This window comes from Pipistrellus kuhlii, unplaced genomic scaffold (genome assembly GCF_014108245.1).
Source record: "Pipistrellus kuhlii isolate mPipKuh1 unplaced genomic scaffold, mPipKuh1.p scaffold_m20_p_10, whole genome shotgun sequence".
Lineage (NCBI taxonomy): Eukaryota > Metazoa > Chordata > Mammalia > Chiroptera > Vespertilionidae > Pipistrellus > Pipistrellus kuhlii.
In genome coordinates, this window is record NW_023425405.1 from 39243664 (window position 1) to 39315752 (window position 72089).

Below are 72089 nucleotides of genomic sequence, written 5' to 3' on the forward strand. Positions count from 1 at the left end.
GGTGTTCTATAGAACTTTCCATAATAATTATGTACACTAATCATATATATATATATATATATATATATATATATATATATATATATGAATGATATGGGAAAATCTGAAAAGTATTATGTTGAGTGAAAAAAATCCAAACAATTGTACATATTGTGTGGTTTCATTTTTATCAAATTCAAGAAGATAATTTAAGTTTTACTGATAGAAATCAGAACAATAGTTGCTTCTGGGTGGGTGAGGAGACTGGTTGAAAAGAAGCACTTTTGAAAAGAGACCAGTGTCATGAAAAAGTGTAGGGGAAAATGACTCCCAGCCTCCTCGGATTCTGAGGCAAACTGTGATGGTGAGTAAATTAAAGGCACTTCCAGATTTTCAGAATTTCAAAAATATTGTTCTTAGGAATTCTTTTTAAGAAGCTACCAGCTGATAGACTCCCCTACACTTTCAGGGGTGATGGAAATATTCTTTGTGGTTATTTATGTGATGACCACATTAGTATAGACATTCATCAACACACATGAATCCTCCTTGAAACACTTGAGACACTTCTTCACTTGACTGCAGGGACACATGACATTAATCTAGTTTTCCTCTTAACTTTCTGGTTACTCTTTTCTGTATTTTCTACTGATTCCTTCCCAGCTGTTTGACCTTTAATTAAAGGAGTGCCTCAGTCCTTGGACTTTTGTATCTACTCACTCCATGGATGATCTCATCTAGGCACATGACTTTAAATTCCCTGGGTGTACTGATGACCCTTAAATTTGTATTTCAGCTTGGAATTCTTCCTAGACCCTCCATTTGGTATCTCTAATATGATCAAAACTGAGCTTTTGGTATATGCCCTCCAACAGGCTTTCCCACCTCAATTAAAGGCATCTCCTGTCTTCTATTTTTGAAGGTCAAAAAACCGAGTCATGCTTGATTCCTCTCTTTCTCTCCCACTTCACATCCAGTAAGTCAGCAAACACTGTTGCTGTGCCTTTAAAATATGCCCAGAGTTTGACCATTTCTCATAATGCCCCACAGTGGTCCAAGCCACCATTACTTTTCACCTGGATTCGTGCAATAGCATTCTAAATGCTTGCTCTACCTTTGCCCCAAGGTGATTCTTTAACCAATCACCAAAAGTCAGTACACTCACATTTCTGCTCAAAACTCTCCAAAAGCATATCATCTAATTTTAGAATAAAAAGCCGAGTACTTGCAAGAGCTGGCTCCATCTAACTGTTCTGAGCGCATTGTCTTTTACATTTTTCCTCATTCACTTTGCTCTAACCATGCTGGATTCCTATTTAATTGTTCATTAAATAAGACAGAAGGGTCTGTGCACTTAGAGTTCTCTATGCCCAACCTAGTCATACCCCTGGATATCGGCATGGCTTGCTTCCTCACTTCTTTCAAGCCTTCATTCACAGTTCCCTTCTTAATTAGGCCTTTCTTACCCAAATTTCTAACTCTTCCCTGCTGGAGTACTTATCACTCTCTAATATATTATATGTTTTATTTATCTTGCTTATTATTTGTGCCCCTCCACAAGAGTGTAAGCTCCACAAAGGCAGGGATATATGCCTTTCTTTTTTCAATGCTACCCGTGTTTCCCCGAAAATAAGACATCCTCCGAAAATAAGACCTAGCACATGGAAAAATAAGACCTAGTGCATGGAAAAATAAGACATTCCTTGAAAATAAGATCTAGCGCATCTTTGGGAGCAAAAATTAATATAAGACACTGTCTTATTTTCGGGGAAACGGTATCTCTAGCTTGTACAACAGAACCTAGCACAGTAATAGCTGCTCAATAAATATATGTGAATGAATGCATGTAGGTTTTACAAAAGCTCCCATAGGTCAAGAAACAGATTCAGGAATTAGAAGGGTACCATGCTTCTCACCAGCAACATTGGAAGCTGAAAGAAAAGAGACCAGTGTCATGAAAAAGTGTAGGGGAAAATGACTCCCAGCCTCCTCGGATTCTGAGGCAAACTGTGATGGTGAGTAAATTAAAAGCACTTCCAGATTTTCAGAATTTCAAAAATATTGTTCTTAGGAATTCTTCTTAGGAAGCTACCAGCTGATAGACTCCCCTATAATGAGGGGGAAACCCCACAAAGTGGGAAAATATAGGTTCCAGGAAACAAGAGTTCAACACAAAAATAGAGGTAAAGGGAAAACCTAGCATAATAATTAGTAAAATTCTAGGCTGTCACCATGCAGAAGGTCTGGAGAGTGACAAATACAGACAAAAGCAGGAGGACCTGGATTATAAGGGATGTTGCTGAGAAAACAACAGCAACAGAAAAAGGCTTCTCCAGTCCTGTAGTTCATGAAATAATTAGCAATAGGTAAATGGAAAACAAAACAACACTATGTAGTTTAGCTATTATAAGCAACATTTGTATGGTAATAATAATGCAAAATAATAGTCAAAATGATTTGCCCAAAATTGTAAGGTAGATAGAAAAGAATGTGGAAAAGTTGTGTGCAGGATCCAAAATCAAAATGTTGATAGTAAGAAGTTGATAATATAAACATCTAAAATGTAATAATAAAAATAGCAATGTGAACATATCATTTAAAATTATGAATATAGATACCTAAAGGAAGAGGGGGAAAAAAGAGTTGAAAAGAACTTGCTTCTTAAGACTGGGTGTGAGAGACCGTGTGAGATAGAGCCTTCAGACTCTCCTATTCTTCATTATAAGCTTTGCAGTAGTATTTGATTTTTTAGGAGATATATCCTAAAGAATATATATATATCCTAAATATCTATATATTTATATCTATATATATAGAATATATATATATCCTAAATATATATATATATCCTAAAGAATACTGTAATAATATATATATGCTATTTCAATAGAGTAAAAATAAAATTTAAGACACCTGATATGAGAGGGAGGGTGGGGGGCGAAGGGATCTATAGGAGCCAAGTGCCACAGCAAAGACAAGACTGCAGCGAAGACGAGACTGCAGCAAAGATGGCAGACTCTGGCTGGAGCGAAGGCTTGGGTCCCAGGTGCTGGAGGAAAACCGGTGCTGGAAGCCAAGGGAAGGAAGGCCTATTGCATGAATCTCTTCGTGCAATGGGCCTCTAATATTGTATAAATGTCACTTAGAATTTAGAGGTAGTAAAGGAATTAAACACAAATGGTAAAAGACAATGGTTACCTCTGAAAAGTGGGATTGGGGGCTGACTTTTCATGACCAAGGGCGTGATTGCTTTCACAATGAAAACAAATGAGTAAGACCAAACCACTACAGGCTGGCACATCAGATATCTGTGAGAAGGGGATAGTACTAAAAATTAATTGTGAACTAGCCTCCTTTCAATAAGCTCACTTTGGACAGAACTTGTATGCTAACAGAAAGAAGTTACTATTTCAAGAAAATAAACATTTTTGCCTTAACAGGATGTTAAGTGATTTGACATTATAAAAACTCAATCTAGTTTCTTAATATCAAGGAAAGGTGCCTGTTGACTTAATAGGAGTTATTCAAATATTAAAATCCAAATTCAAAATTGACTACTTGAATCCAAATGACCTTCCTGGACGACTTAATATTCTTGGGATTTTGTTCTAATCTTATGTCAGGAGCAAATTTTCCTCAATACTGAGTGGAGCCATTTGAATCTGACACAGAAATAGCAAATAAACAGTAATGATAGGTAAGTATATGATCAAGTGCACTATAGTGGGCTGCAGGAAACACACTTATTAAAAGCATTGAGGTTACCCAGGGGGAAAATATTTTTCAAGATACTTAGACAAAATTTTATTTTTTAAGATACTTAGACAAAAAGTTAGCAACATACCTCAAGAATTCATTAAATATATATATTTTTAAATGTCCAGCCCTAATCAGTTTGACTCAGTGGATAGAACATCGGCCTGTGGACTGAAGAGTCCCGTGTTCAATTCTAGCCAAGGGCATGTACCTTGCTTGTGGGCTCGATCTCTAGTAGGAGGCAGCTAATTGATGCTTCTCTCTCATTGATGTTTCTAACTCTCTATCACTCTCCCTTCCTCTCTGTAAAAAAAAATAAAAATTAAGATATATATTAAAAAAAATTTATTACAGGTCCTGGCCAGGTAATGCCTTCAGATACACCAAAGTTGTAGGTTCAACCATACCTTGGTCAGGGCACATACAAGAATCAACCAATGAATGCATAATAAGTGGAACAATAAATCTCTCTCTCTCTCTCTCTCTCTCTCTCTCTCTCTCTCTCTCTCTCTCTCTCCCCTGTCTCTTCCTCTTTCAAATCAATTTTATAAAATTTTTAAAAATAAAATGTTATTATTAATTATATTTTAATACATAAGAATACTGTAACTCATGCATAAGGGATAAAGGATGGTGATACAATGAGCACCAGTCAACCTACCACTCAGTTCAAGAACTGGACCATTACCAAAACCACAGTAGTAACTCCTTTAGTTCTCCGCCCTCATTGCTAAAATAGCATTCTCTATAGCTAACTTCAGAGTTATAACTTGCTGTTATGATTCAAATCAATTTCCTCTGGCTCTATTCTCTCATTTCCACTATTTTATAAGTTTATAAAGCCATGACATAGTATCTGGTCTTCTGGTAAAGATTAATTATATCTTCAAGGTTTCCCCCCCCCCCCCTAAAATAATTTTAAGATGTATTTTCAGAATAGCTATTAGTAAATTTGGGGGCTAGTTTTGAGTTTTATAACATTATAACTATTATAGTAAAAACAAATTTTTAAAAAGCCATAATCTGATTATATATTTCCTTGTTTTATGTATTATGCAAGTCCCATATACACTATGCATCATTTCCGCTCTTTATTATTATTGGCAATAACTCTTTATTACTTTTAATAAAGCATTACCAATAGAAATAAAAATATTTAATAGTTTTCATAATGATGGTTTTCTTGTTTGTAACAAACCATAAAGTGATTATTATAAAATGTCAGATTAGTATCTCTTACTTTGTTTTCTATCTTTCTTTTCTTTCAGTTTTTTCTTTTTTTTTTTTTTTTTAAATATGGAACGCTTCACGAATTTGCGTGTCATCCTTGCACAAGGGCCATGCTAATCTTCTCTGTATCGTTCCAATTTTAGCATATGTGCTGCCAAAGCGAGCCCTGTTTTCTATCTTTCAAAGGCTGGCATTTCCTTGCATTTATAATGTGAAAATAATATACTTATTCTTTTATTCCTTTTGGAGTACAAATATGAAGTGGATCTTAGTAAAAAACAAAAAAACAAAAAACCTTGTTTCCTTCTCATATATTACTGTTGGGGGTGAAAATTGGTACAACTCATGGAGGGCAATTTGGTTTCATTTGTCAAAATTAAAAATGCTCATATTCTTTGACCCATTTCAATTCTAGGTTTTCATTCTACAGATAATGTTGAATTTGTGCAAATGAAGTATTTGCTGAAGCCTATTTTTAATGTTAAAGGATGGGAAACATTTTAAATGCTCATTATTATGAGACTGTTTAGATGAATTATGGATGTATATACTCATACAATGGATTACCACATAAACAGTAGCTTGAATGATGACTTTTATATGTACTGATTTGGAAGAATAGAAGAGTATATATGATATGCTACTTTTTTGTGTGGAAGGAGAGAAAGAGAAGGAAAGAGAAAGAGAGGAAATTTATACATGTATGTTGGCAAATGCATGGATTATCATTGGAAGAATCTTCAAGAAACTGGGTACAGTGTTGGCTTCAGATGGGGAAATCGGGTAATTGAGAAAAAGGAGAGAGACTTAAGTTTTTACTGTATATTCTTTTGTATCTTTGTAGATTATGTATGTAAATATTTCCATATATACATATATGTACACATGTGTATATAATTTTAACAACTGAAAGGACTATAGCCTCATTTCCTAAAAGAAATACACAGTCTGATATCATTTCCTCATTTCCCTTGAAGAGGACTGAAGTTTTTCTATTGACAAAGAACAGATATTTCTACCTTTACAACTGGCCTGCACAATAATTGCTAAGTAATAAGAGGAGACTTGGACCTCTTAACTCCAACATTTTTTAAGTGTTTGGCTTTGTAAACATGCCAATGTAGTTGGGTCTCTGCAATCTAACGAGAAGTAGAGATTTCATCGTTACAAAAGTAGAAAAGAATTCCCTTTGAATGTTTGAATTCTTTGTGGTTCACATTAAAATAACTGACAGGTAGCTTCAATGTATTATGCACACAGCCTCAGAATGATATTCTAGCATAAGACTATAATTAAATTTCTGAAAATGGTTGAGTTTGCACCATATAAAATATGAAAAATGTTACAAAATGTGCACTAACTATGTAAAACAGAGATGAGTGGCAGTAGATTTGAAAATCTTATTCAAAGCTTTAAAACAAGTTTTTAAACTGTAAAACAATGAAATACCATATCCACGGGGAAAAATATTAAAATTTCCATACCAAAAAATAATTACAAATATCTCATAATGTTTTGTAAAATGCTATCTTGCTTATAGGTGAAGACTCCCTCCAATCTTGTATTTTATGGTCATTCCATTAACTGTCAATGAGAAACAAGAAAAGTAATTCTTTTAAAAGAACTCTCAAGGACACTGGAAGAAAATTTATACAGTCATATGCATTCCCACAACACAGGTATAAATGCATGCAGATTAGATCAGTGCCAATTCACTAATAATTTCCCTTCAGCATTCCCAGGAATTCATATCTGCCTCTCCTCTAAAGATGTTTAAACGACTGTGCAGTCATACAAACGGACTGGCATTTGATCCCCTAGAATGACTGTAATAATACATACCCCCCGGAGAAGGATGTCTTTGTTTCCTGGATCTTGGAGTCGTACAACATATGGTCTGACAGATTTTAAGCTCCAAGTATCTAATTTTAGACATGATGATTCTTCACCCTTATCTTCTAACAAAAGAGAAAATACTTGTTGAACTAAGACCTACTTTCACAATAGCACTTTAGCTAGAAAGCTAAGTGGGTTCGTCAGCTTAGAAAGTTTGGTGAGATGAATAATTTAGTCTGTAGGAGTAATATGTCTACAGAAGAAATTTAAGTAGGGCTTAGGTAATGCAGGTAATTAATTAAATGATCTTAGGATATCTGATTCACAATGACTAATTTAAATATGTACTAAAAATACATACAGATCACAAATCGTGATTGTGATATTCTCAAGGGCAATATAGAACATGCACTTTATTACAAATAGAGAAAAATTTAATTGTCTTATGTGCTTTAAAACATTCTCTCTCCTCTCTTTGTCTTTTGCTAATGTTCACAGAGAATCACAGTTCTTGGTCAAAGTAGAGAATGGAATCAAGCTAAAGTTTATACTGAATGTCAGGAAAAATAAACATATTTTAGAGTACTTACCTAATTAGACAAATATTTGAATTTTTAAAAAGCACTTTTCTGAGAAAAGTTCTAAACATTATAATTGGGACTCCATGTCAATTACCATGACAGTCTTCAGAGATTATCATCGCAATTAAGTGGGTGTAAGTGATGCTGTGCCATGATATTCTCCTTGGCACTAGGGAAAGTCATATATAGTAGATTCTCCTGTACTAAAGAACAGCATAGCTCACTCCATCTCACTGATCGCTGGGAAGTCATCAATCTTATCAACAGAAAAAGATGTCATTAAAATCTGCCCTCATTTATTTCTCTCCTTTGGCCAATTTTCAGGCCTGCTCCCGGTGACACTGAAAAAGCAGACTTCTTAGTTAAGGGAATGCCTAGCGTGGTGCTAGTTCTATTCATGCAGTCCTCAATTTACAAACGACTTGGGGTCCAAAACTTTGGTACTCAGAGTAGAATTTTCAGTTAAGACAATGTTATAGCTGGTGCTGATCTCCTGAGAATAACCCCCAAAGTCGTGTTATTAAAAAATAGCACAAGAAAAATAATAAAAATCTAATTTGTAAAACAAGTATCAAAGCAGAAAACAACCAACTGATTAAAAATAACATTTATGTTGAATTCTGCTTTCTGAAGAAAAAGTTTCATTTGAGAAGAATGGGAGAATATGGACTTCTGTGGGAATTGGGAAGAATTTTTATTAGCACTTTTATGAACTCTACAGGTTCTTTTTACATCAAAGTTTCACTTTAAAAAAAAACTATCTTCTCTTTTCTCCGTTTTAAATGCTCCACTGATACTAACTAGTCGATTGCAGTCATAGTGGGGGCAGGTTTGTGAAAATGAATCAAGGGAGAGAAAGAGATTCAGGAATTAACTAGGTACAAGTTAAAAGAAGAAATAAAAATGAGATTAAAGATGAGAAGTCTTTGGGAAAGAGCTATTAAAGTATCACTGACAGAGGTGTGTGTAGTGAAATAAAGAGAAACATCAGGCAGCCTGACGTAGGCATGACTGAGAGATGTTAGGTCAGATAATTTCCTATCCATGCCTGTCACCAGGTGACACTATTTAATTAGGACAACTCTGTTCCCCTGGTTTGAGCAGGGGACAGGGAGGAGGGGTAAAGAAAATGGGAGGACATTAGAGTAAACACCTGCTGTTTTGCCTGCCCAGCAACGGTTTTCCCTTCTTTAAGGCCCCATGTTCCTTTGGGATAGAGGCTTAATCACAAGGAACAACAGCAGCCTGTAATTATTGGAATCGAGTCTAGGTCACAATGGGATTAAGCCCTGAGCTGCTAAACTGCTAGCCTAATGCTCCTTGAGTGTTTCCTGGCTGGGAACAGAATTGGCCCCGGAACCTGAGTGGGGCTTTAACCAGCAGGTGACAATGAAGAAACTCCAGTTTCACAGGTGCAGTCGTTCTCAATTCTAGCTATACATTATTAGACTCATCTACTGAGGATTTTTAACAAGAGCGAGACCAATGTCAGGGCCTTATGCCAAACCAATTATATCAGAATCTCTGGGGGCAGAGAGCTGGGCTTCCGTGTGGTTAAAAAGCTCTCTAGGTGATGCTAATGTGCAGCCAAGATTGAGGGATACAGGGGTGAAAGAGTCTAGTGCCCTGCTTATGGGTGAAGCTGTAGAGGGGAGCTTTATGGGCAGCTCTGGAGTAGGGGACACAGCATGATCAGCTGGCTTGCTTAGTGAAAGTGGGGCTTGGGGCACTGGGGGAAGCAGGAGGATTTGGCTGTGTAGTAGATGCTGGAGTCAGAAGTGTAGTGGAGAAGGCTGGAAGGCAGCAAGGCGTGGCTTCTCAGGCTTTGCTACTTTATTTAGAGGCAGAAGTGATTTGACAAGCAGCACCCATCTCCTACCTCCCCTTCTCAGTGTCTAGATAAGGGCAGCAGCCATTTAAAACTTACCAGAATCTAGCCCAACCTGAGTGGCTCAGTGGTTGAGCATTGACCTATATGATACGTGGGGTTTGGGTCACAGAATCTTCCCCTTGTGGGTTCTTGCCCTAAAGAGTTTGAAGAATAAATTCGTGGACTAAAAGGCTTCTTTAGTAAAAAAAAAATGTGGAAGTTTGTTGGAAGCACATACAAACTCCCCCTGTGCAGGGGTCCCCTTTGTAAAGGTCTCTAAACTCCCCTAGGGAGGAGTCCCCAAATGGAAAAACCTGCTCTTTCTCTAATGGGAAAAAAGCAATCCTGGAGGAGTCTCCGTCTCCTGGTTTATAAAGGCTACAGCTCTTGGTCTGAACATGACCCTTTCTAATTGGGCCCTTCCTTAATTTATGATCCTTGTGCTTTCATAATTGGTCACTCTTCTGCAGAGTATCAGTTTCAAAGTCCAAAGCCCACGTGGTGCCCCCCTCTTCTCTCTCCCTTATCTTATGACATTTCTCTATCTTCTGTGAAAGCATGTTTCCCTCTTCCTCGTATCTTGTGACTTCTCTATCCTTTGTGAAAGAAAGAGAAGCATTGGAGCCCATCACATATGCATTCCTCTCCCATGGACCTCATCTCCCCTCCCTCCTTTCCCCTAAAACTGCCTGTTCTGTCTCTTAAATTCCTTTCACTGTGAACCAGGTCACAGTTTGATTTCTGAGCAGAGCACCTGCCTGGGTTGCTGCTCGACCTCCAGGGTGGGGGTGAGGGGCATGCAGGAGGGAGCCGATGGATTAATGATTTTCTCTCATCATTGATGTTTCTATCTTTCTCTCCTTCTCCCTTCCCCTCTGAAATCAATAAAAATATATTTTAAAAATAAAATTTATAAAAAATCTACTCTTTTTGCACTGAGAGTGCTTAGGATGGGAGGAAGAATGAGCCATCTTCTTGCGATCATAAATCTAGCACCTCAGTACAAAGGATAGCAAACCTCCACTCTATAGATTCAGAATTTTGGAGCTGGAAGGGACCTTTGGTATCATCTAGTTCAACACTTTTGTGAGGGACATGAATACTTCCACTGGAGATATGCAGGGAGTGTTTCTTATGCTTCACTGTTTCTCTGGTGCTCACAAGGTATATATATATATATATATATATATATATATATATATATATATATATATATCACAAAAACCCTCAATGAATGAATTTCCAGGTGAGGAAGCTGAGTTGCATAGTAACTCAGTTCATTCATTCATTCATTTACTTAATACAAATAAAAACAGAAAACTTTAGGTATCCATGAGAATGAATGTACAGCAGGGTCACTATAGTAAATAACATTGTATGCTTAAATTTTGCTAAGAGAGTACATCTTAAGTGTTTTGTCACATACATAAAATACTGATAACTATATGAGGTGATGAATGTGCTAATTAGCTTCATTGTGATAATCATTTTGCAATGCACAGGTATATCAATTATCCTGTTGTACATCTTAAATACACACAAAATTATTTGCCAATTAACATCAATAGAGCTGTAAAAAATAAAACTAGCAAACAATTGTAATATACTCATAATTTTTTAAAATATATTTTTTATTGATTTTTTTACAGAGAGGAAGGGAGAGAGATAGAGAGCTAGAAATGTCGATGAGAGAGAAACATTGACCAGCTGCCTCCTGCACACCCCCCACTGGGGATGTGCCCCCAACAAACTTACATGCCCCTGACTGGAATCAAACCCGGGACCTTCCAGTCTGCAGACCGACGCTCTACCACTGAGCCAAACCGATTTCGGCTATATTCATAATTTTTACTTTCATTTAAGAAAATGTAGGTGTATTTTTTTTTTCCTATAGTGGATCATTTGGTATTTTACAAATAAAAATAATTTTTGAAGTTGGAAAAAAGGGAAATATAAGAAGCTAGGGTATTACTGATAATGTTAGAAATATAAGTAAATTGAATCCAACCATCATTTTGATGCACTTACTAGGGAAGGCATTGTATTAGCTGCTATAGAGTTTAGTTGAGTTTAATTATTAAGGACCCAGGCTTTGGATTCAATTTCTGGGTTTGATTTCTGGTTCCTACTTCGCTGGCTGTGTGATATTTATTTAATCTCTTCATGTCCCCATTTTTTAACTGTAAAGAGGGGATAATAAAACAAGATAATTGGGTTTGGGTTTGTCAGTGTGGAGATGCTGGAGTACAGCTGAATTGGGGCAAAATAATGGGGAATGGAGTTTGAAGTCTTCAGGTCCATCCAGAAGGAAGAAAATGTGAGCCAGGGAGTCCAATGAGGGATCTGAAAGTTGTTTTTCTGTGTGCTGTGGTGTGTAACCCCTTGACAAAACTGCAGGGTAGTCCATTCTGATCACAGATTTTATCAGGTGCTAGGGTTTACCAGAACTCAAAATGATTCTGGGTTTGTTTGTTTGTTTGTTTGTTTGTTTGTTTGATTTCAGGTTTGGCTAGAAATAAGTGCAGCTGGCAGAGCCAGGGGTTTGGAGAACAACTGGCACCTACATTCCACAAAGATGAGTGGAATGAATAGAGCAGTGGCCGGCAAACTCATTAGTCAACAGAGCCAAATATCAACAGTACAATGATTGACATTTCTTTTGAGAGTCAAATTTTTTAAACTTAAACTTCTTCTAATGCCACTTCTTCAAAATAGACTCGCCCAGGCCGAAAACTGCGCAAGGGCTACGAAGTTTTAGCCACACTGTATGGGGGTGCCCCCACATGGTATTTTGTGGAAGAGCCACACTCAAGGGGCCAAAGAGCCACATGTGGCTGGTGAGCCGCAGTTTGCCAACCACTGGAATAGAGGAATGAGAAAAGGATTGGAATGTAAATTCCACAAAGATCAGTCTGTGCCCTCAGGAATTGCTGTCTAATAGCAGAGGAGATCGAGATGCATGCACCGAATTTACTGCAACATAAGGAAGTATGAATTCAGTGTTAGAGTGATTGAACAAATGCGACAGCGCTATAGGAGTGGGAAAGATTTATCCTGAATGAAGGCTTGGAAAGGCTTCAGGGAGAGATGACATTACCCTGCCTTGGTGAAGTGACGATTATGGACTGGATGTTTGTGTCCCCCAATTTGATGATATTGGGAGATGGGGCCTTTGGGAAATGATTAGGTTGTGAGGGTGAAGACCTCATAGTGAGATTAGTGTCCTTATAAAAGAGACCCCAGAAATTCTCCTGCTCCTTTCCATCCTGTGAAGACACAGAAAGAAGATGGTTATCTACCAGGAAGCAGGTCTTCACCAGACAATGACTCTCCCGGCACTTTGGTCTTGGGCTCCCCAATCTCCAGAGTTGTGAGAAATAAATGTGTGTTGTGCAAACTACCCAGTTTATGGTATTTTTGTTATAATAACATAATGGACTAAGACAGTGATTAACGAGGAGGGATGGGAAGTTGTGAGACTGCATGATCTTAGAAAATAATGCAACAACTAACTCCTGTCTTTAGAGCTGTTGCTATGTGAACCATCATTGACTTGCGTTTTTGTTACTTGCAATTGAATACAATCCTGATAGAGTGCTCGTTAAATATGCATTAAATGAATAGAGAAATGAGAAAAAGATTGGGATGTAACTTCAAAGACCTCAATTCCAATTCTGGTTTTCTAACTGTAGTAGTAGACAGAGATATTTTTGTCTGTCCAAGTTTCCTTTCTTCATTCCAGCAATCATAACACCTCTTTTCTTTTGAGGAACTGCCTCTCCTCAACTCCAAATGGTTTTACTGAGGCCATCAACCACATTATATCCTGCCACATTCACCCTTCCCATGAAACAATGGGGGTGGTCACATGACTCAAGGAAAACCAAGCAGAGTCCTTATTATGGGTTTAATGCTCAAGACTAAGAGTTAGAGTTTTTCTCTTTTTCCTGGAGTTTCCAGTTAAAAGGATATAACCTTAGAGATATTTGCCATATATATTGTTCCATTGAAGAACCTGAAAGAATAAAACCTATATAGAGAGATAAACTGAGAGAAAAATTCCTCAACCTTTTTTAAAATTTTTTAAAATATATTTTATTGATTTTTTACAGAGAGAAAGGGAGAGGGATAGAGAGCTAGAAACATCGATGAGAGAGAACCATCAACCAGCTGCCTCCTGCACAACCCCCACTAGGGATGTGCCCACAGCCAATGTACATGCCCTTGACCGGAATCGAACCTGGGACCTTTCAATCCACAGACCGACGCTTTATCCACTGAGCCAAACCGGTTTCGGCTCCTCTACCTTTTTTGTTTGAATTAGCTTGTGTTTTATTTTTCTCTCTAGCTACTAAAAGAATTCTGTGTAATACAGATACTACCTAGCAATGTTATTTGCAAGATAAGTAATTTTTACCATTTTGGGCATTAGTTACTTTACTTATACATAAGGGGGTTTGACAAGAGAATCATTAATATTCCTCAAAACTGTTTCCATTTTTCACATTTCTATAAAAAATAGAGTTTGAGATAAAATATGCTCATCTGAATCCTGACCTTTATTTTTTTAAGGGAAATAAAATCATCTATAAAGGAAAATGGCCAGGGGGGGGGGGCGGTGGAGGAAGGTAAGAGATCAACCGAAGGACTTGTATGCATGCATATAAGCATAACTAATGGACACAAGACACTGGGGTGTGAGGGCATGTATGACAGTGGGGTGAGGGGCAATATGGGGGTATGTACAGAGTTAATACCTTAATCAATAAAAAAAAGGAAAATGCTCATAACACCAGGCTGAAACCTACTTTCCTTTCTTTATATCTACCCTTAAATTAGATTATCACAACAGAACTTTAAGAAATATCTTCCCAATGGAATGCAATAATTAAAAATGCTAAATTTGATATATGATAAAGGTGACACTTCAAAGCAGTGTGCAAAGAAAGTATTTATTAAATGATGTTGGAACAATTGATAAGCAATTTGTAAAGGAAACAGAGTTGAATCTCTTCTTGTTTCTTATTCCAAAATAAAATCCAGATGATTCAAAGACTTAAAGGAGGGGAAAAAATAAAGTACTGAATGAAAATATGGATGACTGTTCCCATAAACTTAAGATGAAAAAGGACTGTTTGTGTGACAAACAAATATAAACTCAAATACAGGATAAGCCAGGGGTTAGGAATACAGGTTCTGAAAGCAGCAACCTGGGTTGAAATCATGGTTTCACATACATTAGCTTTATCTTGAAAAATAAAGTCACTTTTTCTAAATTTCAGTTTCCTTATCTACAAAATTATACCTACTTCATTGGTTGACTAAAGAAAAAAATTATGCCTAGGAATATTCTTCAAGAAAATAAACTAATGCCCTAATGGCTCAGTGGATAGAGCATCGGTCTGTGGACTGAAAGGTCCCAGGTTCGATTCTGGTCAAGGGCATGTACCTGAGTTGCGGGCACATCCCAGTAGTGGGTGTGCAGGAGGAAGCTGATCAATGTTTTTCTCCCATCAATGTTTCTAGCTCTCCATCCCTCTCCCTTCCTCTCTGTAAAAAATCAATAAAATATATTAAAAAAAGAAAATAAATTGAAAGGATATAATAAAATGTAAATAGTGGTTATTTCTAAGTGATTGCCTTCTTTTTCAATTTTCTATAAACACTACTATTTTTGTAGTTTCTATAGTGAATTAAAATATTGCTTCTCTCCAAGTGTCAGCAAAGCACTGCAATTATGATAGACTCTGGAGCTGGTCTTCTTAGGTTTCAATTATTGGCTGTGTGAGCTTGGGCAAGTTACCTAGGCTCTGTCTCAGTTTTCTCATCTGTAAAATGGAGATAATGTTCTTTCTATCAGAGACTTAAATGAATCAATATAGGTGAAGTATAGAATAGTAGTGCCTGGCAGATAATATTATATGAATGTTTTCAAAGATTATTAATATTTTCTTCTATGTAATTTTTTTATTTAAAAAAATATTTTATTGATTAAAAAATTATTTTATTTATTTATTTATTTATTTATTTATTTATTTATTTATTTTACAGAGAGGGATAGAGAGTTAGAAACATCGATGAGAGAGACACATCAATCAGCTACTTCCTGCACACTCCATTGGGGATGTGCCTGCAACCAAGGTACGTGCTCTTGACCAGAATTGAATCTGGGACCTTTCAGTCTGCAGGCCGAAGCTCTATCCACTGAACCAAACTGGTCAGTGCTTCTTCTATGTAATTTCTCTCAAAAATCACATTCTTTGGATGACTTTAACACATTAAGTTACAGATATATCGATGTTTGAACAAGGAAGATACTTTTCCATTTCGTGATTATTTGCTTCTCTACTACAATAGGATAACAGTTTCTACCAGTGATTAAGAATCACTTCCTTAAAAGGATGATACTGTAGCTGAAACAACCCTAAAGGTATTCAAACTCACTACGCTGAATGGGACAGATTAATGGGATCCCAAATGATTACTGTGTTTCTCTAGGCCAGCTGTCCTGCTGACAATGGCGATCTATTATGGGAATCCAGGATCATATCAGGTCTGGAATCAGCAAATTTGCCAGGCGGAGTATCCATTTTCTTGCCACAGACTCTTGTGGTAATGAGTGTGGGAGTAGGAAAGCTGACTCTTGAAGTCTCTCTAGAGCACATGTGTCAAACACAAGGCCTGCGGGCCAAATCCGTCCCGCCAGGCCTTGCAATGTGGCCCGCACCGCGCTGTCATCACTGCACTCGGCTGTGTTTCCATCACAATGACAGTTTATGACTGTTCAGTAAACCATTCAGCCCGCGATTTAGGCTGGATTTTAGATTTTGGCCCCTTCTCTGATTGAGTTCGACACCCCTACTCTAGAGCCTGGTTAGGCACATTTCAGAGAAAGAAAGTAACCAGCAATAAAATCTTGAGAAGCTTATTAAAAAGCAGTTGTTTTGAAAAGGGGGAAATTATGCTAGCTTCTTCGGTTTGTTTGCAAACATTAAGAGTGTTAACTTGTGACTAGCAGAATAACTTTACTGCTTTTGTTCACCTTAAGCAATGTATAGTCTTTTCATTTGTTTTCAAATACAAACAAAACAGTAGCAGCCCAGAGAGAGTGGGAGAAGAGACTTGATGTTCCTCTGAGGGCCCTCAGGTGAGACTGATAGGTCACTGGCAGGTCTGGCTAGGAAGCTGATGTGGGCTAGGGTATGCATTTGTCTTTTGCAGGGAAGGGGAACATCCGGCCCGTGGGCTGGGGCCATGCACAGCCCGCAAAATCATCTGGTCTGGCCTTGCCAAGGCATTAGGGTGAGTTAATTGAATGTTTGACCAAATACAGCAGGCTAGTTTTTAAGTTGATAATTTTGTAAGACCTGAAATTGATGTTATAAATATCAAATGGCCCTTGGCAGAAAAAAGGTTCCCCACCCGTGTCCTTTTGAGTCTAGAAGTCTGCGGCGGTTGTATTGGGTGGAAGGTGGGGGATAGAGGCCACTTCCTTTCTGACCTTAATTGGGCTTGCTGAGATTCAGACATGAGTGATCAAGACCTCTATTTGTGTGAAAACCAGAGGACACTTCCTGAGCAGAGGGGATCGGGCACAGTTATAAAACCTCGGGTCAGAGGTGTTTTGGAGTGTAGCATATATTCTGCATTCAAACTTGACCTTCAGTCCCGAGTGTCTAATTCATGAAGGGAGGGCCTCAGAGTGTGGGCTTCAGACTTCTGGATTAAAAAGGGTAGAGGACACGCTCCAATTCAGACGTGGCAACCTTTTCTTTTCTCAAGCATAGCCATTTAAAGACACCTATTCCATCTAATATCACCAGTGTTAGATAAGAGAAATGTAATCAAGATATATGACAATATAAATTTGACGTAAAAATGGAATTACTTTCACATCCGTAAAAATCCCAGAAAGATGAAAACTTTAGGATAGCTTCTAAAATAAACTCCCCTCCATCATTTTGCGATGGCTTCATTTCACCCCTTTTCCTTTGTTGCTTCATCATTGCCCACTTTTTGCCTCAGGTCTTCTCTCACACACAACACCCACCTCCCAATCAATGTTTCCAACCACACATTTTCTTTTCCTTAATTACATTAGTTAAGTAGGACATGGGTCAGCCATGACCCTGGGAGGGAAGATGGGGGGCAGGGGGATATGTAGAGGAGCAGATACTCAGGCTGAGACCTACCATTGGAAATGAGGCAGGGGCTTTATTTTGTTCCCAACCCCAGCCCTCGGTCCTGAAAACAGGGCCTGGAAGGTGTAGGTGCTCAATAAATATTAAGTCAATGAATAAAATATAGGCAGAGTATATACAGGTTCTACCCTAACACACCACCAATGACTGAGGGAGTTGGCATTGCTTTTATTGAAGGTAATGACAATATTTAACAAATTATTAAAAATTAAACTTCTTTGCCAAAACATGAGAAGGAAAAAAAAGTAATTGCTAATACACCATCCCAGTCCAACCATTATTATACCTTTGTTATTATTCTTTTCAGTGTTTTGTAATATGCATTTAAAATATAGTTGTAGTCTGGCGGGTGTGGCTCAGTGGTTGAGCGTGGACCCATGAACCAAGAGGTCACAGCTTGATTCCCGTTCAGGGTACATGCTCAGGTTGCAGGCTCAGTCCCCTGTGGGGAGCCTGTGGGAGGCAGCAGATCAATGATTCTGTCTCATTATTATTATCATTATTTAAAAAATATTTTTATTGAAGGGAGAGGGAGAGAGAGATAGAAACATCAATGATGAGAGAGAATCATTGATCTGCTGCCTCCTGCATGTCCCACACTGGGGATTAAGGCTGCAACCCAAGCATGTACCTTTGACCAGAATTGAACCCGGGACCCTTCAGTCCACAGGCGGATACTCTACCCACTGAGTCAAATCAGCTAGGGATCTCTCGCATTACTGATGTTTCTATCTCTGACTCCCTTTCTCATCTTCTCCCTGAAAAAAAAAAGTATTTAAAAATATATTTGTAATCTGAAAAATTTGGAGAGAAAATACAGAACTTATTTTCAAAAGAACCACGGTCCTTTACCTATAAGGTATCACTAAAACCTAAGCATGTTCTCTGGTGAGGACTTAAAAAAGATTTTATTGTTTTACAATATGATTGTAAGACAGCTTATAGTTAAAATATTTATATATTTAGCCCTAACCGGTTTGGCTCAGTTGATAGACCGTCAGCCTGTGGACTCAAGGGTCCCAGGTTCCATTCCAGTGAAGGGCATGTATCTTGGTTGCGGGCACATACAAACCCAATAGGGGGTGTGCAGGAGGCAGGAGGTATGCACAAGGCAGTTGACCGATGTTTCTAACTCTCTATCCCTCTCCTTTCCTCTCTGTAAAAGAATCAATAAGAATATATTAAAATATTTATATATTTTGTGTATATTTTTACATTAATACATAATAGTAAATATTACCTTAAATATAGGAGCTCTTTCTATATACAGAAATAAGATTTTAGAAATGTAAATAAAGAGGTCACTTCTAAATTTTCAGGACTTATTTTTACCCTGAGGGAACAGCAGGAGATAGTTTCACTTACCAGTTGATTGATTATTAGTAATTTAAAACCCCAAAGTTAATCTTCATTCTTATAAGCCAACAAAACAGAGCTAACTCAAAACAAAGTGACAACCTCAGAGTAGCGGGGAGTGATCTGAGGGACAGAGTAAGGATAAAACTTTAATTGGCTCCTTGGTGCAGAAGGCCCCACGTGGAGGAGGGCAATGCAGCCAGTTCCTTCCTGCAGTAAAATTCAGGTACAACCCTCCTGCCCACCGCCTCCTCCGTTACGTAACTCGGCAGCCTGATGATTATCGCATTAATCTGGGGATAATCTTTCTTTCAGAGGAGGGAACATAGACTTGCCTCGAACTGAAACTTAATCTCCGCTGTCACCATTTCCAGGAGAGTGGCCAGACCAGGAAGATTCTATTTTTTAAATATATTTTATTGGGGAGGGAGGGAAGGGATGGGAGGGAGGGAGGGGGGCAAAAAAAAAAATCAATAAAATATATTAAAAATATATTTTATTGATTTTTTTTTTTTTTTTTTTTTTTTTTTTTTTTTTTTTTACAGAGAGGAAGAGAGAGGGAGAATTATAAACACCGATGAGATAGAAACATCGAACAGCTGCCTCCTGCACAACCCCCTACCGGAAATGTGCCCGCAACCAAGTTACATGTCCTTGACCAGAATCGAACCTGGGACCCTTCAGTCCACAGACCGAGGCTCTATCCACTATCTAGCCACACTGGTTAGGGCGACCCGGAAGATGTAAAGCGACGCCCCGAAAGGCGCTAAAAACGCATCGGCAGTGGAGATCGTTTCGGTTGAAACTTCAAATAGCCCAGACCCGTCACAATTCGGTAAGAACCAGGAAGCAGTCGTGCCGCAGACAGTCCAACAGAGGTTTGTTAGAACTGCTCTCCCAGCCTGCGGGCTGAGCACACTCCAGGAAGGAAAGAACCTGGGGCTGCCCAGGAGCCTCTCCTCGCAGGCGTCTTCCGGCACCAGGCGCCCAAGTGCTCCTCGGCATCCTGCAAGTCACATGAATACGCGTTACCACCTTTCAGGCCGCAAAATTCCTAACAGGGACGTGCTGGGAAGGCTCCGGGCCCCGCCCCCCCCCCCCCCCCCCCGTCCCAAACCCGCCTCAGCTGAGCGTCCCCTGCGCTCACCGCGGTCTTCTGCCGCCCCCTGCTGGGCCTCTCGCGATGGTTTACGGAGGGCGGCACCCCTGGCCGTGGGGGCACGCAAGGTGGTGACGTCACGTCGCCGCGCGGGCCCGTGACCGGAAGTTGGTGGACTTCCGCTTCCGGAGGCGGAAGTAATGCGCTCAATGGTTCTGATCTTAGGTACCGTGCGAGTTGCAGTTGCCGGCTGGTTGCTGCTGTGGTTTTTGTTGTGAGAAGCGGGTGTGGGTGACTCTGTGGTTGTCGCGGCGCCCAGGTCCCGCGCAGCTCTTTGCACAGTTGTCCTTGTGGGAGGGAGAAGGGTGGGAGGAGTCCGTGGAATGGGACCTGCGGGATTAACCTTAGTTTTGATTTTGCAGGCTCACCTGGGTTCGAACTTAACGCGTCACCTCGCTAAGAGAAGCTCGTAAGAAAACACGGCGCTTTGGGATTTTAGGGGTAAAGGCTGCTTTTTAATTTGTGGAGTTTAATTGAGACAGTATACGTGAAGCGGTTAGTTTTGGTTTTACAAATTATTCGTAAATGATCCCTTTTCTGATCATATTCTAGCCATTTCCTTCTCAATATCTCTGCGATGTTCAGTATGCAAGAAGGTTATGCATTTCATGAGGCTATGCACCTATAGTGTTAGATGGGATTGAACTCTTTATTCTGTATTACGAAGTCCTGATAATAAGTTGTAACCTTCCCTCTTCCTTTTTTGGGCCATTTTTAGGGACATCTATTTTCCAGCTTTTTCTTTAGGAATGCAGAAGACTTCTCAAGACAAATGAGGTGAGAAATGCATTGTTGTAAAGGTCTCTAAACTGCTTGTTTTGTCGAAAGAAGGGCAAGTGGAATGTAGTACCCCAGGGCCAGGGATTAGCCATTTCATTAAAAGCCCCTTTATTAGGTTTCTGTGGAGCAGAGGGCAATGTAAAAACCTCTTATTCCTTAGACCTTACAAGTTGTAAGTACACAGATTTTCAGTGTATTTGTTAATTTCGGATTTCACCTCTGGCAATAATGGTTTTGGCTCATTAAAAACGTTAATATGTATATATTGAAATACATTATGGAGTATTATTTTTGAAACTTGTAGACTGAGGCAGTTGATACATCTTGCATTAGGCTGTTTAAATATTCACCTTACTAGATGTAAGGGGAGTATTTTGGATGGAAATTGGGTGCTAAAAGAGTAAAATAGCATTGGTATTTATCAGGTTTAGCATATTTGTGTTGAAAACTGAAAAAATAGGTAAGGGTAATATATTGTATTATGTTTTTGTACTCCAAGACGATTTTAATTTGTTTTTTAAAATTTATTCCTTATCAGGTTGCAACAAAAACATTTAAATTAATATTTTAATATTTCATAAGAGTGCATAGCTGCCACTAATCTGTCAGAGATAACTATTTTGTTCCATTTTTCCCCCTCTCTGCATATTACCCTAGTCATAGCATTATGCATTTGACACTTAAAATACCTTATACATCTTTCTATTGTGTTAGATCTGCCTCATTTTTAAAAAGCAGCCAGTATAGTATTTTATTGCATAGTTGTACCACAACTTATTAGTCATTCTAATGGGGATATTGGGTTCCTTCTTTTTGTTTATAGCAAATAGTATTATGATGGTAATCCTTTTCATAACAATGTGTATTCTTGTCTTGGATAATCTCCCAGAAGTGGAAAAGAATTAAGTTGGATTAAAGAATATGATGGAGGGTACCAAATTCTCTTACAGCAGTGGTATTTGAGAATTTCTCTCATTTCCTTATATGCTCACCAACATTAGATATTAGTTAACATTGTATTAAGCTTAGCTGAGACTGTTCATAATATATTTTGGGTCAATTTATTGCACATATAGTATTGTGGTCTAAACCAAATTTTAGTTGCCGATTCTAAATCCAACTGAGCTCTTTCCTCCCCCCCCTCACCCAAAGGAATAATGTAGATTCCTTAGTAATAATTATAAAACAAATGATTCATTTCAACACTATATTCTTATTTAGTTAAAGATTTGTAGGAAGGTAGTATTTGAATGGGATCTTGTACAATGGATGACATCAGGATGCTAGGCTTTTCTGAAAGATATCTTAAACAAGGCAGGGAGACAAGAATGGACAAGGATGTTTAGGACTAGAGGTTTGAGAGGCAATGGTGCCTACCTTGTTTCCCCGAAAATAAGACTGTCTTATATTAATTTTTGCTCCCAAAGATACGCTAGGTCTTATTTTTAGAGGATGTCTTATTTTTCCATGAATAAGAATACGGTACACATTTATTGTTAAATGAAAATAAAGGAAAGTTATTACCCGTATACGGTATGGTAATACGGTAGTTGTCAACACAAACCAGACAAACTGTGAATCCTACAGTATCAAGAATTTACTCATTTATTCAGTGACAATCATGTCATCATCTTCTGGAACATCATCATAACAATCCAATTCCTGAATTTCCTGGTGGATTTCTTGTGACTCCATTTCTTTCAGAATCAGTGGACCAAATCTCTCAACGTTTAGCCTAGGGGGTGGGGGCCTTATTTTCCGGGGGATGCCTTATATTTCACTCAGAAGGAAACCTGTAAGTAGGTCTTATTTTCGGAGGATGTCTTATTTTCAGGGAAACACGGTAGTTGTGAAGTTGGAGAATAGAAGCTAGCTAGAAAGATAGGTGGAACTGTGTGGTGAGGGCTTTGAAGGTCAGTCTGAGATTTTACTTTGTAGGGGAGAGCTACAGAGATCTTTAATCAGGAACATAATGAGGGACATAATTACATATTTTACAACTATACTGTTATGGAAGTTTTGAGGGACAGGTATTAGAGAAGTAAGTTAGGTGGCTATTATAGTCTGGGTGAATGAAAAGCAAAGAGTAGAGAGGTTAGAATTCAGAGATGTTGACCAAGCAGAATTTACACGATTTGATGATAGGTTGAGGAAGGGAAAGAAAGCAAAGCTTTTGTATTTTTATCACAAGTGACTCAGGTTAGTGAGAATGATTTCTTTAATCAGAGGAGGTCTAGTTGTGGGCTGGGAAGGATGATCATTTTGGTTCTGGACTTGTTAATTTGTGTGAAAGATACTTCCATGGAGAAGGAATTACTATGTACAAAGACATAAAATCCACCTATGAGATTTAGGAGAAAACTTAGAGCTCTTTTGTTAAGAAATTTGGAATATATTTTCACTTGCTTTTAGTCTGTCATTCATGGAATTTCTTTAGAACTTTCTGTGGCTTGTTCAACCCTGTTTGAGGGTATGTTCTCTAGAATAGATGCCTTCAGGCCTTTTTTTTTTTTTTTTTTTAATTATGTATACTCTAAAGAAAAGTTTATACATATACCTTCAATATATTTATTTACTGGTGAGTTATATACATGTCTTACAACATATATTGTATACATTTTAAAATACAGAAAGTAGAAATTTTAAAAAGCTGAGGCAAATACAATTTGGAATTTTACTGTGTTGTCCTACATTCCATTGAGTCATGTTGCTACCTCTCTTTGGAAAGTACTGGTCTTATCCATAACTGTCAGTGTTCTGTCTGATTGTTCAGCAGAGGTCACCCTTGAGCATCTGGAAGAGCAGATTTTTGAGCTGTGCAATGTAAAGCTTTTCTTTAGTTAGAAAGAAAACCTTATTTTTTAAGTTTCTAAATTCATGCATTTTTGGGAGAGTGTATAATTACACGGTAGCATTGGCATTATGGAGAAGTGAAGAATAGTGAAGTCAGAGTATAGGGCAGTCTAATATATGCTTTTGTTTGATGTTTACCTTGTGAGCAGTCTGCACTTTGGTTTGAATGCTATAATTCTATAGTTTGGGAATATTTTTCCAATTCTTTGAGAATCTTTAGATTATCTGAGCTATAGGAATGTTCCCAGTCTAGGCAGAATCTAGTAAATTCTTGTTAAATTAGAATAACGAAAAGGATAGGCACAGAGAGGCTTTTTTGATGTTGACCTTGAAAGCAGTATCTCAAGTCCAAAGGTACTGTTAGTGGTGAATTGAAATCATTTAGCTCTATTTCCTATTTTATGCTGAATTAAAGTGTCTCTTTTAAGTAATCAGGAATAAAAAACCAAGTTCGTCACAGCTGTGTAGTCTGAAGTACAATTAAAAAATATATTATTGTATGATTCAGACCACAAGTAGCTTAGGAAAACAAATTATCTGATAAGAATAGTCTTTGTTGCTTTCCTTATAAAATATTTCTTATAAATAGATGCCCACTTTACTAGGGACTTAGGATTATTATCATGTAGCAGTTCATACATTTCATGATTAATTTCTGAATGATCAAGAAAATGAGATCTTGAAATTTGTTTTTTTTAAATATATTATATTGATTTTTTACAGAGAGGAAGGGAGAGGAATAGAAACATCAATGAGAGAGAAATATTGACCAGCTGCATCCTGTACACCCCCCACCAGGGATGTGCCTACAACCAATGTACATGCCCTTGTCTGGAATCGAACCTGGGACCTTTCAGTCCGCAGACCCATGTTCTACCCACTGAGCCAAACTGGTTTTGGCGAGAGAGATCTTGAAGTTTTAACCACTTGCACAGAGTTATATGTGTTGTGAAACTGATGCAGAGAGCCCTGGTTATGTCTTTTGTAATGTTGTGGGCTGGGGAGAATGGTAAAAGTAAACTTTAAACATGCCATCTTGCAGCTTAGTTCTGATATGTGATGGATTATTTGGATTAAATATCCCAACTATTGGAAAATGAACATTGGTTTGGAGTTGTTGAGTTATAACCAAGAGGACAATAATAGAGTGAGGAGATTGGAAGCAGTTGTTGTTGACCAGAGGTCAAAATAAGCTAAGAATTAGGCTTTAATAATAGCTGGATTTAAAGAGTGCCATGAATCTAGAGAAATGTGTTTATGGTGCAAATTAAGAATTCTAGCGTTGGGATCTCGGCTGAGGTAGCCCTCTTGCTTTTGTCATGTGCTGGTGTTGGAGGACTCTCCCTGCTCAGATTTACCAACAGCATGAATCAAGAAAAGTTAGCCAAACTTCAGGCTCGAGTCCAAATAGAGGACAAGGATACGACTTGCAGAAAGAAGGTAGTACATAAAATAGCTACAGCTGATGACAACTTCAGAGTTTTCTGAAAAACTGGCTGTCAATAATATAGCTGGTATTGAAGAGGTAAACATGATTAAAGAGGATCGAACAGTTATTCATTTCAACAATCCCAAAGTCCAAGCTTTCTGCTAACACCTTTGCAATTACCAGTCACGCAAAAGCCAAACCAGTCACAGAAAAATGCTTCCTGGAATATTAAGTCAGCTTGGTGCTGACAGCTTCACAAGTCGTAGGAAGTTAGCTGAACAGTTCCCTTGGCAAGTGTTGGATAGCAAAGCACCAAAACCAGAAGACATGGGAAAGATGATGATTTTTCAGATCTTGTCGAAATCAAATAATGAAACTAACTAAAATATTTTCTGACTTTTGGAAGCTGGCATGGACTGAATTTAACAAATCAGCTATATGGTTCTAAAATTTTACAGACATGGAGAACATCAGCTGTGACTACTTCAGAAATATAAATATTTTGCATATTAATGTTTAGCATTTTCAGTCATTTGATTTTGCATTTTGCACTTCTTTCCAGGGTCTATTCATCTATTCTTTTGGTCAAAATCCAAAGTATTGGTGCAGTTTGAGGGTGTTTTGATATTTGATTATTTGATTCTTGGTTTCTTTTTTTTTTTTTCTGCTTACGTATTTTCCGGCATATAAGACGACCACCTAATTTTACAGTTAAAACATAGTTTAGGCCTATATTCGCTGTATAAGACTTCCCCCCCTCTCCCCCCCCCACTTCCGAGGCAACACCAGTTCTTTTTTTAATAGACCACCTCTCTGACTCTGGCCAATCTGAGCAGGCTTTTTTTCATTTCAAAAGTCGTCTTCTATTCCAGAAAATACGGGTAATGTATTTTTGGTGTGTGTAATTTTTTTGTATGCATGTGGATATGTTTGTACACGGAGATCAATTTGGAAAACAGTTCTATTCTTTTCTTTTTCCCAGTAGAAATAAATCTTGACCAAAACAAAACAAAAAAAAACTGGTGTTGGTTTTCAGGGCTAAATTTAGAGTTTGATAACCAACATGTGAAAGCTGAGACAAAGAAGTCTGGTATGGGCAAGGCCAAGGCCAAAGATCTGGGAAGTTGGAAGACAAGGCAGAATTGAAAACATCAGTTAGTAGAATAAGCCAAAGGTTTGGTAACCAGAAGGGATAAAACAGAAATGGAGAGGGGCAATTGGTTTTGGATAGCCAAGGTAGGTAAGGCCAAACAAGAAGAGCAAGGTAAAGGTATGAATAATTGTGGGACAGTGATGATGCTATACTGTCTTTCATTATGTTGAGGATATATAGAGCCCAGGTGGGAATACGGTGGCTGAATTGTTAACATAGCACCAGGAGAACTTCTTATAGAAAGGACCATGATACTTATATTATAGGATTATAATATGGTCTTTTAGTTATTTAATACATTGTATAATATCTATGTTGTTTTACACAGCATTCCAAAAAGTTGGGGCTACTTGACCATTCTGGCACCACGAAACCTCTTGTATATGAGAAGTCACTTCCTCTTTGGCTCAAGATGTTGGATGACCCGATTTTCACCAGAAATACTCTTCAAATCAGTTTCATGTAGGTTTTTTGGTGTGAAGTCTGATAATGAAGACGGTGAGCCTTTGAATAGACTACTGAATAACTTACTTACTATGGGAGTAGATGTTGACATGGCGAAGAAACGACAGCCCGGAGTTTTTAATAGGACGGGTGTTAGTGAGCAGGACCTGAAGATGTTCCTTCTGTCCAAAGGAGCTAGCCAAGAAGTGATTGCTAGCATCATATCAAGATATCCACGAGCCTTAACACGCTCAACTGAAAATCTTTCAAAACGGTGGGATTTGTGGAGGACAATTATGACATCCGACCTTGAAATTCTAGATATTTTGGAACGGTCTCCTGAATCGTTTTTTCGGTCCCCAAACAACGTAAGCCTAGAAAATAATATAAAGTTTCTCTACTCAGTTGGATTGACTCGGAAGTGCCTTTGTCGATTGTTGAGCAGTGCCCCACGTACCTTCTCCAACAGTCTTAATTTGAATAAACAGATGGTTGAATTTTTGCAGGAAGTATGTTTGTCCTTAGGTCACAGTCAACCCATAGATTTTGTCAGGAAAATAATTTTAAAAAACCCTTTCATCTTAATTCAGAGCACCAAACGGATAAGAGCTAACATTAGGTTTTTACAGTCAACTTTCAACCTGAACAATGAGGAGATGCTTGCTCTGATATGTGGTCCAGGAGCTGACCTCCTAGACCTTTCCAATGACTGTGCTAAAAGAAACTACGCAAATATCAAAGAGAAACTGTGTTCTCTTGGGTGCACTGAACAGGAGGTTCAGAAGTTTGTCTTGAGCTATCTGGATGTGCTCTTCCTGGGAGAGAAAAAGTTTAATGAAAAAATAGACTGCCTCATAGAAGAAAAAATTAGCATTTTACAAATAATTGAGAATCCTCGGATTCTGGATTCAAGCATAAGTACTTTAAAAAGTCGAATCAAAGAATTGGTAGATGCTGGCTATAACTTGAGTATATCAAACATCTCTCTTCTGTCTTGGAGTCAGAAAAGATACAAAGCTAAATTGAAAATGTTAAACATGCGATAGTGCGTTTTTCTGGGGTATTAAAAAAAATGGTGATGATATTTCACTTTGAATTTGGGCCTTCCAAAAAGGAGATGTTTGATCTCTTAACCACATATACATATATAATGATTTTTTTGGATATTTTATTTTAAAGGTTCGTAAAAACTCATGGTTAGTATGCTCAAGTATAGTCTTCCCAGCTACTTTTCCTCTAGTTAGAATTAATACAATATCCTACTATGTGATATAGGCTGTGTAATTGGTACTTCCTGAGTGCCAAGGCAGAACAATGTATATGAAAAGATAGAAAATAAGCTTTTTTCAGGTTTTTGCTCAAATAAAAAATAGATTCACTTAGTTCCATTTTTTTTTCCCCCCATGGGTTTGAATGGCAACCTGTTTCTCCTGTTATTCCACATATCTAATTATGGTTTATCTTCAAAATAGAATGCCGGTAACAATCTGACAAAACAGGAGGGATTTTTCACCCCAAGTTCTATATTCTTTATTTAAAACATTAGTATTTAATCCAAATTGAGCCCTCCACTGTAGGCTCAATTTACTATGGGTACATTCCTGATTTTTTTGAAGACAAAGGCAACTGTAGTAGGCAAAATAATTGCCATCCAAAGATGTCCATGTCATAATTTCCAGAACCTGTAATATGTTAAATTTCAAAAAGACTTTGCAGATGGGATTAAGGACTTTAAAATGAGATTGATTACCTGGATTATTTGGATGGGCCCAATGTAATCATAAGGGCCCTTAAAAGTTGAAGAGGGAGGTAAAAGAGGAGATCAGGGTGAAATGATGATATGAGAACTTGATCCACTTTTACTGGCTTTGAAGGAGGAAGGGGCCATGAGATAAGGAATACAGGTAACTTCTTTAGAATGTAAAAGGCAAGGAAACATTTTCTTCTAGTGCCCCAGAAGGAAATGCAGCCCTGCCAGGATCTTGAATTAAGCACAGTGAGTTCTGTGTCAAATTTCTGACAGAGCCATAAGAATTTATTAGTGTTGTTTTAAGCCTCTGAGTTTGTGATAATTTGTTACAGCAGCAAATAGGATAACAGCAACTAAATTGTTAGTTGCATTATACTAGTAGATGAAGCCACAAAAATGTCATCTTTTTAGTATCATATTTGTATTTTTTACTCATATATAATTGCCTTTTTTATCCAACTACCTTTCTGAAACACCTAATAATTTAGTGATTGTAAAGTCCTCTAAATGTATGGATAAAAACTAAATATGTGTAATAAAATGTAAATAAAGGAATATTTATTTTGCCTAATGACTGTAGTTTGAGAAATAGTGACCATTTCTGTATATTTATATTTTGTTGGGATTTCATCTAATATAAATAAAGAACAAGGAATTTCTAGAAGCATTGACTTTTTAAAAAATACATTTCTTATTGTTGATAGTATTACATTTCCTCCCCTTTCGTGCCTGTCTTTCCACCTCCCCCCACAAGTCTTCACCACTCTGGAAGCATTGACTTAAAAAAGACAAATCAGGTGATGTCCGTACCTTGAAGGCATTTACAATGTAGTAGTAGCTCTGATATAAATTGAAAGAGAAGGAACACATTACATAACCTTAATTACTTTTAATTGTTTTCTGGATGTGGCTTTTGAATTAAATAACAATGGTGTTCATCCTTTTAAGCCTTTTTTCCCTATAATGATGTCTCAGAAAAACTAATTTCCACCACTGATAGAAAACAAAATACCTGCTCTTTCAAGGGCATTTGTATGTCCGTCCGTGGTACTCTTATTCTAGTTATTTTCAATATGCTATTTGATCGCGAGCATGACAGGTATAGTTTAGAAGATAGGGCTTCAGAGAGACATTGCTTTAGAATGATCTAGGCACCATTCTGAATAGCTCTGTTACTTTGTGTAAATGTTTTAAGTTCACTGAACTTATTTTCTCATCTCTAATATTAAAAATTGACCTTGAAGAGTTGCTATGAATCAGATGATATAAGGTTCTTGTACATACTAACTATTCAGTGGTAGCTATAATAAATAGTTGCAGTAATATTTTTTAGTACAGTTTAAACAGCTCTTGATATATAATTCACATACCATACAATTCACTAATTTAAAAGTATACAATTCATTTTTTATTTTTATTGGTATTTATAGGGCTGTGTAATCCTTACCACAATTTAACTTTAGAATATGTTTGTACCTCTTAAAAGCAAGGCTGTGCCCATTAATAGTCAATCTCTATTGTCCCCCCTTCTGCTTCCTCAGCCGTAAGCAATCACTGATCTACTTTTGTCGCAAATTTGCCTGTTCTGGGCATTTTATATAAATGGAATCATACAATCTGTGGTCTTTTGTGACTGACTGCTTTCACTAGCATAATGTTTGCAAGATTCATCCATGTATCAGTATTCCATTCTTTTTTATTGCCAAATAATGCTCCTTGTATGGGTCCAGTAGTATTATTGGTAGCATATTTTATTATGACCTAAACATAAGTCTTAACAGTATTAATTCCTTAGAATAGTGTTTCCCAAACTTTTGACATATGTGTACCCCTTCTATAATTTTCGTAACGCTGAGTACCCCTCGTACTCATGAGAACGTAGAATTAGGCGCAGCCAAGCACGGTGCAGTGCATATCCCCACCAAACTCCGGTGCAACATGTACCCCACCAAACTTCTCGGGTACGTGTACCACACTTTGGGAAACACTGCCTTAGGATATCAATTCCTCAGCCTATTGAGTTGTATGGGGAGTATTTTCTGAGGTATCTTTTCAGAATCTAGAAGTTACTAGTATAAGAAACTTGAGAGAGGTTGGCAGAGGAGATAATTTATTGGCATCATCTGGTATGAGGATTATGCCTGGGCTGATGAGATAATTTAGCATCAGTAGTTGCCAGTGAGGACCAGTATTCAAGTTGGGCCCTGGCATGTTAGACACTGGCACAAATACCAGCATCTTTTTGTTTTAGAGGGCTTCTGGTCACTGGGACCCTTGGACTGGAATTTAGCCAGAGAGCAGCTGCCCCCTGCTTTGTTCTTGCTCTTTCACAAGTGCAGATAAAGTTAGGCTCCCCCCCTGCCCCCCCACCACCACAAGAGAACCTTACCTCTGATGAAGTCCCCTGCCCTGTGGAGAACTGGTATTTCTTTGATTAGTAAACTGACTGGATTTACTCTCTCAGCAGCCACTCACACAGCCTCCTTTCCTAAGGAAAGTACGATTCATGGACCCAAGTGAGAGGCATTCCTTCCTCTAACTTGCTTGATTGTCATGTCACACTCTGAACGTTAGCTCGTGTCATAGCAAAGTTAGTGCACTTACACCAGCATTATTCACTCTGTGCAGTTGGACGTCTCTCTCAGACTTGCTCAGCTTCCTCAGAATGTCTCCTTCTCCTGACCTAAGCGATATGTCTACATTTCCTGTAAGCATAATACACGTGGCAGAAGTTTATTGATTTAGCTAAATGTGATAAGCTATTCACGGAATAAAACTGAGCTTAGTGTGTATAATAAATAACTGATAAAATAATTAAACATTATATAAGTTATATACTTAATAATTAAGTATATAACTGATACATGATAAAAGGATTAAAGTTAGTTCCTAATCATGCTGTGTTTACTTGTGCATAGAACTTCATGAACTGCAGGGGGAACCATAGACAGAGGTTTGGCTCTCCAGTTTTCTAAAGTCAGCTCGCTGTAAGCCTAGCTGGTAATTCAAACTAAATAAAGAATCCTTTAAATATCAAAAGAGAGTTGGCAGGGGGCCATTTTATCTGTTAGGTTCTCTTAGCCTCAAGCTGGAAGAAAATAAACTGATACTTTTGCATATAAATATATTTTCCTGATAGTTTAATATCTGTTTAAGAGAATGAAAAAGCTGCTTTCTTTAAATGGTTATTCATTCATTTTAAACAAATACTATAGTTTAATTTTCTCAGTTCTGAAATGATATAATTAGAATACTTTTTAATTTCCATGCTTAAGAACATTATGCAGATATCTTTGCATTTAGTTAACTACTGCCAGATCCTTGGGTTTAATTTTCACCTTTAATCTTGTGTACTGTTTGTTATGTTCCTGTATACAAAACCCAGCATAAGGTAGTATGGTCTCCACATCATTGTAATTGATCCAATTATTACTTTGTTAACTTTGTCATTCCTTCTTGAGGTTGAGGAGAATTTTTTTAAAAGGTGATATCTGAAGTGAGGGAATCACATTTTGTTGTGAAATATATATGTTATATATCAAATTGACAAGACTTTGATGACCTTGCTCACTTAAACTATCATTGGGTGAACAGTTCTAGATTTGAGGATCAATATATGAGGGAGAATGACAGAATTACAATTAGAATACCTTAATATAAAGCACCATATTACAAAATATTCCCTATGTAGGTAAATGATAGCTTAATCTTTATTATCTGCATTATGCCTTCATCAAGATATATTCTGGTTCACACTTGTCATCTGGGGACTTAACAACAAACTTTTGAACAAAATTGTCATCAGAGAAGGTTCCTTCCCACCATACCCCTGAGCTGCAGCTAGTACTCACTTAGATCAGTTTTGCTTTGTGTGACTTGACTTTCTTTCCTAGAATAGGTGAGCAGGGAATCACCTTGAGAGTGGCTTAACCTAGTGGGCCCTTCAGAGAACCCAAGTTCACCCTCTTCCTCTTTATTTCCTAATCAAACTGATATTTATATAATCACAGTCTGAGTCACCACCAAAATTGAGGCGGTTGGCAGCTCATTAGTAGATTTGATAGTTTATTGGTTTGTTTAAAAAAATAACATTTCTCCCTGATTGCAAAATAATTATATAAATACACAGTATTGGAAAATATAGAAAAGCACATGCACCAAAAGTTTTTGTAATCTCAATATCTCAGAAACGGCACTTGTTAACATTTTGGTTTATAAGTTGCTCTATCCACTGAGTCAAACCAGCTGGAGCTGAATTGCATATCTTATTATGAGTTGAGTATTGTTGAAGTTGGGTAATGGGTAAGTCAGTATTATAGAAACTGAAATGAAGAAAAAAGCCAACTTGTTTGTGTGTGTTTTTAATTGTGGTTTAAAGTATATACATAATTACCATCATAACCATTGTTAAGTTTACAGTTTAGTAGTGTTAAGTATATCCACATTGTTGGGCAACAGATCTCCTGAACTTTTTCATCTTGCAAGCTAAAACTCTACGTTAAATAAAAACTCCTTATCCCCTTCTTCGCAGTCCATGAAAACTATCATTCTACTTTTATGCTCTATAAATTTGACCACTTTATATACCTCATATAAGTGGAATCATAAAATGTGTCTTTTTATTTTTTATTAATTTTAGAGAGAAGAAAAGGGAGAGAGAAGAACATCAATGAGAGAGAGAGAAACATAGATAGTCTGCCTCCTGAAATAAAAAGTCTTTGTTTGCAGAACATATGGTCTAAAACTGAGCTTTCTTATATAGTAGTAGCTGGTAGCCAGTTCCTCAGTCTTACTAGTCACATTTCAAGACCTTTTTTCTTTACTGTATATTTTTGATTTCAGAGAGGAAGAGAGAGAAATCAATGATGAGAGAGAATCATTGATTGGCTGCCTTCTACATGCACCCTACTGGGGATCAAGCCTGCACACAAAGCATGTGCCCTGATAGGAATTGAACTGTGACCTCTTGGTTCATAGGTCAATACTCAACAACTAAGCCACGTCAGGCTGGGCACATTTCAAGATCCTAATAGCTACTTGAGGCTAGTGCCTAGGATAAAATAGATAAGTTTATAGTGCAAAATGTCCCATTGGGTAGCACTGATCTAAAGAATAGCATTGCCACTAGTTGCTAGTCTAATTTTGTCAACCCTTATTATTATTTAGTTACTTATTATTAATAAGCTCTTTATAACTTGAGATTAATCTTTTGTATCCAGAAGTAAAAATAAGCATTATACTAAACACTAAGTGTATCTAAAATAGATATAATTCTTAAATTCAAAATTCTTATCCTTGGACATAAAAAATATAATCAACACTAGAGTCCCAGTGCACGGATTTGTGCACCAGTGGGGTCCCTTGGCCTGGCCTGTGGGGATCGGGCTGAAACCAGCAGTTCGACATCTCACAAGAGGTCCTGGAGTGCGAGAGGGCATTCTGCATAGTAGCTGTTGCTCAGCAGTTCCTGCGTTGAGCAACTGCCTCCTGGTGGTTAGTGTGTATCATAGCTACCAGCTGGTTGGCTGTTAGATTAGGCTTTTATTAGTATATTATAGACAGTTGTTCAAGCAAGTGTAATGGATGTGTGCAATAAAGCAAACCACAGTGTTTATTCCAAGTGGAACATCTTCACCTTCTAGTAATGTGACCCATCGTGCACTGAGCATTGTAGAAAAAATTCATACCTCCAAAAACTATTGTTAATATCCAGGTATGCCCAGCCAGTGTGGCTCAGCAGATGAGCATTGACCCAGGAGGAACCAAGAGGTCACTGGCTTGAATCCAGGTTGTGGGCTCAATCCCCAGTAGGAGGCATGCAGGAGGCAGCCGCTTGATGATGTTCCTCTTTCATCAATGTTTCTATCTCTCTATTTCTCTCCCTCCCTAGCACCCACAAAGAAAAATCAATAAAAACAAACAAACAAACAAAAAAATCAATAAAAATATATTTTAAGAAAATATCCAGGGATATTTTTGTCTTTTTTAACTTAGTCTATATTTTTGAAAAGATGTGTAAAGTGAGTTTAGGAGAGTTCTTTTATCCCCTGATTTCCTTTGTTAGCAGCGATAACCATCTTTAGGAAACTCCAGAAGGACACACAGGGACAAAGGAGAAAAGCTGAGATGGCTATTCTCTGTGGTGTAGTAGACTAGGAGGAACAGAGGAACCTGGGTGGAAGCCATAGGGAGTAGCAATTGAAAGTAAATTAAGACAGTAGTCCTCAGGGTGGAAGAAAAGGATGGTGGTGCACAGGCCAGACCAAGCAGTGTGGCCTGAGGTATTTGCTGGCAGCTGGCAGGAGGCTTTGGTCCATCCTTAACCTATTCGGCTCTGTCCCACACCTTCACCCAGTCTCTGTCTTCACCTTCCATATGTGCTGGAACCCTGGCAACAAACGAGAACGGCCTACACTGGTGGCTAATGTTTAGGGCAAGGAAGACCAAATTCTGTTGCCCACCCGGGAGTGAGGTCTGCGAGAGAAAGTGAAAAGGTTGGTACTGGAAAGCTATGTTCTGTAGCACAGGTGTATTTTGGTCTTGTTAAACTATTAGCACAACTATACGGTAGGTTAAACTGACTTTTATGGCTTTTCCTAAGGACCTAACCACTGGGTATTAAGATTGTTTTTATGGTAAAATGCTTTTAAAATCCCACAACAGACTTACAAAAGAACTTTTGAATACAATCTGTTTGTACATCGGATGGGTCTGGCTGGGTTAAAGAGACCCACCCTGCTTTTTAGCTCTAAGGTCTGGCCCTGTACAAAAGAAGGCCAAGTCTTTTGTAGTGACAGACAAGCCACACACTCCGAGTTTAAATAAAGATAAAGATTGGCTCCCTGTAGGAGAGCCTGTCTGATTTAAGACAGGCCGTATTTAATGAAATATGGCATTAAACAGGCCTGCCTTAAATGAGGCAGTTTGTACAAAAGTCTCTACTATTATCAGACCATCTGTGTTTACTTTCATGTGAGAGTAAAAGTTTCAGTCTTATTTTGGATTAGAAATGGCATTGCTCATTGTGATAAGGTGTGTGAATATCACCAAGTAAAAAGTAAGTCAAAATGGGGGTTTTATTTTTTACCAGTTGCCATTTTCAAGGGAGAAAAAAATATATACAGAGTCAAAAGGAAGGTAAAGAGGAGGTGGTTGGCAGTTCAGTCATATTTTATGTAACACTTATTTTTCTTTTACCTGAACACATTATATCATCCATCAGGACAAATTAGTATGTCTTGGGCCTTTAAAAACTGTAAAAAAATAATTTTAATGGTCCAATAACAGCTCCAGATGAATGCTGGAAAACAGATATTCCAAACTGTCAAATAGCATATGTATTACTTGGCTCTGTTATAACTGCAAGTAAAATGCCGCTTTTGTATGAAGTTTTCTTGACTGCCAATGGGAGAACTGTAACACACTTATTTTGAACAAAATTGGAAGGGGAATGAGACATGTTACAACAGAATGGTACCCAATTCCTCCATGCAAGTTGAACTGAATTAAAATAATAAATCATTAGGACCATAAAGGGTTGTTGGATAAAAGAAGGGATAATTTAACTAAAGAGATTTTTTAAATGGCAGGTTCAGGTATCACTTATGATACAGAAATTCTTTAAAAATATGTTTTTATTTTATTTTATTTTAAATCATGGGGAGAATTAATGAGTGTGTTAAGTAGGAAAAAATACCAGGCAAGCTTCAGAGGTGAATTTAACTGTGGGATGGAAAGTGTTTATACCACAAAGGCCAGTTCCCACTGCTGTTTACTGCAGGCAAGGGGCTCCAGGATGCGGTCCCGTGTTTGAAAGGGGTGACTCCTGCCATTATTTATTGCGGTTAATTGCCGATGTTTGTGAAGAGCACAGTATGTTGCAAAGCAGGACTGAGTAATCCATGGTGACCTTTTGTGCTATCAAAGCTTTATCAATTAGAAGCCCCTGATTGTAAATTCAGAGAACGCCCAGTGAGTGCCATCAAAGAAAGATTACACTGTTTCTTATGCAACCTTTTTTTTTTTTTTCTCGGCTCCTTTCCCTTCCAAACTGAATCCTCTCTAGGGTACTGTTTCCAAATCTGCAAAGTGAAGCATACTGAAAATGTTTTCTGACTTCAAGGAGTGTTGTGGTTTGTATAAACAATAGCGGGAATTTCAGGGGGAAAAAAATAGTGGTTATGTTTTCCTGATAAACGCCTTTCTTCTTGAGGCCCCAGCAGTGGCTGGCTAACTTCCTGGCCACTTTCTTTCCCCATTTGCTTCATTCTATTGATGCTTGGCCTGTGTGACCTTTCCAAAATGCTGTTAAGTGTTTCAAAATTGTACATGAAAACCCTCATGTTATTATACTTTAAGTTGTGAGTTCGCCCTGATATATTTGTTGACTCACACTCACTGATGTCCAGATAGGATTTTTTCCGTTCCTCGGCTCCCCTTCTCCCCTGCTTGAAAACAATTCTCTGTTTTCGTGCCTCCTATGACCACATTGTTGCCCCGGATATTTTTTTCAGTTTACTTTGATCTCTTTCTTCTTTTAAAAAAACAGACTAATCTTTTCTTTTTATATGCTCTAACTTGCCCATCACCCAAGGCTAAAGCCATAGCTTTCATTGCTTCTTCAACTCTCTTGGCAAGCTTATCTACCCCCAACTATTTTCCAAGTTTTGGTTCTATATTTCCAACCGCTGAGGAACATCTCTACCATCTCCATCAAAAGCATTCAAAAAATCACTCACTCTCTTCCTCTGCCCAAATTCAGGATCCTAAACTGTTACCCGAATTACTTCCTGAATCTCCTCACCAATTCCATCCTAGGGATTACTGCTTCTACCCCACGTTCACCCTAAATTGTCGTTGACCTTTCCCCCCACCTCCCGCCATCGTGGGCTAGTCTCTAAGACTGCACTTCTGGTTTGGTTGCTATTTTTAATCGCCGGGGAGTTTACGGACTGTCTATGTATGTACATGTGATTGCATTTATAGGCCATCTGGAAAGGGCAAAGCTACAGTGACAGCAGATCAGTGGTTAATCTGAAGCCAGAGATGTGGGGAGAGGATTTACTGGAAAAAAGCACAATGAGACTCTTTGCATTGAAAGGAATGTCCTATTATGTTGATTGTGGTGGTTGTTGCACCACTGATATATTTGTCGAAATGTATTAAATTATACACTTAAATGGGCTACTTTAATTGTAGGCAAATTATACTTCCACAAAGCTGATTTTAAAAAGAAGCAAAGAAAAATGAAGTGTGTTACATGCTTAGGTGGGGGGAAGTATAGGGTACTCTGGGAGCAAAATCCAGAGGAGTGTGAGGAGGCTTTTCATAGGATAAACCACTTAATCTCAGCATGGGTAGGATCAGGCCAAGTGCACAGGGCTATATGGAAGAGAAGAGGGCTCTACAGAGTCAGCAGTGTATTCGGGGCTCAGAGGCAAGAGAAAGCGAGACTTTCATAGTGTCGGCGAAGGAAGAGGCAGGAAAAATGAGTGTGGAGATGTAGGCTGGGCAAGATAAGGATTTTTTAAAGTTGTGTTTAACTTTGGACTTTATCCTAAGACTGATTGAAGGGTTTTAAGTCCTTCTCATGGTGGAGTTATGTGATATGATTTCTAATTTATAAGAATGTCTCTGGCTGCTGAGTGGAGAATGAGTTGGATGGAAAGACCTTCACTAAGAGGGTGTCCGATGATAGTGCCATGAATTAGGGGAGTTGCTCGGGGGATGGAGAGAGGTGAGCGGATTTCAGAAATATTAGTTCAATTTCTGTGAGAGTTGAAGGGAAAAGAGGAATCAAGTATGGCTTGTCGGTTTCCAACTTGGAGATCTAACTGGGTGTTTGGAGCTGCCATTCACTGAGATAAAGAATAAGGAGCAAGAAAACGTTTTGGGGAAAGGTGATGATTTTAGTTTTGCACATGTTGGTTTTGAGGTGCTTGGGAGGCATTCGTATTGTGTTTAGAGGCAGTTGGCCTGTTGCTTAGAAAACAGTTCCAGGCTGTTTTCTGTCACTTCCAGGTAGAAGGTAATTGAATCCATAAAATTGATGACTGAGAAGATGGATGAGTAGGGTGATGAAAGAAGAGGCTTATAGTAGAACACCAAGAAATTCCAATGCTTAAAGGAGAGGTAGGAGGGAAATTAAGAGAGCATTTTGTTATGGAAGCATAAATGGTCAGCAATATCAAATGGGATTGCTTATTGAAGGCTATGATGGGTTTTAGGGTTCTTGATGAATATGTGTTGTGGAATATTTGAGAGGTACTCTAACAGTGAAAGATGAATTACCATTACACAACCATTAAAAAGAGAAAGTTAGTGGTTTGATGGCTTGTGAAAAGGCAGTACATTTCCTACAGAGATGGAAGAACTCAAGGGTTTTCAATCATTTTGTTTTGTTCTCTCCCCTTTGGTCTTTCCTTCCCCATTAGAGGTTTTAGGACAGTAGCACTAAACATTAAAGAGCTTCCAGAAATCCATTTATATACATTCTGGGTGGAGAACCTTACACCAGATATTCCCTTATTTACAAACCTATGAGCAAGAACATACATTTTTTTCAATGTTTGCTTAATAAGTACTATCCACCTTAATTCCCCTTTCCCTTTGGTCTCTTTCATTCCCTGAATGGGTGTGGCTAGCTTGAAGAGATCAATGGGAAAAGGTTTTTGATCCCCCTACCTCACGCCAGAAATGTTTGTCAAGTGGGCAAGAGGATCAGTCACTGATGGATAGAAAAGTATTTTTTTTTTTCCTTAAAAAAAAATTTTTTTTAACTGACATTCCAGTTGCTTTCAAATTGAGCTTACTACCATGCTCAGCTTTAGTGTCTCAAGGCAGAAAGTTGGGACAAAAGTCTCTACTTCTCCAATGCCATCTTTCCCTTTCCTGTTTTCTAATTGTTTTCTCCCCCAAAAGGAAGTGGTAGGAAGCTTTTGAAGAACTAGAATTAGAATTGCCATTAAGGATGCTATAGGAGAATATTCTTGAGGAACCAATGGAAGATCACAGTTACAAGAACACAGATAGAATAGCCTGGGAAATGGCTGTGGGACCCTTACTAAATCATGGTGCCAATCAATGGCAGCTCCTGCTGTCATTACTCTGGTTCGGTGGGAGACGAGGAGGAGGACTTCCAAGCTATCTTGAAACACAGATAACTGTGCCAGTTATCAATTTATTGTCTCTCAGCTCCAAATTTACTTTTCAATACCTTCTTAGGCTAATGCAGTACGGTCTTTAGTAAGCATTTCTCTGTCAATGAGTACCATGTATCGATATTACCATAGCTTAGCTCTGATTTAGAACACAAACCAACCCTAGCCGGTTTGGCTCAGAGGATAGAGCATTGGCCTGTGGACTGAAAGGTCCCAAGTTTGATTCCGGTCAAGGGCACCGGGTTGTGAGCTTGATCCCCAGTAGGGGGCATGCATGAGACAGTCGATCAATGATTCTCTCTCATCATTGATGTTTCTATCTCTCTTTCCCTCTCCTTTCCTCTCTGAAATCAATAAAAATATATTAAACACAAACACACACACACACACACACACACACACACACACACACACACACAATCCCCTTGCCCTCCAATGAAACATGCCACCAATCCTGAGTAACTTGACATTGTCTGGAATTTAAGACCCTCCTGCCTTTCCAATCTTATTTCGTATTCTTCCTAAAATAACCAAGGCAAGCAACACTGTGTAGTACAGAAAGTCCAATCTTAGGTTTGACTTTTAGCTCTACCACTTAGTACTAAGCAGATAAGGGCATATCCTTAGGTTCCTCTAAGTTTCAGTTTACTCATCTGGAAAATGGGAATACTAATAGCTTCTGTGCCTCTCTCACAGAGTGTTGCAAGGTTAAATTAAATAATGTATGCAAAAACCTTAAGAATATAAAGTTTCTGTCTAAATGTAAATGTATGACCATAAATGAAGTGTGGTTTTCTTTGAAGCACTCCCATATAAAAAATGACAATTACTGTCAAGCATTCATTTAGTACCTCTGGATTAGTAAAAGTGATTAAGGACTTAAACTTTTTTAGTACACAAAATTTTATCTTTAAAAAAAATAATTTTTGTTTTTAGTTTGTTTTAGGAAGGGTGAAATAATGCATTAAGCATATCTTGGTTTGATTATTTCTCTTTTCTTAGCCATCAAAAACACAAGATAGAATATGACTATAAAATTTAAGGGAAGGATAGAACATTTTTCTTTTTCATCACCCGATCCTGAGGGCATTTATTCATTACTTGGGTAGACAGATAATTTCATACATATGTGTGAATATATTAAAGTAGTACTTTTCCCCCATGTTCTTTGGTTGTACATGTGCTAAAATATGTGGAAGTGCTTTGTAAACTATACAATAGAAGGAGTGAATTATTTTTAGAAAGTAAACTGGAGAAGGAAAAGCTTCTAAGATGGTGAGGAATTCAACAACCTATTTAAAATTCAGATCCCATGGGAGAGGTATTTCTGTTCCATAAGAATTCAATAAAGTGCTGGAGGGCCTTAGGTCTGTGTTAAGAGATGAAGGACCCAACTGCTTGTGTAGAAAGAGGCAATTTCTTCAGTTGTTCATTGGATTGGACTCATCTTTGTTGGGCATCTGGCCAGCTTGTGGATGTTTTCCTCAGCAGGTGTTTCTTCTGAATTCCCCATTATCTTGGAGATATAATGCCAGAAGAAAAAAGCCATTTCCAGGAGAACTTGAAACATGAATGGCATTCAAAAACTTACTTAAAAAAAAAAAAAACTTCCTTTGGAAGGAAATATAGGGTTCCTTCTTTTGTAACCTAAAGAAAAAGGTTAATTCAACAGAGGGTGAAAATGAAGAGAAGTAGCCATTCTGGTCTTGCTCAGACAAAACTTTTATTATCTAATTTTTCTATAGATCTTTGTTTTTTTCTAAAGACCTTTACAAAATGCACTACCCACCCCCCCCAATACACATAACAAGCTTCTGATCAAAGCAGGTTAGTATTCATCTTTCCATTTTCTAGATGAGAAAAGAGTTCCCAAGAAGTGAGGTCACCTTCATAGGTCCCAGGGTGAGTCAAAGGTAGAATGAGGTTTTGAAGTTGACACGGAGTTCTTGGCTTAATTCCTCTGCAACATGTTGTTTCCTGTATGACTAGAGACCTACAAATCGGTTAAAATAAATTTAAACCTGAGAAGCCAAGTCTAAAGTTCTAAAGAGAGGCTACTTCGTGGGGAGACTTGAGGTTTTACTAAAATGGATTTTGGGAGGCCATTAGGCTTAGAAGGCTGTGGTGAAGAGCTGATGTGGCTGACAGATTTCAAGAAGGAAGTCCTGACTTCAGAGGAGGTGCTCCTTCAGGCCTCCCTGGGATTAGGGTTGTGTCTCCTTATAGAGAAATCCAAAAGGGATGTTTGCAGGATTGACATCTGAGAGAGCTTTAGCTCAGTCGTTGAGATGTGTGTCCAGTTCTCAGGTACCCAGGCAGCTTTTAGTGTGATTGAATTCCTTTTTGTAGGGGAGAACCTGGTCCGTCTCCAATTCTTGAAACTCTAATTTAAGTTATGTATTTTTTTTGGCAATAAGAATCTATATGTATAATTGTACATTATATATATAAAACTTTCAGGATAATTATATTTTGCATTTATATCCAATGATTTATTTCCTAAAAACTCAAATTTTGGCAAAGATATGACTACGGTATATATTTTTTTCAATATTAAGTTTATTGACAAATGTTAGTCCTATTTTATAGATGAGGAGTGATTTCTTTCAAATCAGCCAATCAATATAGAAATTGATTCACTATTTTGTTTTTAATATATAGATCCATAATTAAAGGAGACTCATAAGAATTGAAGTTAAAATAGTTATTAATATTTTTCTTAATATAAGTGGAAAATGGTTTAAGTAGTTTATTTATTTTAGAAGTAAATTCAGTAGGTATTTTAGAAGTGTACTTCCTAGTTATTTTTATAACTTCATATATGAATAAAATGAGTAACTGGTCTAAATATTTTAAGGCAATAAGAAATGCATTTTGTAGCATTTTTTTCTTATTAAAATTCTGTACAATATCTCAAAGTATTAAGTGCTTTTGTCATTTGTTTTAAATAGTACTTCTCAGCAGGTGCTTTATAATTCACCCATGTCAGAGTCACCTGTGGTAACCAAGGGTCTCACCCCAAATCAATTCAACATGACTCTTAACATTGGGTTAAAAAATCTGCATTCACGTTAATTAATTTCATTTGAGTTACTTTTATGAAGTTATTTGTTTAGAGAGTTAACCCAGTATCAAGAAAGGTAATGGAGCTAAATGCACATAGGATTATATTCTTATAGGAGATAATTTTGAAGGGTATCAGATGTACATAATTCCTCACATTCGTGGTTCCAATTATTTGCTTGTGAATGACAACCCATATAAACAACTATTATCAGGGATAAGTTGCTCCATGCAGGGATCCAAGCCTTTTTTAACGAATTTTTCCAACATCTTCTAAGGCCTTGAAATCTAGTCCAGTTCAGCCTTCAGGCAAGCTATGAAGAGATTGTGAAGAAGTTATGCATGCTCTTAACCACTCACTGGAGGTGACACACATCACTGCCTCCCCCACATTCTGCTGGTGAGAACCAGTCACATGATGCCACTGAGCTGCAAGGAAGCCAGAGGCTGTGGTTTGATACTTCATCAAGAAAAACAGAGCCAGTCCCTGCCACAGTAGAATATTCTTCCTGATCACGCCTATCACAGATATGTACTAGAGAGTAGGAACTGCTCAAATAAATAGACTCCTGTGTATATTCCTTACGGTAAGACATTCACTGAAGGCAATGGCCTTTGGTAGATGGCCCAGGGCAGTCTTCACCAACTTTGTTGACTGTACTGCAATAAGAAATGTGTTTTACACGGTGATTCAATGCCAGGACATACATAGCAACACAAACATTTTATATCTGTTGCTAAGAAAGCAGTAATTACACTTTCTATATGTAGTATACTCTTGATGTTTTCTACATTGTTCCATTCTATTCTGTAGTCCTGCCTCAGTAGGCTCATCTGTAATCTTGGAAGATGAGTTCATTCTGTCTTTAGCAGTCTCTGCTCCCGAGGGGAGATTTGCCCAGAGGAGTTTGAGTCTGGGTTTCCTGATATGTAGATGGTTCTCACAGTCCTTTAGACATCCAAAGACTTGCCATGATCACTCGTGATCACTTCTGTGTGCTTTCCTTCTCCCCTATTGCTAGGGTTATCAGATTTTGCAAATAAAAATATAGGATGTCCAGTGAAATTTGAATTTTAAACAGTGGATGATTTTTTTTTGTATAATTATATCTCACACAATATTTGTGACATCCTTATATTAAAAATTATTGGTTGAAATTTAAATTAACTGAGTGTCCTGTATTTTACCTAGCAATCCTTACTACAGAGAACAAGATAATGCAGATTGGAGATTCCTCTTAGATACTATTTATTTCTCTTAGTTGATGATAGTAAGGAAACCAGACAGGCACTAGATATTGGCTTTAGGGACAAGTGTGGAGAGGCTGTGAGATTGGAGGCTGATTTGTAGTGAAGCAGAGAGAAGAGAGAAATCTTACGCAAAGTTAGTGGGAGATGGCAGAAAAGTGGATAGCTGGGAATGGGGTGACTCTGTCTTGAGAGAGAAAGGGGACTGACCTGGAAGTAGGTCTGTGTAAGGTGTGTTCCTGTAGTGAGTGGCAGGAGTTCCTGGCCCACCAAAGCTCTTATCCTCTTATCCACACCTCTTGAGATCCCATTCCTATTCCTCAATTTCCATTATTATCACCTGAGCTTTGTTGGAGGCTCTCTCACTCAGGTGACAAACCACCAACAGGAAGTTGGGACATAGTTAGGGTTGGGGTATCTCTAATGGAATAGGAAGGAACTTTAGCAGAGGTTGTATGAGGGGGAGGATTCATCCTTTGAATCCTTAGTTGAAATTGTGGATGATTTCCCCATAGGAATATGCTCTTAAAGTGGGAGTATTTTCCATGGGAAAGATTTTGCAAGAAATTCCCTAGAAGCTTACTAAAATGCAGATTCCTGGGCACCATACAAAGATTTGGGTTGATTAGTTCTAGGGTAAGCCCCTGGATTCCATATTTATTGTTTTTTATAAGCTCTGAGTACTTTGGGAAACATTGAAACCAAGTGTAGTATAGCATGGTCTAGTGCAGACTAGTGTAGTTTAGTATTACATAAGATTATATAGAATTAGTAAGTTATAGTATTATAGGCATGCTATAAATTAGCATTTATACATTTTCTTGGATCTTTTATAGTTACTTATTTCTATTATTTATTTATTTAATTTCTTTATTGATTAAGATATCACATATTTGTCCTCAACTCTCATTCCAACCCCCCATCCCCCCACTCATGCCCCCACCCCCCTATTGTCCTTGACCACTGGTTAGGCTCATATGTGTGCACAAAGTCCGTTGATTGATCTCTCCCTTTTATCCCCACCCTTCCTTTGAGGTCCAACAGTCTAACCCATGGCTCCTTATCTCTGAGTCTGTTCTTGTTCATCAGTCTATGTTGTTCACCATTTCCCCTAGATGAGTGAGATCATGCCCTACTGGAAATATACTTATAAGAATAAAAAATGAGACAAGCAATAATTGTTACGCTGAAAGGCATATGAATCAGTCTGTAGAGAGTAAAGGAGTGCTTCAGAATTTCAAGCTACATTCCTGCCAAAGGACTTTTGAAACAAGAGTCCCTCTCCAAATTGGAGACATGGCTAATACAAATGCCATCTAGTGGCCAATTTAGTTTTAGCTAATTTATACTAGTTTTTACTAAAAAAAAAAAAAAAAAAAAAAAAAAAAAAAAAAAGTTAAAATGCCAGGGAATGTGATTTTCCATTTTACCAGCTTGAGGGACTAGCTCTAGGTCATGAATGCTGCATGATATTACAAATTCTGCTGGGAATGGTCCCAGCCATGTTGACTTTACTGCAGCACAGACACTTCTGATGTTCTCATCTCTGAAGCAGGCAGCTGGGACAGGAGGGCTTGAGACCACAAAGATACTCTGCTCTAGAGAAGATATTCCCTCAGGTCACTTATCAAGGGCTTGTAGAGTATTTGATATTCATTCATTCATTATTCATCATTCAATCATTCATTCAACATTGAGTATTTATTTATTTACCTATTCATTTATTTATTTAGTGCCAACTAGGTTTAAGGCACTGTGTTGGGGAATAAAAGATTAATCAGACTGAGTTTTTTTATTTTTTCAAAGGCTTGCAGTTTAAGAGGGAATATATATATCCATGCCTTACATGAAGCTAAGTTTTGTGAGATTTAGGGGATATATATATACATCCCCTAATGACATATATATATATGGTCAATAGAAGAAACCAGAAACTCCCAACCCTGCTCTAGGTGCAATCTTTGGGGAGATAAGTCATGCACTCACAAAATGGGGAGTGCAGATGGTAGTGGCTCCATCAACAAGTATTACAGGAAGCTGCCTCTCTTAATTTGCTGCAGTCCCCGCCTTCCCTATGCCGTTGGAATCAACAGACAATGGTTAGTATAGAAGGATCGACAGATTAGCTGTTTCTCACACATCCATGGAAGGCAGCTGTAACACAGCAGCTTAAAAAACACCCACACAAAACGCTGGCCCTGTCATTGTAGTTGGCATTCAAGTCAACTAATTTGTCTTAAAACTTTTATACAGATTTTAGCTAGCTTATGCAACTAATAAATCCAAAGGAAAAAACATTAGTGGCTATTTTTTTTGGTTAATTTTGATGATGAAAAAAATGACATCACAAGTCGAATAGCAAAAAAACCCCACACTTGTATTTGAATTTAGTTTCAGTGAATTAATATTCACCCCCTAAGTTCTTTCCCTGATAGCAGAGCTAAATTCTGTAACGTTTCCCAACTTCTTCTGTCCCCCCACGCCAGGGCCATGAGTGATTAAGTTTATTCATTTAATCCCAAACTGATTTTTTTACAGCAATTTTTTTTTCAAATATTCAGAGACAGATTTCATTTTAATGGTTTAAATTTGAAGAGTTTTTCAGTGCTTTGCTGGGAAGTCATTCTGAGTGTTGAGGCGGAAGAAGGAATTTAAAGAATGATATATAAAGCAGGTGATATATGTGACATTCATATTGCCTACTAAAGTCTTCAAGGGGAAAATTGATCTTGTTTTTTTTTCTTTTTTCCTTTAAAAAAAAATTCCCAAGCCATTACTCAATTAAAATCTCTAACCCAGCACCCCAGATTGTAATATATTAATGATATAGATCTACATAATTTAATGCCGTACTTAAAAATAAATATAAGAAAACACTTTGAATGATTTATGGTATAATAAACTTTGGTTATATTTATGTATTGATAATATATCTTATTAATGTGTTTTTGTATTTATGACATGCCATTAACTATGACTAACATGAAAGAAACCTTTGGTTACTTAAAAAGAGCTTTTGTAATGAGGTAAGTTACATTGGTTAATGTCAGTGGGACTTATGCAAATTTCATGGGCCTACTATAAATTTTTTGAGTCTTATGATTTTCCAAAAAGAGAAAAAGCAGCTCTGAGTTACAAGTCATTATTTCTGAGATTTCCATTATTTCTGAGACATAACAGTTCCCTTTTTCTGGGCAAAGGAAACTGCTCGAGGATGCTCTTGCTCAGGATAGTATTAGTCACAGCTGCTCTACCCTGGCAGGCTAAAATTATTTTTGTGAGTCTCCAGTTTATCCTTTTGTCAATCAAACATAAAGTTGTATTTAAGTGTCCTTTGTTAATGATTACAAACATAACAATCTGACATAGACTAGCAAGCCTATAAGTAAGGTTTAGACACACTTTTTAAAAATAAAATCTCCATCCATTCACTCATTTATTCACCAAGAACATAGACAAAGGAAGTCAAGGAGTGAGCCATGTAAATACACCTGGGGGAAGAGTGTTCTAGATAGAGGAAACAGCAAGTGCCAGGCCTCCGGGTAGGAGAGAGCTTCATGTGTGAACTGAACCACAAAAAGGCCAGGAAGGCTGGGGAGCAGTAATGGAGGGGAGAACACGGGATGAGCTACGAGAGTTAATGGGGTCAGATCAGGGAGAACTTTGTAGGTCATTGTAAGGACTTTGGTGTTTACTGCAAGGGAGAAGGAGAGCCACTGAAGGGTTTTGAGCAGAGAAATAACTATGTTTTAAACGAATCGCTATGGTTCCTTAATTAACATAGGAAGCAAGGGGAACAAAAATAAAATAGGAAGCAAGGTCATCAGCTGAGAGTAAGGATAAGGGAGCGAGTGCTGGAGAGATTATAATGTAGTTGCCTGGGAAGATGGGGCAATGATTTGATGAGGGAAATATAGTGTGATTACCAGGCAGCACGGAGGGCCCACTTGGCGTTACTGGTCATGAATTTAAAGTGAGATCAGTCAGCTACGTGGAGCAGGCAGAATAAGATTTAATGAGGGCTGAGGTTTTGCCAAGTGACTAAGAAGGAAGGGTGGGGAAAGGGAGCTGAGGTTCTCACAGGGGAGTGATTTAGTGATTGGCTCTGGACTGTAGGCTGAACATGGGGAGAAGTGAATACACAAGGGGCAAGGACAGAGAAGGGGTGGTAGGATCAATGGACTGAAGGTGTCATGCCCCAGGACTGCTGGCCAGAGAAGGATGTGCTTGAAAATAAGATCATAGGACAAAAACTGGTTTTATCCAGGGTGTGGTAAGGAAGTTATCTTTTTCAAAGGAAATACGAAAATGCCAAAGAAAGATATTCATTATAATTGGATCCCTTCACATCATGCCATTCTTTCTAGATTTTTTTTTTTTGTCTCCCAAGGTATTCAGTTTGTAGATTTAACTAAGAAAAATAAACAACCTAACAGAATCTGTCCTTCCAAGATTATTTGCTTTATCTTAGCTAAAACAAACAAACAAACAAAAAACAACCCTCCCATCCCCAAAACATCCCCCAACTAAACAAAAACACAAAAACAAAAGGGACTGAGGTAAAATATCCTCTATTCAGCTGGAGAAATTCATTGAATAAGTGAAAATCATGTAGGTATTTCCCATTGTCATAGGTACTGGCTGTCTAGTAGGAAAACACTGTCAATTATAGCACAGTAGTGGTTACAGTAAAACCAAGATACAGAGTTACCCAATAAATACTTGTCTTTGGAATACACATCTCATTTACAAAATCATGCTGTTTCTCTGTAGCTTTTGAAGAGCTACTACTAGACTCTTAACACATAAAACTTGAAAGAAGTATAAACATAAATTATTTAGTGCTTCTCCTTAAATACAGATTAAAATGCCAACATTTGGAATTTCATAACTTACAAGTAATAGTTAAGCTGCTTGAGTCAAACTCACATAAGGATGTCTAAGGATCCCTTAAGTTAAATTGGAAAGAGGATTTGAAAACATCTGCTTCCCCTTGCTTCTCCCATATGCCTTTTTAGATATAGGTAATAATAATAGTAAAAAAAAAAAAAAAAAAAAAAAAAAAAGATACTTCAAGCTCTGCAGGTGGTTGACTCCAAGGATAATTAGCTATGCAATTATTTTTAAGAAAGAAATTAAGAGTGACTTAAATGCAAACCCCCTTTAAAAGTTTCTAATTTTCAAACACAGAGATTTTTTTGTTTTGCTATAGGATGAAATGTAGATAGGAACATTTTAAATGAAGGATGTGAGGAAATTAAATTGAAATGGTTTAAACAACTACCATTAAGTCTATATTTTAACAGAGTATAGGTTTTTCCATTTTCTGTGACTTAATTGAGAAGTTAAACAACAGGAGGCTGAATGTCTTCAAGATGCAGCATCGATCTTTCTTCTCCAAACACTGCACTACCAGCAGCAAGAGCCATGTCTTTAAATTGGTCCTTTCTATTGTTACCCAAACCTGGAACTTTGACTGCTGCAACCTGAAGAAATTATCCAGCTTTTCGCCTATTTAAAACTCTGTACTTAGGGTTTCTCCATTAACATCTTCAGTAATTGCGACCAAGGGCTTACAGTGAGCATTGACAATTTCACTTTCCCAGTCTCCTTCAGGGCTGGGGTGTAGACATATGACCAAGGCTCAACCAATCCATTAAAAAATAAAAATAACTTTATTGAGATATAATTCACATACCATTCAATTCACCCACTTAAAATGTACAATTCAGTTTTTCTTAGTGTATTCATAGTTCTATTACAAACTTTAAAATATTTTCATCACCTCAAAAAACAAAAAAAACAAAACACCTCTACTCACTGGCAGCCACTTCTTGGTTCCCCTAACCTCCTCAGCCCTAACAACACTAATTTATTTTTAGTCTGTAGATTTTCCTATTCTGGATATTTCATATAAATGGAATCATATACTAATCTTATATAATAAGAGCCTAATATGCAAATGGACCGAACAGTGGAACGACTGGTTGCTATGACATGCACTGACCACTAGGTGGCAGATGCTCAATGCAGGAGCTGCTTCCAGTCCACAGGCGCCAACTGGTGGCGGTAATGGGGGAGTGAGGAGGGCCTTGAGTGGGTGGCGCTAGGCCAGCCAAGGCGGGTGCCAGTGGTTGCCCCAAGGATCAGCCCTGATCTCCAGCAGGCCTAGGGACCCTACCTGTGCACAAATTTCATGCACCAGGCCTCTAGTTCTTCCATAATTGCCTTCTTTTACTTAGCAGGATACTTTCAATGTTCATCCATATCGTAGCAGGCATCAGAACTGTAATACTATTCCTTTATGTTGCTGAATCATACTCCATTGTGATGGATATATCATATTTTGTGTAGCTATTCATCAGTTGATGGACATTTGGATTATTTCCATTTTTTAGTTATTATGAATAATGTTGATATGAGCATTCATGTATAAGTTTTTTATATGGACATGTTTTAATTTCTCTTGGGTATGTAGTGAAGAGTAGAATTGTTGGGTCATATGGCAACTCTAACAATTTCTGAGGAGTGGCTCTACAGGGTGAGGCAAAAGTAAGTTCACAGTTGTTCACATGGAAAATAATACAAAAATTAATAAATGATATAAGAATAAACTCTGTTTTGTGTATTCACAACTGTAAGGAGCAGGTGTTCTGTAACAGAATACCTGGGTAGGACAGTGTCACAGATTCCAAGGGAGAACATAACTTCAAAAACAGGAAGTCATTAACTGTGCATGTGTTGAAAAAGATCAAGAACACTAAGAGGACTAAGAAAAGTTAATCAGTTTTACCTTTAGTCATTTGTGACTTTCAAGAGAAATATCTCAGTGAAGTATAGATAGCTAAATCTAATCTCTGGTGTTTAGAGATTAGTAAGAGAAGTGGTATTGTGTAAACAATATAATTAAATTTGGTAAGAAAAGGAGAGAAATTGAGTATCTTTGGAAGGTGAGAAGGATCAACAAAGACTCATTGCAGTGCTTTTGAAATGAGATGTATTTTTGACAGATGTAGTGTTCTATGGCTTATGTTTGGTTCCCAACTCATGCTACAGCTAAAAGAGTGCGTTTATAAAGGTAGAAAAATCATACAGCTTTTGGCTCAATAAACCTGAAAGGTGTCCTTCTGGCTACTAGAGCTTGGTTCTGTGGCCAGCACTGGGAAAAAGAAATGGGATAGAAGGGATATGAGGAGTGTTTATGGTGGAACATAAACCTGAAATTGTTAGGTCAGGGAGCACAATCTTAGCATGTTGGAACAGAAGGGATGAGTAAACATCTGAGGTTCTGAATGAAACCCTGGGACTTCTGAGTATTAATGAAAAAATATGAGTTGTTCGATAAAGCGATGGATTTGTTTTCCCTTCTCCTCAGACTGAGTGGAATTCCATGGCACCATTACTGCTTCTTAAGAGGGTGTTGGAGTGTGGACAAACCAAGCATTTCTGCCTGTCCTTTTATTGAGGATGTTGCTGATCAGAGAGCCTAGCATTAGCCTCCCTGGGGGAAGAGTCTGTTTCTCTGACATCCTCTAGAACTGATTTGGCTGTGCTTTGCAAATAGGGATGGGGAAAGAAACCCAAGTTGTTGCCTCCCAAGGGTCATCGTTAACCAAACCAGCTGGCTGAGAAGCCTGTGGCTATGGAAACCAACTGTACTGAGGAAAGATAAATTATAAAAATAAGCTACTTTTCTTTTCAACTTGACTTACTGGAGTGATGCATCTGCCCTTTGAATTAGATCTTGGGGAAATATCAGATTGGATTATTTAATCTTCTCAGTCAATATCTTATCATAATTTTCTTTTTAAAACATGTTTTTATTGGTTTTAGAGTGAGAGTGAGGGAGAGGGAGAAAGACACACAGACAATTGGCTGTCTCTAGCACACCCCCTATTGGGGATCCAGCCCAAAGCCCCGGCCATGTGCCCTTTGATGAATGAGGCAACACTCAACCAACTGACCCACACTGGCCAGGGCTATCATAATTTTCTTAAATGTCATCTCCTATGTGACCTTTTTGGTTCTGTTGAGGACAGTGGTCAATATTGCATTTGCCTATACTCGAAGGTTTTCACATTGTGAACTCATGATATTTTTTGCTTTTCACATGTAGAAACTCAGAATTCCTGAGATGGAGGAGAATAAACTAGTGCTGGGCACGCCTGTGCTGCAGGGACTCAGGATGTGTTGTTATCCATTTGTGGCAAATGTCAGTTTTCTTCTCCAGGTTATTTTTTCTTCTTCATTGAGGTTTGAGGACATATATGTCTAAATGTGCCATCAACTCTTATGTATATTCTGTATATATGCATGTGTTACAGACACACACACATGAACACATACAGTATATACATAGATGCCAGAATTCCTTAACCACACTTGGAAACTCCAAGGATAATAGATACTAGGGTTAAATGCAAGGATAATAGATACTAGAGTTAAATGGCGGGAGGAGAAAATATGTGACAGAAACATAGAAGGGTTTATTTAAAAAATTATTTAGGTTACTTAAGCTATTGCCCCTCTAGCCTTTGCTCTGTCTCCTGCGCAGTTGTAGTTTCTACATCATTATTCTAGATAGCACTGGAAAGCCTGAGGCAGCCTATTTAGAAATCTCTAAGGTGTTAAACCAAGTAGCAAGTAAATAATTTCAATCATAACGTGGTGCCAATAACAGCCTTTCAGAAACTGGCAGAATCTCAAAACCTTTGAAGGCTTTTTCTCCGACTACAGAATCCTACAGGATGTTAAAACCAAATTCAGACTTTAGAAGGAAATTCTGTGGGTGGCTCAAGTAAGAAAACATCTCAAGGCCTTTCAAAATCATCCATTTAGGCATTGTGTTATGTTTCAGTTATGGTCGGAGAATTTGTCTTCACTTCTTGTTCTATACTGAGACTGTGTCAGCAGCTAACCAGCAACTGCCTGGCCCAGGATGTGGAGACACAGGAGAGACCTAAGGTGAAAAAAGAAAGGAGATTAGAGCAAAGGCCACCAATCAGAGACCCAGAGGAACTACAGTGGGAAAAACCAACAATGGCCAAGCACACACAAGACTCGCAGTCTATTAGAGGTCACACCTGCTTTAGAGAAAGACTTCTGCAGAACTGTTCTCAAGAAAGGCTTTTCTATTTTTAAAAATAACTTCAAAGAAGGACCATGGCCTCCATTGGTAACCCATTAAATTATTTAATAACTTTCTGCCAGGATTTAGTTTCCTCCATTCTGTTATAGCCAAGTCAAACTTGTTACGAGTTTAGATGAACTAACCTGACATACTCCCCTGAGGTGTAGATATTCTTATATGTCAGAATTACAGTTAGGTATTTATTTTTAGGAGAGCACAATTTCTCTCTCTTCAATTTTAAACCTCCTTAGTCATCTTGATTGCTTTCCTCTAAACCCTTCATGGTTCCTTGAATAGTGAAAATATGAGTATGGTTCTTATCTATGATTATCTTATGGTCAGACCTCACTTTGGACACTGTAGGAAACGTGAAGACATTGAGGCAGTGTTCATTTTTTAACTTTTGCAAAATAAGTGATGGGTGATGTTTGCATATGTAACACTAGAGGCCTGATGCATGAAATTCATGCAAGGGGCTCGGCCTTTGCAGCTGCAGCGGTTTGCCTCGGCCCTCACAGCCCTGGCTTCATCCAGAAGGTCATCCAGAAGGACGTCCAGAAGGTCATTTGGCTGTCCGGTCTAATTAGCATATTATGCTTTTGTTATTACAGATAACTAGAGGCCCAGTGCATGAAATTCATGCACAGGGGGCAGTGTCCCTCAGCCCAGCCTGCACCCTCTCTAATCTGGGACATTCCTCTCACAATCCAGGACTGCTGGCTCCCAACCACTTGCCTGCCTGCCTGATTGCCCCTAATCACTTCTGCCTGCCAGCCTGATCACCCCCTAACCACTCCCCTGCCAGCCTAACCAATACCCAACTGCTCCCCAGCAGACCTGATTGCCCATAACTGCCTTCTCCTGCTGGCCTTGTCACCCTCAGCTACCCTTCCCTGCAGGCCTGGGTACCCCTCAACTGCCCTCCCTTGCAGGCCTGGTTGCTCCCAACTGCTCTCCCCTGATTGCCCACAACTGCCCTCCCCTGGCCATCTTTTGGTGGCTATCTTGTGTTCACATGCAGGGGGCCATCTTGTGTGTTGGAGTGATGGTCAATTTTCATATTACCTCTTTATTATATAGGATATTTAAATAGACTATTCAGCCAAGATCCAAAGGTATGATTAATGCTTCACTCTAAGGGAATTCCTATGCTTTCCCCTACCTTCCTGATCTTCCTAACTGCTCTCTCCTGCAAGCTTGATTCCTCTAACTGCTAACTGCTCACCCCTGCCAGCCTGATTCCCCTAACTGCTCTCCCCTGCTGGCTTGATCCCCTTAACTGCTCTCTCCTGCTAGCCTGATCCCCCAACTGCTCTTCCCTGACAGCCTGATCCTCTTAACTGCTCTCCTCTGATGGCCTGATCATCCCCAACTGCCTCTCCTCAGCCCCACCACCGTGGCTTTGTCTGGAAGGATGTCCAGAAGACATCTGGTCTAATTAGCATATTACTCTTTTATTAGTATAGATAGTGCATACTAATTAACCAATATTGACATATTTTTAATCAATTTATTTACTTTTATTTGTATTTAACAATTGAGATGATAAGGCTTTTAGTCCAATAAAACAGCTCTCAAATAATCCTAATGTTAAAAAAAGGAAAAGAGAAAGGAAAAAAGAAAGACCATGATCATAGTCACAGACACTTCTAGAGAAGACCAGGAAAGAGGTCGTCCTTGCCCTTATTTTACTTAAGAGAAATCAGTGTGTAGGATAATATATAGGGAGGAGTGAAAGGAGGTTTACAGTTGTCGGTCTGTAAGACAGAGTTTGATGCCTGCATCATTGTTTATTAATTATGATATTATTTTCTAATATACTTAGAGGAAATCCCAAGTTCTTTCCATGGCCCAGGAGCCCTGCCTGCTCTAGCCCCTGCTAGTCTCTCCGCCACACTGGCCTTCCAGGTCTCTCAGATTAAGACGTGGCGCACCCTCGGGTTTTCACAGATGCTGGCTGGTATTTTGCGAGAATGTTTCTCTGCTTTTAACATGTAGTCCCTGTCTCGCGCTTCAAATATCATCTTCAATTACAGTAATTATATGAGTATCTTATAAATTGTATTAGTACCATTTAAGATACTATGCTATCTTGATATTTTATGATATCAGCAAGGACTTTTCTCACTATCCTGCCCAAATATGCTCCTCTTGTCATTATTTTATATTAAAAAAATATATTTTTTTCAAGTACCTTTGTTAACTTGGAAGCATGTATTTTTTTAATCTGTTGTTTCTTTAGTGTCTATCTTCCCAACTAAAACTCTGGGCTCTGGAGGACAGGGACGATGTTTACCCTTCTACCTGCAATACCCAGTGTGCTATCTGGCATATACATGTTCAATAACTAGTTTTTTGAGTGAATGAATGCATACTTCTTCTATGGGGTGTTTGTAGACATCCCCCCCCCCCCTTTTCTTTAAGGAAAATGGTTTTCTGCTCAAGTAAGTTTGGAAAATTTGAAATGAAAGTTTAACAGATTTCTTTACTGCAGGACTTTTCTGAGGCTTTAATTTCATGACATATTATCCAGTGCGAATGGATCATGAGTCTCTAGGTGGGGCTATTGCTTTTAGCTTTTCTCCTACTTACTTGACCTGGAACTTCTTTTCTGAGGGCACTATCTCTTAGGACCGGTGTTCTGTGATATGTAATTTGGCGAGTGCCAATGTAGGTCAAGGTCCTTATTTTTTTAGACAAGGAAACTGTGGCCCAGGAAGTTTTGCTGGCTTATCTAGAGTTATACTGTGAGCTTTTGTAATGGTCAGATCTTTTGTGAAAGTCTACACAATTTAAGAATGTCTATAGCATCTTGAAATGATTAGCCAAACCCATAGGGAAAGTTATGCTTAGAGTAAAATTATAGGTGAAAGTTTAGAGCTGACTATATCAAGGAATTTGGCCTTCTTTGGAAATTGCCATTTTTGATACAAATACCACAACAGAGAAAAAGTTACTCAGACCCCATACTTTGAAAATGCTATTCCCCCATCCATACCCAGATCAAAACAAAAATTCACAGAATTTAGTTAGCTCCAGTCGCCTGGGATAGGTAGGAATCCAGCAAGAAGTATAAAGGAAAGTATGGCTTTTATTTATTTACCTGATTGTTATGTTTTTATGGATTTTTTTTTTGTGTGTGTGTGTGTGTGAACTATGGGGGGTGTCTGAGAGTAGAATCCATATGTTTATTTTCAACATAGGGAATTGGTTGAGTGTATGATTAAGTGCCTGGCTTTGGAATCCCACAGATGTGGGTTAGAGACCTTCCTCCATCCCTTACCACCTGGATGACATTTAGCACTCTGTACCAAACCTCTCTAAGCCTGTTTTCTCATGTGCAAACAGGAGTACAGGTATGCCTCGGAGACATGGCAGGCTGGGTTCCAGACCACCATAATAAAACGAGTATCGCCATAAGGCACGTTGTGATGTTTTTGCTGCTAGAGGGTCTTGCCTTCAATTTGTAAAAAATGCAGCACCTGTGAAAGTGCAAAAAAGCAAAGCACAATAAAACGAGATATGGCTGTAATATTAGTGCTGTCTCATGGGGTTATGGAGATGAGATGATACATGTAAAGAGATCAGTACACTTTCCGGAACCAGCAAACACTGTACATGGTCGTTATAATTTTTAGGAGAAAGCTTAGGTGTACCATTGATGAGTATTAGAGAGACTGATGAAAATACTGAGATAAGTTATAGGGTTGCTCAATGAAATCCATTTATGGTTTAGGATTTCCTTGCTGACTCTGCAAACCATGCCTTCTACCTTGGTTTTGAAAAGTACCAAGTAAGAAAAAAAACAAAACAAAACTGAGTCCACATATAATAAATTTCATGTAGTTCACGTCTTGATCATTTTGAACTTTGCCTGTAGATCTGGAGTAAGATTGTCTGATCTAATGCTGCAGAAACACCCTGGCCATCTTTTATTGACAAGTAGAATAGTTAACACCATGTATTACTGAGGGATTTACATGATGTGCTTGGCAAAATAGCCATTAGTTTGCTCTTTTAAGGCTTGTTTCTCAGCTTTGTTAGCACAGGTCTAGAGTACTTTATGAGGACTAGAGTAAGGTGTGGTCTTCCTAGGGTCTGTTGAATGCTCAGGGTGTTGAATGAGGTCTCTCTACTTTGGCAGGTTGAAACTTGAACATTTCCAAATTATGTGTGAACTCTGATAGTTGTTCAGCCCATAGTCCTTCTGGAGTTCTTTCCCTGGCTTTGTGGAGTCTTGTTCTGAGCGTCTATTGTCTAGGATCCAGCCTAGACAATGGGGCCCCAGCGTAGATTTATGGACTCCTATTTATTCCTATATGCACTTTTCTCAACTTGGAATTATGATTTGTACAAATAAATCACACAGCCTTTTTCTCTCCAGTACCATGCCCATGAATTCTAGCTGCCTCAGTGGCCCTGAATCCTGCTGTTTCTTTAGCACCCTATGTTGAGATCTGGTTAAGTACTGCCAGGCTCGTTTTTTGAGATCAGATTTTGACTATTCTCTCAGAGATCAGATTTTGTCTGTTGTCCAACATCTGGAAACAGTTATTTCATATGTCTTGTCAATTTTTATAGTTGTTTAAGAGTAAAGTTTATCTGTTGTGGCCAGAGTGGAAGTCTTTTCCCACTTTTAGTCCTCATTACTTCCCCACAGGGCCCCTACCTTGAAGAATTCCCCTCTCAATACTTGTAGTGGTGAGGGATTTACTCTCACATCATGCACTCTTGCCAAGTTTTTCTTATAACTAAGGGTCTGAGTAGGACAGATGGAGGGTATAGATCAGAGAGTCAGTCTATTTTCAGAGAACAAAACAAAATTAACTCACCAGTAACTAAAACAGTACTTGTAGCTTTGTGTTTGGTATATTTAAGATTCTAGACCATACAGGTGCCAGGTGGACACTAGACTTATGGGGAATCACTTCATAAATTATATAAATATCTAACATCCACCTCAAACTAATATAATATTGAATATCAACTGTAATTAAGCAAAATTGAAGTTAAAAAAAATTCTAGACTACACAAATGATAGCAAGATGGGTTCTTTTCTTTTCTTCTTTTTTTTTTTTAATATATTTTATTTATTTTTTACGGAGAGGAAGGGAGAAAGATAGAGAGCTATTATAGAAACGTCAATGAGAGAAATCATCGACCAGCTGCCTCTTGCACACCCCCCACTGGGGACGTGCCCGCAACCAATGTATTGATACATGCCCTTGACTGGAATCAAACCTGGGACCTTTCAGTCCGCAGACCGATGCTCTACCACTGAGCCAAACCGGCTTCGGCAAGATGGGTTCATTTCTAAACTCATTTATAATATAATCAACCTGGATTTTGAACAACTTATTGGTTGATTTTATTGGTCATATTGATTATAATTAGGATCAGTTATTTCCATGTTTTTAAGCTAGAAAGACCTGAATGTATCAGGAAAGGATGTGGCTTTCCTGTGTGCAAAGAATCCTTCCAGGCACAGGGCCATTCAAGAATCCTTATTTTCTTTAGTCATCATAAACACATTAATTATGAAGTAAACTAATAATCTATTTATGCCAATTTCTTCAATATAATTTGAGGTGAGAAGTAATCGCAAAAAGAAAAAGAAAAAAGATAAGGAAAAAAAAAAAAAAAAAAAAAAAAAAACAAAAAAAAAGAAAGAAAGAAAGAAAGAAAGAAAGAAAGAAGTAATCACATATTGGTATCTTTTATAAAGAAATATCAGTGCCCTAGCTGATTCAGCTCAGTGAATAGAGCATTGGCCTGTGGACTTAAGGTTCCAGGTTCAATTCTGGTGAGGGGCATATACCCAGGTTATGGGCTCTATCCCCAGGGGGGGAGTGTAGGAGGCAGCTGCTCAGTGATTCTCTCATCATTGATATTTCTGTCTTCCTCTCCTTTTCCCTTTCTCTCTGAAATCAATACAAATATATTAAAAAAAAGAAATATCAGCAAGAATTGGCTCTTTCTTCCCATAATATGATTAAGTGAAGAAAAGTGTAATAAAATATGATTTAAGGGGCCCAGAGGCTTTCAGTCATCTTTTTGCTTAATATATAAAAGATGATACAAAAATCGAAAAAATTTCAAGAAAAATAATTAGTTTGTTTTTCTTCTTAGTTGGTGGTAGGGACCCACTGGTGAGAATATGTTCATTAGTAAGTTTTTGCTACAAAGAATGTTTGCTGTCATCAGCGAAGAATGTTTATCTTTACTTGCAAATTATATTGTCTGCATCATGAATAACTATGAGGGAAACACAAAAGGAAAATCTCCAAATATATATTTTTATGTTTAATGCAGTTTCATATTTCACATGTCTAAGGCCTATTACTTTAGATGCCATATATTTTTTTCTTCTCCATGATCATCTTGACTTGGATAACTTTGGGAAAGCCTTTGACGAAAGATAAAATGTCTTTGTTTTGTGACTGGCCTGTGGATTATTGACTTTAGCCATTTTTAGGGCCTTGAACTTTGAGAATTTCCTATCCTTTTGTAACTTCAAATAATCTTTAAAAAACAAATTACTTTAATGTTTCCTATTTATTCTTTTGAGTGTATAACTTTATTATGCTAATGGTCTATATAATAATATTGTACCATCACCTTATGAAGACAATGGGATGGTTTCTATTATCCTGCTTTTACAGAGGAGAAATCAGAGGGATGGAGAATTTTGTGATTTGCCCAGTGTCACTCAAGGACAATTCAATATCATGGTCAGAACAGGGACTAAAGACTAGGGTCAATTAGAATGAACATTGGTTGAATAGAAGGAGGGGACTTAATTGTGGTTTCAGTTCCTTATCTGCACCTCATTTTTCTCATTTGTGAAATGTTAGGATAGAATAGGTCAGCTCTCAGGTCCTTAGAAATTTTAAAACTCCTTTTGCTTTTTCTCCCAGAGTGCATTGCTTTCTTAACTTTTTTTCTGGGCATACCTAGATTATATCTGATTTGCACTTCTCTACTGCTTGTGCCCTAGTGGCATATTATTTGCCTTTAAGTTCTTTTTCTGAAGAGATTATAGAAGAAGAATTTAGCCACCTAGAATACATTAACTGTGACTTAGAAACAGCCCCACTTCTGCTTATGCCCTAATGACATATTATTTTGCCTTGAAGTACTTTTTCTGAAGAAATTTTGTATATTTATAAAATAATTTAGCCACCTAGAATATATTAACCCCATGATTTAGAAACAGCCTGGTTGACTCTCTCATTGTTCTTTTAATATTTTATTATTGTGTTAAAAGGTACTTTCATTATAAATTTAGCTGGCTTATGCAGTTCAACTAACGTATAGAAAAAGCCATCACTTTATTTTTAAATAAGGTGGCCTTCAATTCCCCAAATACTCACCATTTGAGTGGCTATCTTGCTAGTCACTTGTGTGATCTTGGGTTTCATACCAGCCTTATTATAATGTAATGAGAAAGGGTTATCAATAAGTTACCTTCCTCATAAAGTTATGGGATAAAACAGAAAACCAAATAATAGTTATGCCCATGGTTGTTTTACACTTAGGACCTCAAGATTGAAGCACTGCAAAGTAAAATATGTGTTTCAAAGTTTTAAAAATAATTTTGATATAGAATTTCAAAATGGCGGAAAAATGCAAAGACTACTGGAACTTTCAACTGGGTTATGAAATGCATAACAAAGTTTGGACTTTTTGGAACCCACTTCTGGACTTTTCCATGACTGATAAGTCTATAATTTACTATTAAAATGTTGTGATTTCAGTTTTAGACAGTGGAGCTATAAATTGCTGAGATCTGGGATAAATGGCCAATTATATTAGAACAAATGTCTATTGTTTTATTCCAGGAGGGGGAGAATTCACTCTACTACTTACTTATAGTGATTATTTCAATTTTTTTTCAATTTTTCCTCCAGAAGAAAAAGCCCATGCCGCATTTGTGGAAATGGTTAAGTGACCACAGGAATGAAGAATTCAGGGATGATTTAGTGCAGATCATCATGCAGGCTTCCCAGCATGTGCCTTTAAAACAGTACTGTGTTGTCTCCAGGTTTGCCAAAGTGTAATCTGTGAGCAATTGGGGCAAAAATCAAAATCAGAATCCTAGGAGAGTAATACTGTTTTGGAATTGTCAAGCAAAAGACCATGGTGTGGGTTGTTACGTCTGGAACCAAAATGTCACATGTGGCATGCATCATTTGCAGTTTATGATTTTAACCTTAGACCTCCTTGCTGAAAATGTTTGGTATTCAGTGCCTTGCATTTCTATGCCATTATACATGAGTCTGTTCCAGCTGCATGGCAAGCATGGCGAAACCATAGCTTGGGTGGCTGAAAGGCCCCCTCCATGGTGTCACTCTTTTTGCTGCAACTGCCAAACCCAATAGGTTTGGGGAGGGCAGGCGTTCAAGAAATTAAGGCATGGCACCAGGTAATTGAAACCATTCCCTACACATCTGGAAAAAAACCCAATCTAGTCACACACTCTTCTGAAAAAGAAACCATCCCGTGCCATTGCCTGGAGTTGCAGGCAAGTGGTGTCATTTTACATTTACAGAAGCATTTTCACGGACAGACTCACAAGCGCGTGGCTACAAAGTGTGAAATTCTTATTAAAATCCCTATCGAAAGCAGCAGAACACATACCTAGTGATTGTTCCAAGGCCTCCTTTCCTTCCCTTGGTACATTACAGCAATGGTCTTGCTGATCCATTCTATTCTCTGTAACAAGCCTACCTATCCTGTGTCTCCATTCATTGATTGACTTGCTCTAGCCAGGAAACTTTTAATTATTTGTCATTCAAGGTGAGTTCACTGTGAATACTAAAGCCTCCTTCATGCTGGTAGGAGGCAAATTGTCCTCTTTGATCAAGAAGAAGAGACAGGGGTGATGACAGAAGTGTGCAATTTTACTTCTCAATCGAAACAAAGATTTATAGATTGAGAATTTGATATTATTCCCTGCAGAACTTGAACCTTATACATGCAGGTCAAAATTTACTTGTCAACAATGAATTTATATGTCTTCTGAAGTTTTGTGTTCCTTTTGGTGATAATAACAGTGTAGCATTCTATTATGGCTGAGGAGCTTTCTGAGAGGGCAGGGTGGGGGTAAGAGGGCAGGCGGGGTGAGAGGGCAGGGTGGGGCGGGTCCAGCTCCAGGTAACTGGACTCTAGGCCTAACCCAACCAATCAGGTCAGCCAAGGTAGCGGCACCACCCTCCCTATAAAACCCATTGATATGTTAAGTTCTCTCTCTTTCTCGCCCATGCCCTCTTTGGTGTAGGTGAGACTGGGCTCGGACTAGTCCGAAATAAATACAGGCTTTCTGCAATTGCATCGGATTCGGCTCCCTGGTAGTCTTTGGGGTTGATGACACTTGGGCACAACACTTTCCTTATCATGTTTATTCTCACAGTATTAGGTCTTGGGGTAGGGGTTATTTTCTTCCAGTTGAAAATGAGGATCCTGAGGCTTGGAGATGTCAATGGCCTACCTAAGGTCACACAGAGTAGGCCTAGCTCTCAAAAAGGTTTTCCGACTCCAAATCCTGGGTTCTTTCCATTAGAACCATCCTGTGGTGCTTATGTTTCTTATGTCTTCTCACCAAAGAGAAGTTATTTTGGACAAGCTTTTAAACCAGTCTTTTTGAAAAATTAATATATTTTTTATTTATTTCAGAGAGGGAGAGGGATAGAGAGATTGAAACATCAATGGTAAGAGAAAATAGTTGATTGGCTGTCTCCTGCATGCCCCATGCTGGGGATTAAACCCACAACCTGGGCATGTGCCCTGCCTGGGAATCAAACCCTGACCTCCTGGTTCATAGGTTGATGCTCAACCACTGAGCCACGCCAGTTGGGCTTCAGTCCAGTCTCGATGGAACACATTCCAATGTGGTTCACGTAGAGCAACAGCATGGACATGTGCAGTTTCTCGATGGGGACAGTCCTTGTCATCCTGGAATCCTGGCACTGGCGAAGGAAAGCGTGAAATGGCTTCATTCTCCTCTGCTTGTCTAAGCTGTTCCTCTGTGATGGCACACATTTCTGTCCATAATATAGGTGGTTACTTACACATATATTTCTAAATCTCAAATGTAAACTCCCAATGCCCAGGTACCGTTATATTCATCTTTGTATGCTCCACTGTATTTTGTCTAGTGTCTTGCATGAAATACATGCTCAGTACATGTTTGCTCCAAGGCCTTCACGATGATACAGCAGAGTTTGAAGAGTTCAAACGTACTCCTCGGTACTATGGCAGTCCCACACAACAACCCCTAGTGGAATTTTCAATTCTATTTAATTTAAAGTAACTTAAATGTAAATAGCTGCAGATGGCTGGTGGTTACCAAATTGACAGCATAGCCCTCAATTTCACTAAAATTTGATTTTATTTAGTTTCTTCTATACATGGATTGTTCTCACTATGTTTTTGATGAGGTTGCACAGCCATCCTTGGGCAAAACAATGAAGGGCTGGGTGGAGCCTTTCTCTTGCATATGAGGTGGGAGGCCCCTTCTGCTTCTGGGGAAGATCTGGTGTTTGTCCCTGGGTGTTTTCCTGGAAAGCAGGAGTGACTTGGCTCTTGCAGTTGCCCAAGACTGGGAGGGACTCTTACCAGGTGACACAGTGGGGATTTCTCACCCCTCTGGGCTCAGTGGTATTTAGTCTGGGCCTGCAGGAAAGAAAGGCCCATCGTTTCCTAAGAAAAGCAAATCTGCTGTCAGAAGAAAGAGGAGGCCAGGCAGTTAACATTTGTTAAGCAGATCTCCTCCTCCACTGTCTTGGTGGTTGCAGCTGGGGAGAATCTCTAGATTCTGTCTTTCTCCATTACAAAAAAGGCTGTCTATGTCCCTCGTAACCACTGAGTTATGCATTTCTTCTAGTTGTAAAACTTCTAAATTCCTACTCTGAGGTTGTCAGCGTGGAATTAATAAAAATATTCTCTCTCCTCCTCCTTTTTTACCCCTTCCCCCCAGATAGCAGTAGCAGAAACTGCCCAGGAGGAGAGAAATGCTGTTCACACAGGGGGACCCCTTTGATCTCAGCGGCTTCTAAGAACCCCCATTCCTCATACTGTGGCTTCTGCTAACAGCTCTGGAGGAGGCAAAAGGTTAAGCAGAGAGAGAGGCAGGAGTGAAATGGCAGCCAAATGGAGAGTCCAAGGGTCCTTGAATAGCTGAGTGTTATTATTTGATGCCAGCACAAGTCCTTTCTCAGGATCTAAACAAAGTTACAAAGGCAGATTTTTTTTTTTTGAGACCTTTGTGCTGCATTAGAAGTAAAACAAATACTTGGGAAACGAAAATTGGTATATCGTTAATACTAATGTACTGAGGGGTAGCTGCAAAAACTACTATGAATGAATCTTAAATTTCAGAATGAAAACTTGAGCGTTAAGGATTGGCATCATTCTTTGCCAAGGGACTCCAGAGTATCTGTTGTGATTCAGGATCTGCTCTGAAGCATTTACTACCTAAAACCGACAAAACAATAGATATTAATATTCTGTATTGTGTGTGAAACTGGCACTTAAAAACATGTTCTCCCTCTTTAATATATTCAGATTAACATTTTTAACTCTGGTAGTGATTTCTTAGTCCCTTTAGGCAGAAGACAGGAAAGTGACCTGGCTAAGTGCACAGAGCAATCCTGTGTTTCTCTCTCCCTACTTTGGCACTTGAACAGGGAATTTCACACTAGGAGCCAGCAAGCTGACCTTTCTCCCCAGGTGTAAGCTGACAGCTCTGAATCCCTTAGCAGAGGGGAGGGAACTTGCATACATGCATACACATGCAAGGGAGGAGAAGGGACCTCCATCTGGCAAAGCTCTTTGAACAAAGACAAATTATTGATATTATACCTGTGACTTTCATTCTGATACCCTGACATTAAAAAAAAAATAAATAAACTTTGGGTTGAAACCGGTTTGGCTCAGTGGATAGAGTGTAGGCTTGCAGACTGAAAGGTCCCCGGGTTCGATTCCAGTCAAGGGCATGTACCTTGGCTGCGGGCACATTCCCAGTAGGGAGTGAGCAGGAGGCAGCTGATCGATGTTTATAACTATCTTTCTTCCTTCCTCTCCGTAAAAAAAATCAATAAAATACATATTTAAAAAAATAAACTTTGGTTTTAGAATAATTTTAAGTGTATAGAGAAATTGCAAAGATGGTTCCCACATAATATTTTACCCAGTGTCCCCTAATGTTAACACTTTGCACTTTATTTCTTAAAGTTTACAGTAATTTTATATGCATGCATGCCCCTTAAAAAGAACCTTGTCTATTATTAGGTTTGTTTCTATCACTTTCCTAGAATATTTTCCAAAAGTTGACTGCTTAGATAGAATAACATATCCGGTTAGGATTCCACAGTAGAGCACTAAAGAATTCGATGATAAAGTCACCAGAGAGTTTGAACCACAGCTGCTGTTGCTGCAGAAGGGTCATGGAAGAAGATCATTAGATGGTGTGGTAAGAGAAAAAGCTTTTGAATAAGGAAGAGCCTTTTCAGGTAGCTCTCAGGCTAAAAGGTCCCCTTTTCCTCTCAGGAGCCATTGAGGCATTTTAGCAATACTAATAGGACAGAGAATTTTGGAAACAGCATTTTAGAAACTAACCATTGATGGAGATCTGCATTTCCCAAAATTCTTGGTTTTGCTCACTAGCAAATAGGAGCAGAATGAAATAGGACCACAACGGTTTGGTCGATAATGACACTTGGCTTTCAAGTTTGAATTTTGAGCAGTTGTGGACTGAGTGAACTGTAGACCAATGGAGGACGTTTGAGTCCATGGGGCCCAAGAGATCAGCGTGCCATGGGGAAGTGCTGCTGCTGAAGACCAGCTGGGAAGGACAGAGCCAGGTTTCTTCAGTCATATTGTGAGGAGCAATTGACGCTCAATGTTGGACTAGTACAACAGTTATCCTTATTCATTATGTGAGTTGGTTAAGTTTGCATTTATGTTTAAGGAGGAACCATATGAAACTTCCAATATTTGATCATTTTTATCCCACAAAAATCTCATTTTCATATCATTCAGCCTAATACCTGGTAAATGAAATGTGGTTAATTCAAAAAATGTTCACTTGATTTCACTTAATACTTTCGTTGTTGTTGTTGTGGTTGTTCTAACTTGGAAGCAAAGAGTTGCTATTTGAACTAGGAACACCCAACTGACATCTGCTATTAAAAATACCTGAAATGGGCAGACAGGTCAGCAGGCCCTGACAAACCCACTCCTCCTCTGCGCCAGATAGTGCACACTTGCATTGTATTGTTATGTATTTTCTTCCCAGGATTAAGTTGGTTCTGGGTATTTTGATCTGTGAATTTTACAGATTTATTAGTACTCACTATTTCCCCCCCTCACTAGGGGATCTTTGCAAACAGGTATACCTGAAAAGGATTGTTTATTATCATGTTTAGTTTTTAACCATAAGGTGGCATCATATCACATTTTATGCCAGGAAAGCAGGCTCTTATTCTATTTACTGAAATGAGTAATACTCTGCACATGTCTTTAAGTTGTAGGTGTAACACATTATTGCATTTTGAAGTTTATGAGCAGACATTAGAAGCTGGCATCTTCATATAGGGGTTTAACTCCCCCCCCCCCCCTTATGTTTGATTTTATTATATTGTGGCTGAGAAGTTAGTAATAGAACAAACTATTACTATGTTAACTAATACTATGTTTTACCTCATTAAAATATATAAGACAGTTTCTTGCATACATAGAAGCTTCTCAAAAATATTCATTGCATGATTAAGTTAAAAATATTCCTTTAATAGGCCTTACACTCAGGAATTCATTTTCTCATTTGTCAAGATGAATTTATAGCATACTTTTATTGCTATCACCCATTTATTACAAGAATGAGAAGCTTATCTTCATGAAGAAACTAAACCCAACTGGACACATTTAATTTCCTACTACACTGTGAGAATACATTTTTTTGGGAGGGGAGAGGGGGGTTAACACACTAGTTTTTTTTTTTTTTTTTTTTTTTTTTCCTAATAGAAATGTCCAAGATTTGCAAATTACATAAATGTGCTGCTTTACTTTCTCTGGTTGCTTGGTTGAAAATTATTGTTTAGTTTTGAAAAGATGAATAAACATTTTGCTTCGTTTCCCTTTGTAGAAATGTTTTGTATCTTTGTGGAAAACATTGTAAACGCTGTCCATATGAAATCTCCTGTTCTTCAGATGAAGTGATTTTGTTCTTGGAATTCTGTTTATGGTTATGGGAAGTGGTGCCACTTAGCCTGCAGGGAACACCCCGCAAGGTGTGCTGCAGAGCCTAGTAGAGGTTTTGTTAGAAACCTGGAGGTTGCAATTAGAAGACTTTGGTCTCAACCTTTCTCTATTTGTGGACCACTGGGAGCCCTTAATTCTCATACTGACTGGGTTATGAGAGTAACAGATTGAAAAGTGAAAAATTGTTAACTATTGAAAAAACAATTCCATATTTTGTAACCAACTAGATTGATGTTTCTATTAAATTGATTGAGCTGATTTCATGAATTAAGTTTTTATTGTAACTGAGACATTAAATCTCCTCTTCCCTCCCACTGGATGGAACTCTGCTTTAAAAATGATGGAATTGTGTTTCTCTCTGCTATCAATAATGCAGGCATTTTATCCTTAATATCCTCCTCTCGGAGCCAAAGTACAAAGTCGAGGTGAAATAAAGTGAAACGTCAAAGGGAAACAACCAGGGTGGTCTGAAATAAAGGGGTGTTTCAAGGAAGAAGGTTCAGGAAGGCAAGTATGAGGAGATGATCTCAGTCTAAGCTGAAGGATGAGTCAGAGCCAGTCTGTACATTTGGCCACGATTGGGGAGGGTAGAGGTCGGGATGGTGGCCAAGGAGAACATTCCAGAAAGTGACTGGCCTATATAAAAGCTCTGTGCTGGGAAAGGGCTTAGCATATAATGAAGAGAAGAAATAGAAAAAAGGACAGAGTGGTTGGCATGGGGCCAGGGAGAGGGTTTGGGAGTGTGGGGAGGTGAATCAGAGAGGGGGGCTGGCACTATGGTAAGGACTTTGGATATTTTAAATGCAAGGGGAAGCAAGTGAAGAATTTTCATTAGGGAAATTATCTGATCTTATTTACATTAAAAAATTATCCTGGTTCATTCAACAGTGGAATAAATAGATTAGTTGTGACATTCATACAATGAAATGTTACAAAGCAAAGAGAATAAACAACTCGTTACTACACCCAATAGCATGAAACAACATCCCAATTTAAATGTAATTTTGAGGGGAAAAAAGCCAAATGCAAAAATGAACACATTGTATGAGTCCATTAATGTGAATATTCTATTTCTTGATCTGGGCACTGGTTTCATGGGTATGCTCAGTTTGTGAAAGTTCATCAAGTTGTATATTCATGATTTGTGCACTTATACACTGAGTGGCTGGATTATTATGATCTCTGAACACCTTATAATCTGGCCACTCAGTGTATATCCTATATAATAAAAGGCTAATATGCAAATTGTCCCCTAGACCAGGAGTTCTACCAGCAGGCCGGCTGGCCAACTGTCCATGTCTATATATATATTGTATATATAATATATATTTTATAAAAGGATTCCTCTGGCTACAGAAGGGAGGATAAATTACAGATGGGAGTGCAAGCAGGGGGACCAGTAAAGAGGCTGTTGAAATTTTCCAGGTGAAAGATGGTGGCTTCAATTAGGTGGTGGTGGAAGTGGGGAGAATTGGATAGGTTCTAGATCTAATTTGTACATACTGAAGTATTAAGTGTTATATGGGAACTTATGGAATTGCTGATACTTGACCACTTTTGGCCTTCAAAAGTGACAATTTCATGATTCCACCTAGTAGGATTGGATTGTGAGGGCATCCTTGACACACTATTGTTTGTCTAGTATGCTGACTCTTGGTTTTATATATCTTTTCTTTGTGATGTGAAGAATAAAAACTTTACTTGAAAATAGAGTCTGAGTTTTAGTGAGTCTCTTTGATTTGCATAATTATTATTACTTTTTTATGATGAATTATGTTATAAGTCCCCTTCCTCATTTTACCAATGCTAGGATTCATGTATCAAAACAAGGAGTAGTTCTTAATGTAACTAACATACTACTTTGTTGTAAAGATTGTGAAACAACTAAAAACTTGTTTGCTTTCAAAGTCAGTAGTGAAGTGTTTGTGCTGCCATATAAAGTACACATTGCATTTGAGCACACGGCTGTTAAACAGCAGGTCTATCAGCTTCATCTACCTCCCCTCCCCCTCCTGGACCCCAAGAACTAAGGCAGTCTGTGTCTGTTTAGGAAGCCTTGTGTGGGTTGTCAGATTTCTGAAAAGGAACATGGGATCAAGAGGCCCCTGACTGGTATAGTAGGGGTCCTTTAAGTTGTGAGCACAGGGGAGTCTTACTGGGCTGCTGAGATGTACAAAGAAGGCTGCACAGTGAATTCTGACCCTGTAGCCCTTTCTATTATAACTGAATCTTCCGATTCATATCCATCAAATTGACAAGTGATAGTCTAAGGAGAAAACAACCTTGGAAATGGTCTATTGAAGGTAATTTACTCCCTCATCTATCACAGTCTCAAATGGTGTACATTTGAGCAAAGCAGTGGGAGTAGAATACTCATTTGCTGAAAGTTGAGAGGGTCTAGGGAAAGGTATTTTAATTTTATTCTTTTTCATATATATATTTTCCTCCCCTCCCCCATACAAACCTACATGAAGTGAAAGTGGAAGAGGCAGATGATATTATATATATATTCCAGCATTGAGTTCACTTTCTCATATCAGAAAAGCATGCCTCCTGGTTAGTATTAGGTTAGTATTAGAATGTACAGATGGAAAACAGTTAACAGTAATCACAACTAGATTTATTTTGTGCTGTGCTTCACTGAATTCAGAAGTCATCTAGAAGGCCCCCTCCCCCGCTCCCAGACCATTACAAAGCAGAAAGCTTTCCCCCGGAGACCAGTATAAGCACAGCCGCCGAAGAGGGGTGGGGTGGCCGGGGGAAGCAATCTGCAAATGCTTACTTGAAAAATGTCCTTTCCTGCCTAGTTATAGAGTGAAATTGATATCGACCTCCAGATTTGTTGACCTGCACATGAGATGGAGACCGAAATGTGAAAAGAAATGTGAGTTTCCCTTGATGATAGATCCCCCCTCCCGCCACTTTCAGTTGCAGCTAGCGTGAACAATCTAATGACTGCAAAGATCTTCAGACCTCTATATAGTGCTGAAGAATGTCATGTTGAGAAAGGGCATGCTTTCCCTATATCATTGTGCCTTAATCTTCTTAGGTTTTTCTACAAAGAAATCATATTAATCAAATCTCCTTCCTGCTATATGAAAGGTGCAGGCGGACTAATGCTCGACTTTGAGTGAAATTGGATAGGGAAGAAAATCCTGACTTGAAATAATACCAGACTTTTTATAATCCTGTGTTGCTGGAGTCTTAGTTCAAGACTGTAATTTCCAGCTTGGGTTTTGTGGAATCCCAAAGTCCTGCCAGTGAGCCCAATGGGTACTGCACACTTTTTAGAGGCAAAACAAAACAAAACAAAACAAAACAAAACAAAACAAAACACACCACACACTCCAAACAAAAACCAAAAGAAAATCAAAACAAAATGCCAATTTATATGAGTTTAAAGAGTCCCAGCCAGTTTGGCTCAATGGGTAGAGGGTCAGCCTGGGGACCAAAGTGTCCCGGGTTCCATTCTTGTCAAGGGCATGTACCTCAGTTGCAGGTTCCTCCCTGGCCCAGGCTCTGGTTAGGGCATATGCAGGAGGCAACCAATTGATTTGTTTCTCTCACATTGATATATCTGTCTTTCCCTCTCTCTTCCATTCTCTCTTAAAAAAAAAAAAAATCAATGGAAAAAGATCCTTGGGTGAAGATTAAAAATAAAAAAATATTTAAACAAAAAAGAGAAATATTTCTTTGAAATGTTTAAGAGTAGGTTTTATTAATGCATCTTCCAACCATATAAGGAGCATCATTTGTATGTTGCAAGTGCAATAATGCAGAAACTGCTATTTACCTGGTTCATAAACTTTGCTGGTTATCTGAGTTTAAAAAAATGTAATTAGAATCTATTTATTTAAAATGTGGTTGCTTTTTCAAAGTGCTTTTTGGGAAGCTATTTATTTCAACAATTCATCTATTAAGATATTTTGAGAACCCTTTGTGAAACTTTTTTTTTGTGAGTCTATTAGTGTATGTCTTTGAATATCTTTTGGGAGGAGGCTGAATTTTTGGAAAAGTATGCAGTTGTTAAGAATAGAGAGCCCAAATATAAACCATGCGTATATGGTCAGCAGATTTAGACAAGGGTGCTAACAATGCAGAATGGGGAAAGGATAGTTCTTCAATAAATGGTGTTAGGAAAACTGTATATCCACATGCAAAATGAAAAAAAATTGGATCCTTATTTTACACATAAACAAAAATTAACTCAAAACAGATTTAAAGACTTAAATGTAAGACCTAAAACAAAACTCCCAGAAGAAAGCATAAGGGAAAAGTTCTTGACATTGGTCTTGGCAACAATTTTTTTGACTTGACACCAAAAGCACAAACAACGAAAGCAAAAATAAACAATCAGGACTGCATAGAATTAAAAAGCTTCTACACAACAAAGGAAACAATGAAGAATGTGAAAAGATAACCCTTTGAATGGAAAAAAATATTTTCAAACCATATATCTGATAGGGATTCATATCTAAAAAATTAAAGGAACTCATACAGCTTCAAATAACTCAATTAAAAATAGGACAAAGGAACTGAATAGACATTTTCCAAAGAAGACAAATAAATGACCAGCAGGTACATGAAAAAGTGCTCAACATCATTAAGTATCAAGGAAATGCAAATCGAAACCACAATGAAATACCACTTTACACTTATTAGAATGGCTTTATCCAAAAACAAGAGTTAAGTGTTGGTGAGGATGTGAAAAAGATGTGAGGATGTGAAAAAGGTGAGGATGTAAAGAGCCCTTGTACACTGTTGGTGGGAATGTAAATTGGTGTAACCACTACGGAAAATAATATGGAGGCTACTAAAAAAATTAAAAATAGAACCATGACTCAGCAATTCCA

General features: G+C 38.2%; 1 protein-coding gene, 1 non-coding gene and 1 pseudogene across 6 annotated transcripts; 2 read left to right on the forward strand and 1 right to left on the reverse strand.

Moving 5' to 3' along the window:
* Nucleotides 1–5025: 5025 nt before the first annotated feature.
* Nucleotides 5026–5132, reverse strand: LOC118714663. Its single transcript, XR_004986655.1, has one exon. It is a non-coding gene; the product is annotated as a U6 spliceosomal RNA (small nuclear RNA).
* Nucleotides 5133–20116: 14984 nt separating this feature from the next.
* Nucleotides 20117–29041, forward strand: MTERF1 (mitochondrial transcription termination factor 1). 5 transcript variants are annotated; one of them, XM_045578456.1, is made up of 4 exons: nt 20117–20133; nt 20331–20409; nt 20687–20745; nt 26512–29041. In XM_045578456.1, exons 3-4 carry the CDS (start codon nt 20741–20743, stop codon nt 27671–27673), a joined length of 1167 nt encoding a protein of 388 aa, XP_045434412.1. In that variant the 5' UTR covers nt 20117–20133; nt 20331–20409; nt 20687–20740; the 3' UTR covers nt 27674–29041. The 5 variants fall into 5 exon arrangements, with proteins under 5 accessions (XP_045434412.1, XP_036285383.1, XP_045434413.1 ...); XM_045578457.1 differs by lacking the exon at nt 20117–20133 and adding an exon at nt 20164–20182; XM_045578454.1 differs by lacking the exon at nt 20117–20133 and adding an exon at nt 20187–20227.
* On the forward strand, nt 24417–25694 carry LOC118714518 (annotated as a pseudogene).
* Nucleotides 29042–72089: the final 43048 nt, after the last annotated feature.